Source organism: Cornus florida, unplaced genomic scaffold, assembly GCF_030987335.1.
Source record: "Cornus florida cultivar Cherokee Brave unplaced genomic scaffold, ASM3098733v1 CherokeeBrave_3.0.0_Hap2_Chr04, whole genome shotgun sequence".
Classification (NCBI taxonomy): Eukaryota; Viridiplantae; Streptophyta; class Magnoliopsida; order Cornales; family Cornaceae; genus Cornus; species Cornus florida.
The window spans coordinates 22,094,434-22,166,522 of NW_026775574.1; the positions used below are offsets into that span (position 1 = coordinate 22,094,434).

The 72,089-nt window shown below is 36.0% G+C and overlaps 2 protein-coding genes, 1 long non-coding RNA gene and 1 pseudogene across 9 annotated transcripts; 1 reads left to right on the forward strand and 3 right to left on the reverse strand.

Moving 5' to 3' along the window:
* Positions 1–9,381: 9,381 nt before the first annotated feature.
* On the reverse strand, positions 9,382–20,942 carry LOC132302972 (uncharacterized). 5 transcript variants are annotated; one of them, XR_009481019.1, is made up of 5 exons: positions 20,777–20,942; positions 19,836–20,186; positions 12,717–12,774; positions 12,231–12,303; positions 11,857–12,096 (listed from the first exon to the last, which is right to left on the reverse strand). It is a non-coding gene; the product is annotated as an uncharacterized LOC132302972 (long non-coding RNA). The 5 variants fall into 5 exon arrangements; XR_009481021.1 differs by having other exon boundaries at positions 19,836–19,881; positions 20,011–20,942; XR_009481017.1 differs by lacking the exons at positions 11,857–12,096; positions 12,231–12,303 and adding exons at positions 9,382–10,701; positions 10,789–10,940 and having other exon boundaries at positions 19,836–20,942.
* A 2,171-nt stretch (positions 20,943–23,113) lies between these two features.
* Positions 23,114–24,068, reverse strand: LOC132302203 (casparian strip membrane protein 2-like). Its single transcript, XM_059799074.1, has 3 exons — positions 23,772–24,068; positions 23,448–23,571; positions 23,114–23,329 (listed from the first exon to the last, which is right to left on the reverse strand). Exons 1-3 carry the CDS (start codon positions 24,008–24,010, stop codon positions 23,114–23,116), a joined length of 579 nt encoding a protein of 192 aa, XP_059655057.1. The 5' UTR covers positions 24,011–24,068.
* A 5,782-nt stretch (positions 24,069–29,850) lies between these two features.
* LOC132302973 (ABC transporter B family member 15-like) lies at positions 29,851–36,280 on the forward strand (annotated as a pseudogene).
* An 11-nt stretch (positions 36,281–36,291) lies between these two features.
* On the reverse strand, positions 36,292–52,572 carry LOC132302974 (DExH-box ATP-dependent RNA helicase DExH15 chloroplastic). Of its 3 annotated transcripts, XR_009481022.1 has the most exons (19): positions 51,965–52,570; positions 51,665–51,840; positions 51,438–51,551; positions 50,770–50,878; positions 50,583–50,669; positions 49,525–49,643; positions 48,533–48,713; positions 47,713–48,312; positions 47,348–47,626; positions 45,921–46,127; positions 43,274–43,639; positions 42,273–42,509; positions 40,976–41,196; positions 39,792–39,891; positions 39,552–39,698; positions 39,271–39,393; positions 37,935–38,094; positions 37,633–37,844; positions 36,292–36,644 (listed from the first exon to the last, which is right to left on the reverse strand). XR_009481022.1 is itself a non-coding variant. In XM_059799989.1 (17 exons), the coding sequence occupies exons 1-16, from the start codon at positions 52,475–52,477 to the stop codon at positions 39,295–39,297; spliced, it is 3,555 nt and encodes a 1,184-aa protein (XP_059655972.1). In that variant the 5' UTR covers positions 52,478–52,571; the 3' UTR covers positions 36,292–36,644; positions 39,271–39,294. The 3 variants fall into 3 exon arrangements, 1 of the variants encoding a protein (XP_059655972.1); XR_009481023.1 differs by lacking the exon at positions 42,273–42,509 and having other exon boundaries at positions 51,965–52,572; XM_059799989.1 differs by lacking the exons at positions 37,633–37,844; positions 37,935–38,094 and having other exon boundaries at positions 51,965–52,571.
* Positions 52,573–72,089: the final 19,517 nt, after the last annotated feature.

Consider the following 72,089-nt stretch of genomic DNA (forward strand, 5'->3'; position numbering starts at 1 on the left):
GTCAAATCAGATTTTCTGGTGCGCGCACTTTTTTTTTTTTGGGAGAGAGTTACTTCACAACTTTTTTTTTCTAAAAAATGTCGTTTAAGACCTCAAAACTCCATTTGAAATCCAAAAATCTATGCAGGCCTATGGCATGTCAAGGTGCTTGTTAGGATGCTCGTCAAGATGCTCGTTGGGACGCACGTGAGTGCGCGGTGTGCTCATGAGAACGTCCATGGTGCTCTCCTGTGGTAGCCTTGATGCTCCGTTTTCAAATGGCCATATCTCCTTCGTCCGGACTCCGAATCAGGTGATTCTTGAGTCTAATTTTATTTTGTTTTCATTGTATTTCCAATGGTGTGCTCGGTAGTACCCACTTTTGTTTTAAAAAGACCATTTTACCCCTATGGTTCCATTTGTCCGTTTTTAAAACGTCGCTTCTGCACTTTGTCTCTTTGAGTCCCGTGACTTCATCGGAAGTCACGCTTGTGTCTTAAGGATGACATACATCTCTAGAGACTTTTTTTCTATGTGAAAAGAACATTTTGCCCTTGGGGACATACTTGGTCTATTTTCATTCTTTGCTTCCGTTTTCGTTGAGTTTCGTGGCTTCATGAAAGGTCGTTTAGGTGTCTTAGGAACGATGTACATCCCTAGAGACCTTGCTTATGTTTTTACTTCCGCATTTCAGATCCGTTTCGGGTCATCACAGGACGCACCGGGTTGTAAAACCAGGGTCGTCACATTTTTTAAATCTTACAACCGCAACAGCTATCAATCGGCTCAAGCTTTTAGGAGGATAATTGTTTTCTGATGATCATATCTTTCTTTCATATTTTTTCACAAATTCAGTAGATCTCTTTCAGTGAGGTATTTAGTTTTTAGCTCTTCACTAATAGGGCGACGAAGTAAAATCATGGCTTTTGCCTTATCTTGTGACGATGCATTATTTTTTTTCTTGAATTGTGATTTCAAGACCCATGGCATCTAAATGGATCTGAGCATCCAAAATCCAAGATAAATAATTTTTGCCGGAAATGTCCAGCGCCACAAATTCTAGCTATATTAAGTTTGACATTTTTAGAATAACTAGATGTAATAATAATATAAGAACATAATTTTAATATAGTATAAAAATAAGTGTATATCTTAATAATAAAATGGCATTAAGTGAAACAACAAGATAATATGAACTATAATAATTTAGGCAATAAAGACGGTAAAACCGACCATTAAATCATTAAATAATAAAGGCGATAAAACTGACCAATAAATAATAAAGGCGGTAAAACCGACCATTAAATCATTAAATAATAAAGGCGGTATAACCGACCATTAAATAATAAATGCAGTAAAACCGATCATATTGTGAGCACATATATCACATAAGTGGACAAATTAATTAATGAATAATAATAAATAAATAAATAATTTTTACCCTTTGGAGTGAGAAATACAGTATTTGTCAACAAAATAAGCAAACCCAACAATTTATCAAAACTAATATCATAAAATAGATATATAGAGTTGAGATAGAAAGAGGGAAAGAAAGCTTTTTGTTCAAGTCTCAGATGGTTAGAGTTCGTGCTGATAACGTGTTGTAAATATAAGATAGAATATGAAAAGAGAGAAGAAAGAGAACTTATTTATTCATAAGTTGAAAGATACAATATACAGGACCCTCAATCACACATATATATAGTCTAGAGTCACCACCTATAAATGCTTAGTTACCAATTTTTGTCTTGAATTTCTTTTGTGCATTTTTATTTTATGTTTTATTTTCTTGTAAGTATGCTAGCTTAAACACCCCTTCTCAAGGGAGTGATGAAGCCACCATGGTTGAAATATAAATAGTTGTATCATTCATGTTATGTAATTTGACAAAAAAAATTAGAAGGATGATTCTTCATGTTTGCCAATTAATGGTAATTCGAAGAATGCCTACTTTTATTTACCAAAATATATCAGATTAAGTAAAATATGTTCTCTCATATGTAAGCAAGTGTTATTTAATACTATAAAATTTTTTCAACTTTCCAAGTTGTAATTGGAATGGTGAAGTGATTTGCTTATAGGAGGAAAATTTACATAAAAAGAAATATACAAATTTATTTATATTAAGTCGTGGTGGTGGATTCTTTCCTTCGAGATTTTTTTTTTTTTTTTCCTATTATTTGATCAGAAATTATTTAGTCTTACTTATTTATTTTATTTTTAGTTCATTATTCAGACATTGTCTTAAAAATTCTTTCTCTATCCCTTTTAATTGATGTTTTGAATCTATATTCGTAATCTAATCTGAGAGTGGTTCGACCCTGCTTATCACTATATCAGTTTTAGTTTAGTCTTTGCAGGTTTTTATTATTTTTGCACGAGGTGTAGAAGAACAACGACAAATATCCCTAAATGTACATTCGTCAATATACAAACTTGTCCATTAATTATACAATTACATTTACACAAAAGAAATGCCACAAAAGATACTCCAAATCTGTCTTAGTCTGTTGAGGGACGTCCTCAACAACCTCCTTTCCATTACCTGAAAAAATATAATACGGATGGAATAAGCACAACAACTCAGTAGGAGTTACCTAAACCGTACTCCTTAATACTTCCATGAATTCACACCAAAAATAGCTATAAATAAAAAGGGTCATGCTTGCCTGGGAAATATAACTAAAATGTAATGAAATGCAATGCAATGAAATGCAATGTCACTCCCCGTTTTACAAAATTTTCATCTGACGTCTCAATCGTCAAACTATTAATGTAATCCGGCCCGAAGTAATTCCCCGGCGCCACGAGAAGATGATTGGCCATTTATCCCTAACCTAGGGTAACTCCCTAGCGTCATTAACGACACGGACACAGGGTAACTCAACCACGCGTAAGGCGACTCATTATGTCCCCTCTAGGTCCCATTAACGACACGGACACAGGGTAACTCCCTGCTGCCTAGTTTTCGCAAACATCGTTCAAAACAAATACCCCAAATCAATTTGTTTCATTTCAAAAACTCCTCCTTTTCAATAATCCATTTTGCCCATCAATGCACAATGCAAATGTGTGATTACACATGATAATCAATGCCAAACCACCATACCAATATAATATCAAATTTTAGTTTTTAAGGTTATGCATGGACAATTCAAGTATGGCAGTTTAATATCTTGCAAAAGAAAATAGCAACATTACAAAAGGAAATGTAAACATATTCATATACTTAACATTTTGAACATATAATTTCTAACTAATCAACTAGCACGTATACCACATAGTGTAAGCTAAAAAATAATTAGTTTTAAAACATATAATGCTTGCATATACAGAGGCATTTAATTTCAGTCTAAAAATTTCAGACTTTGCACAAAAGGCTCAGTTTCAATTTTTTTTTTTTTTTTTTAATAGAACTTTGAAGGTCAAAATGGAAGGAACTGATTCACCAAGAGTAAAAAGGGTTGAGGGTTAGACAATCCTACCTAAAAGATAATAAAATCCTTAATGCAAACACCTAAAAGGATCACCAATTGATAGATCAAACTCACCAAATAATGAGGAAGAGACGAAGAACAAGGTTTTTTCTTGCAACCCAACCAAAACACCACTTCTAAGGGAATTTTTGAAACCAGCCTTGAAGAGAAGTGTCCAAGACCTACGTCTATGGAAAGCTCACTCTCTTGGGAACATTTTTCATTTTGATGGCAGTCTCAATAGCTCACTAAAATTCCCTCAAAATGAGGCTCAAAGAGGATGACTATGGAGGCGATAATGGGAGGAGGAAGAAGAAGAAAAGAACAACTACCCAAAATGAAAATCTGAAATTCTTTGTGAATGAGTCATACAAGTGCATGCCATAGTGCTGCCAAGTGGGAGTATAGGTGTCAAGCAACGGCTTGGTTAAAGGTTTGACCTTGTAGAAAGACCAGAATGCCCTCCCCTTATTACTAAATTCCCAATATGCCAATTCCACAAAAAGACTATATCACCCCTTATGAAAATGACAAATGACCTACAACACAATTAATTATAAAACAAAATAATAACGTGAAACCCAACAATAAAATAAATAAACGCATGAGTGCGAAAAATATTAGGAAAATCGGGAAAATGAAAGACACCACAAATGCCTTATTTATATATGAAATGATTCCCGATTATGTTTAGCTTTTCTATTTTCACCTAGTATAGACCACTCCATAGGAGAGCTAACACTATTGATTTTAGACTAAGTGTATAACGTTATTAATGCTCCAACGAAAAATAAAATATTAAATATATTGCCATTATAAGCTTAGACTTTTTAAATTATGAGTGGAGCCTTATTTTTAAAGATGTAACTACAATGAACATTTCATAATTTTATTTTCGTGAGACGACCATTCTTGTAATTTCAGACTCTTTAAACATAGAGCCTTATTTTTAAAGATCTAATTATAATGGTTATAATAACAAAGGCCATGAGGTAATGAATAAAAATCTCCTCTCTCACTCAATTTTCAATCATTTATAATTAGGGTTTTCCATTCATTTACTTACATGATATAATGAATGTAAAACGCCTTGATTTTAATCCAATTAATTTTAAAAAATATTTGGACTTTTAAATGATTTACTAATATTTAATTTGAGGCACACTTTTAAAAATAATTTTCCATTTTCCATTAATTGCCCTCTCATTAATTAGTAATTAAATCCACTTAATTTTCATAATTTAATTAATCAAGTCATTTAAATAAATATCATAGATCCAATGCATGAATAATAATAATTAGCAATTATATATTTCATGCATTTCAAACATCACATAAATAAATAAATGACAGACTAAAACAAATAAATAAAATGGCCAATGGATTTAACTTTTAACATTTAAAAACTAAATAATTACTAAGTGCTATAATTATTGCACCACATATACTCCCACTATCTTTAAGTAGCGAAGAATTACTTTAAAATCTACTTTGGGGTAATAATTCACTCTTTAAGAGAATTACTTTAAAATCTATTTTGGAGCAATAATTCACTCTTTAATGAGTGAAAACAGTACAAAATAATCATAAAAGCAAGCCTAGAAGTCCACCAAAAGAATTTGTGCGCATGCAAGAGAACAATACTGGACCCACGCGCCCTCACGCGCTCACCACGTGAGTGCACACGCCTGTGCAAGGTGGCAGCGCGCGCCTGTGCAAGGTGGCAGCGCGCGCCTGATAGTGCTAGTCCTTGCTGGCACGTGGTCCTCACGCGCTAAATGATTGGGTGTGCTCTAGGCGTGCCCACATTAGATAACTTCCTTCGCTGATCAAGATCCAGTGGCCTTGGATTCGGGTGCATGGTAAATTGGTGTACCTTGCCGCACCAAATCCCTCTTCTTCCCTCCAGCTGCCGAAAAATGGCCAAAATTGCAGAAAAATAAAAAATAATAAATAAATAAAAAAAAAAAAAACCAAAAAAGTTCTGGAAAAATTCCAGGAACCTTATTGAATTTTCTTGGACCTTTTTGAAGTTTCATACTACTCAGTGATGAAGATTACATGGCTTTAAAAAATAATTATACATATGAAATACAATGAAAAATAAATAAATTACATCATTGAACTTTCAAATGGCTAAATAAAATCCTTAATTAGATTCATCCAAAGATAAAATTACATTTACCTATAAGCTTCATCCATGGCCCAAAAATACATCATCATCATCTATTCACAAATATACATACATCATTATGTATCAATATATATCAACATAGTATACCATATAGCAACATACATTAATATCTACATATGTATATATAAATTAGATCCATGAATGATAATTTTCATAAATTACATGATCTCTAGTCATGAATCAAACCAAGCTCTCATACCACTATTGGGAAAATTGAAGTTTGAAAACTTTTTAAGGAATTTTCATACATGGATCTTGATTCATCACATAGAAACAAGTTTTATGCAAAAAAATAAGATGATGAAGTATTCATTATTAGATTGAAAGCTTACATCAAAGGTTTTACTAAACCTTAAATCTTTCCTCTAAAGTGAATGTTCTCACTTATTGTAGATCCCTTTGCAAGATCATTTCTTTTATGATCTCCTTCTTTTTGGTAGTAATCTTCCTTTTAGGAATCACCAATAAACCTTGATGAATGACCTTGGAGTTAAGGCTTGTGATAGCCTTCTTTAGATGAGAAAGCTAACCTTAAAAATCTAGAAAGAGGCAGAATCTTGCAAAGGCGTAACCTAAAATATACATGGACCCATGTATATATAGGCAAAATAAAAATAAATATTAAAGACAATTTTTTTTTTTTTTTTTTTTTTTTTTAATCTCTAAAATTCACGTGATATCTCAAATCTAATAAGCTTCCAATATCAAGTTGGGCTATAGGTGAGAATCCCCTGGGCTTACTTTTTTCTTGGCTACTATAAAGTAATAATTGGCTTGGTCCATTAAACCATGGACCTAATTCAATTAATTCATAAATTAATTTCTACTCCACTAAAAAAAATTAATTTAACTCCAATTAAATAATATATAACCTCTAAGTCAATGTTGCATTTTTACCCCCTCTATACATAATTATTTATCTGATTATTAAGCTATCAATCCGACTACGTAATTAATATATTTGTTTTGGTACTTTTAATTATTTTCAGCTTGATCACAATAAAAATTTGTTTGACAAAAATAATAATTTAGTAAATTAATACATAGAAAACATTTTGTCTAAAATATACGAAGGCCTTCAAATTTAATTTGTAGTCAACCATAATCAATACAAAATAAATACAAGTAGCACTGATGCAAATATTGAGAATATAACCTTCTAACTATTAATTACATAACTACCTAAAGTGCTGGTCTTTGGATCCCGAAGTATCCGCCGAACAAATCAAAGTAATTATTAATTAATAAAAGAGTCTATATTTCTCTCATACTTGAGGGTCAAATGCCATGATAGTGACAGAGAGTAATTGCATACAACAGCTCTCGCAATATATCTCCACCTATCGTGAATTCGGTTCAAGTTTAGTTAATTAAATGTCCATCCATAATTACCGACTTTGAACCATTTATGATTACTATTTATAACATTGTATTAATTTTCATCACATACATATATAAATATATCTTGTATTCAAGTGGACACAATCAATTCCATAATGAATCAAAAAAATAATACATTACATTCACTAATTGTATAATGCATTAATAATAATATTTAGATAAGGAACAATGACTTTACAGTCCAAGCAAGAATTTGCTATGCTGGGCACACAAATCCCAACAATATCAATCTCTCTGTATAAATTAGAGTGTAAACGGAGCTTGTGAACATAGGACAACTCGTGATTAAGAAATACTGTCAACAAAGTTCATGAAATTGGAAGAACAAAGCTTGTATTTAGTGTATATCCTCACCTTTCCGGGGTTGTAAGGTGTAAGGAGTGGGGGTGTGCAAAAAAACTGTCAACCCATAAAACAAAATCGGACCAAACTGAATCAGGTGGTCTAAGCCGGTTCCATAGCGATTTGGTCCGATTACGGTTTCAAAATAATGGAACCGTGAATTTTTGGTTCAGTCACCGAACCGACCCAGACCAAACCATTATAATATGTATATAAAAATATGTTATATTATATTATATTATATATATATATATATATATATATATATATATATAGCTATACCTATACACTACTCTTAACTTTGTAAAGGATTTCGGCACAACGTTCAAACGGGAGCCAACATTCATCATTATCTGATATTTTTTTATTTACTTTTGCTTCTCCTAATGTTTTGATTTTTGGGTACATGACAACATTCCTCCACTATCTCATTTTTTTCCTTTGCTCACGCCGCCTCATTCTTCTTAGTTCTCATCATCGTAGGATCCAGTTGTTAATCAATCTCTCTTAAGCAACCAGAAGTTCGGTCATCGTCGGCGATCTTTTATCGCTAACGTCGGTGACATCTTTCTCACACTCTCTATTCCTCTCTCTCACTTTCAGTTCACATATCTCTGAGTCTCATGGCGTGTTTGCGCCTCAAGCACAACCAACAACGACAACGAATCAAGTTTCTTAATTTTCAACCACAGATTTGTCATCTTTTTCAGTTTCATCAAGATTCAATCTTATTTTAATTTATAGGGTTTTGCTTTTGGGTCTATTTCACCCACTTTCTCCTCTCTTTTTCTCTCTTTATTTTAGTCTTCGATTCGGAAATGTGAATACTTTCATTGATTTTTTGTTGTATATACAATTTAAGAGAAAAAACAGGGAACTAAAATTCAACTAGAACAGTGGAACCGAACCGAATTAAACCGTTTTTTCACGGTTTTGGCTGGTTTGGTTCCATGGCTCAAATGGTCTAGTTCGGTTTCAGATTTTCTAAAACCGTAGGGAGCGATTTGGTTCCAAAAATTTTCAAAACCAGACCAAACCGGACCGTGTGTACCCCTAGTAAGAAGAGTGTTCAAGGTCACCGATACAAAATGCTATAAAAAAATAAAAATAAAAAAATGAAAATTTAACAAGAATACGAGATTATTGAGAATTTTATAAATTTAAAATTTACAGTACAAATAGATTCTGTGGCTCTGGGAACTTTGATTGGAAGTAAAACACAAGCAGAAAAGGAGCTCAAAGAAGAAAAAGTTTACACTAATATTATATAATGCAAATGACAAAATATATTGGAAATCAGCCAATTCTTTCTTACCATCAATTAAATCCTCTCCCTCAATCTATCGAAGTGTGTTGAAGAGATGACTAAAACCCTAATTTATATTGAAATATTCAAATTTTAATTGCTCGGCATTCCTTTGGAATATTAAGAAATTATTACATGGACCGTTAGACCCCATTACTAACTTACATATAAGTAAATTTGTCAATTTTTTTCAATTTTTTTTCCTTACGTGTCAATTACTAATTCATCCTGGTTCGGAAGTTCTTAAAAAAATGTCCTGTTTTGAGAACTTTGAGAAGTGTGACTCACAATAATGTAAGTCACAATTCTCAAAGCAAGACACTTTATTTGAGAGCATAGGTATTAATAATTTATGCAGAATATTAGACCAACTCTAATGGTCCGTTTTTTGGCGAGCCCAGCCCAATTTGGTAACCCAATCCACTCCATTGCGGGTCACCAAAATTGGGATGCCAATTTAGAATCGCCTATATGGGTTGCCTTTTTTTAAAAAATTAATAAAAAAAATAAAAAAAACCAATCCGGATAAATTTTTAAGGCACTGTTTGGGTAAAAAAAAATACCAAAAATCAGTTTTTTTGGTTTTATTTTGGAGTGAAATTTTTTTTTTCCTTGAAGTAAAATGCCGGTATTCGGTCCAAATATCACTCAAATATAGATTGTGTCTTTTTTTTTTTTTTTTTTTTTTTTTCACTTTAACATGACTTTTTGTGTGGAATTAAGGATCAGAGCCCGTTTAGGATTGCTTCTTTACTATTTAAAAGCATTTTTATTTTGAAAATGAGACTCAAAATTTGAAAATAATACTGTACCACAGGAAACTATAGCAGCTTCTTGAGAAACTCTCTCTTGTGCTTTTCTTTTGAATTAAAAAATTAATTGCCAACAAATGCAATATTGTGCCATTTCTCAAAACATACTCTTATCAGCTTCAGCTCATCACTTAGCCCCCGAAATCCAAAAAATTCAATAAGGCACCACTTGCTTGTTCAACAAAATTGAAATCCTCATGATCAATTATTCTCACAGTTCTAGAGACAGAAAGCAGGAGCTTAGAAACTGAAATGGTGAATCAAAAACTACAAACATGCTTCAAAGTCTCCAAAACTGCAATCTTGACAAAGCCTCCACCACACTCCGTTGAAGGAGCATTATACGCGGCTCGCCGCATCAAACTTGAGCTTTGGCATCCCTTGTGAAGATCTGAACCAATGATTAGGATACTCTTTGTTTCTCATACCTGAAACAATCAAATCTAACTACTAGCTTCAGAACATTCTTGTAGCAGAGATTCACAACCATATTAACCACAACCTGAGGGCCCCATTTTCTTTTCTTCAAAATAGACCAACACAGCGAACCACAAATCCATCAACTCGATGCACTGCTGCTTCCATTTTGTTGACTGAAATCGAGCTAATACCATAATCTGCTGCTGTTTCCACAGAGAAAGAGAAAAGGGAAAGCGCAAAGGTTACAAGAAACTTCAATCTTCACCGGGAATTAGATTCTAAAGTCATTATAAGCAAAACCTTGCAAGTGAAAACATTGACTCTCTACCTGATGTACAAACACAGTATAAAAGGAGTATTCCAAACAAAAATCAAACAACTGTCTCATCAGGAATAAATGTAACAAACACAATTTCATAGTCTTTCAATACAAAGAGAACAGATGCAAAATAAGATGGGAGCCCACTTGATTCCATGTCAGGAAACTTCTTGTTCTTTCTCAAGAATAATTTGACAGTTTCTTGAACTTCTAGGAAACATTTCCACTTTCTTGAGAAATTCTCTCTCTTGATTTTCATCTAAATAAAAATTTACAATTGCCATCTTATGCAATACATTGCAATTTCTTAGAAAATACTCTGTCAGCTTCAGCTCATCACTCAGCCCCCGAAATCCACGAATTCCAATTTTTTGAAGATGCATTGACAGACAACAAGGCACCACTTCTTGTTCAATAAAATTGAAATCCTCAAAAGCATTATCTTCACAATTCTAGACACAGAAATCAAAAGTTTAGAAACTGTGAATAAAAAACAAAAAAAAATACTTCAAAATTTTCTTACGTGTTAATTTATTCACCTTCAATCTAGTCAAATCAAGATATGCCAGGTTTGGCATGCTATTGAACAAAACCAGTAGACGTTTCCAACCATAGCAATTGGAACATGCGGCCCCAACCAAGTCAAATTAGCGAATAAAGGCAGTTTATTGTCATCAGCATAGTCGAGAGCCTTAATAAGACATGAACATAAGTCATGGAAGTGCTATACATATATATAGATCAAATTTCAAAAATAACAGCAATAACAAAATTAAAAGGAAAAAGAAAATCAACACTCAATATTATCAAGAAAAAAAATGCAAGCTTACTCCCATGGTACGAGCGCCTAGAGATAGATATTTGACACTACAAAACTTCCTGAGTAGCACAAGTACACGATGAGCATGTTGTTTGGTTGACTTGGTTTTTATGCAGCAGTGTCCAACATCAACATCCACTTCAACCAATGAGATTAGGTTCTCAAGCACATACCAAGGCAAGTAATCTTCCCAGAGAGTAAGAAACTGAAGACTCGGTGAATTGATCACAATTTTGTTCTCTTTATATTTAGAAGTCTCTTCTACTTGATAACCTCCCAAATCTAACTTACAACGCTTCAGAGGCGCCCGCGTTGAGAGATCGAAACTTAGTTCATGATAACTGTGAACAAGTCCTTCAATTAACAGATTATCAAGAACAGGGCAATTCCAGAAAAGATTTTGCGTCAATCCATTGTCCGGAAACTTAAATGAGACATGGAGGACCTTGAGACTTTTAAAATGGACCGAGTGAGGAACAGTACTTAAACTTACAAGAAATCCCAGTTTTAAGACTACAGTGTTGGGCAAGTGAAGAGGCTTAAAGGGCACCTAAAATCCCATTCGCCTTGCTTAATAAAGATTTCAAGTTCTTGAACCCCACGTTTTATGGCTACACTTATCCATGTATATACTCTTGATAAATCATTTTCTTCTATACAGTTCAACAGGAATTTCTGAATGCGAGAGAATTCATGATTGAAAAGTACTCGATCAACAAAGTTCATATCTGAATAAGGTTCTCCATACGGCAAGTTGACATCAAAATCTAGAATGGGAACAAAAGCCCAAAGATGCTTCCATCTTGATGACAGTATGCTGGTTCCGACCGCATCTATTGTTGGTAGGAAAGACAGAATGTGAACAATAAGTGAATCTGGCAAGCTACTGAGCCTATCTACCTTCTTCAGAATTTTTTGCACTTCCTTTGAAGAATCCTCATGGTTTGAGATTGAAGCCACGGTTTTGTAATGCAAAAATAGATAACTGAGAACCACCAAAGGTTCTAGTCAATGTATCTCATCAACTCTTCAGGGTTGTAAGGTCGAGCATTCAAGGTCACAAACAAAATGAGTGTGTTATAGGTGAACACAAAAAAATAAAAATAAAATAAAAATAAAAATAATAATAATAAGTACATGAGATTATTGAGAATGTTGTACCAAGAAATTAGTTTATAGTACACTTGGGCTTCTTCCTTCAATCACCTGGGCTCTTTCTTCTCCACTAATTCATCTGAAGATAGAAGATACATGTGACTGATCTTTCAATGAAAGTAGGCCCGTGATACTTTTGACAAACACTAGGAGTACATGAATTTTGTATGTGGAACCACTTTGGCAAATTATAAAATTGATACAATCGAAAATATATATAATGCAAATAATAAAAAAGATTTGAAATTTATAGAAAAATTAGAAGCAGAATTACTTTACACAAACTTGAAAGCACAATAAATACACTGAAGTTGTGAATACGTATAAATATTTTTGGTAGATAAATTCAATATTGATTAAATAGAGAAATTAGGATACACAATAACATTAATTTCTAACAAAGCAAGCTCATAGGCACTTTCCAAGTAAAAAAAAAAAAAAGCTCATAGGCACTGAAGAACGTAACAAAGAAGGTGTTTTAGTATTTCTTACCATCAATTAATTTCAATTTCACGGCATAAATCGGATCTTTCTTTCTCTCTCTATCTCCCTGCAACAGTGTTGAAGAACAATGAAAATGGAGAACTGAACCCCCCCCTCTCCAAAAAAAAAAAGATGCGTCCAAGATGGAGAAATTATTACATGCTCCGGGATTGGTCCTACCCAATCACAAATTGGCACACAAACAAAAAAATTAAATAAAGCTGACACACTAGCTTGAATGGCAGATTCTAATTGGTTGGACCACATCGATCATGTAATAATTTCTCTACCAGGGATGCCCATCAATTGCAATTGATGCAAGTTTTTTTTTTCTTCTTCCATAATTTCAGTTTTGATATAAATTTATATTAAAATATTAACGTGTACAAATTAGAAATTTCATATATTTTTTTTATTAACTGTGTTAATGGTCAACATTTGACAGGAGAGGTTAGAATAATTTCTAAAACAGGATTTACCATGTGTAAATTTGGCAATCTAAAGAAAAGGTAGAAGGGAGTTGCTTTATATTTTTTCCCGAAAATCTAAGCAAAGGTGTATAATTTGCATAATATTTACATAGTTCGGCTTCTAAAAATTGCAGTCATTAAAAAGTATCTTAGGTGCTTGGTAACACATTATATAAAACACTTCTAACAAAAGTAATTTTTTATTAGTTTGGTAATAATATTTTACAAAACAATTCTAGTGCTAATTTTACAATAATATACTTTAGTAGAATGTTACAATATTTGATAATAGTAACTTCATAAAAGAATTGGTGAAATTGTCTTAAAAAAATAAAAAGGGAAAATTTATCTAAGGAAAAATAATTACCTAAAATATACAACCTCTACTCAGAACACGTAACTATTAAAAGCGCTTTTATGATTACCAAACACATCTAAATGCAATTTTTAAAATAAAACGTTTTTATGTTGTTGAAAAGCACTCCAAACGGGCTCTAAGATGAGTCAATGACCTCAACAAAGTTGGTTTTTTTATTATTTATTTGTTCTTTTAATATTTTTATGCTCTTCACATATATAAGAGAAAATCAAAATGTTGTACAAAGTTGACATACACGTTTTGAGAAGACAAAACAACTTTGAAAGGTTGCCCGATGGAATTTGTATATTGACACGACTATCCTATGTAGCTTCTTTGCTATGAAGTACAGATACGGACACTAAATATGGGTATGACAGGAAACGAACATGACAAATCTAAAAAAAAAAAAACGTCATTAATACATAAAAAATAAAGGAATTAACACTTACCGGCCATGTAAATTGTCTAAATAACATGAAACTCCCATCTAGTTTCAAATATATACTAACCTCCCCTCAAATATATACTAACCTCCCTTATCTGACACTCTTATCTGGTGATGTCATGTTCAAAATTTACTTAAAACTCAAGAATACCCTTAAAAAGCTTGAAAATGCTATTTTGTTCATGTATTGAACTAACGAAAGTGCAATGGGTATGATAGACATTTAATATACTTAGGTCAAAGGCAACACTAATAGGGGTGGTCAGTGTTATTTTAAAAACCACAGGGAAGGTCCATATTATTTAGGCAATCTGCACGGGAAGTGATTGTAATTATCCCCAAAAAAAAGAGAATATAATATAATATAATATAATAGATATAAATAATAATTCCAACTCATTGATTCGATATAATTATGTATGAAATCACCACTTTGGAGCTAAGAGTTAGAGAGATTTATTAATTTTGTTTTCTATAATCTTATGTTATTTTTCTAATCAACCCAAGTCATATTTTTAACTGCATTGAATTACAGTCTTCTAAGAAAAATAATTACAAGTGGGACCACAACAATATCCTAAAAGTGTTCCAAATGCGTCCTTGTGTCCATGTTATGTCTCAATCATGTCCCATTCATTCACAACCATAAAATAAAGGGCAAATTACACAAAGGACCCCTCAAATTTTCATCTTGTACATATAGATAGAAGATGTCACAATATAACAAAAAGGCCCCCAAATTAACTGTTTGTGGTTAGTGAATTGATATGAATTTACATTTTTGTCCATAGAGTTAAACTATTTGCTTAATGAAAAAATCTAAATTTTTTTTATGTATTGTTAAAGTTACGGTTTTGCCCCTTGGAGAGAAGGGGATCAGGGGAGAAAGAGGGTTTTGACGGTGGTGGTGGTGGTCGCGATGCCTCCATTTTCTCTCTCCATCGATTTCTACTGTCGATTGTAGGTTTGGGGATAGTGGGAGTGGTGGCACTGCGGTGGTTGTAAGGTAGGAATGGTGGTGGCAGTTACAACGATGGGATGGTGGCGCGGTGGAGGCCCAGTGGTTATCTCTTCCGTTGATTTCTGCTGTTGATTGTGGGTTTGGGGTTAGTGGTGGTGGCAACGTCGGTGTGGTACTGTGGTGTGGTGTGGTGGTGCCGCAACCCCCACATACACCTTTCCCTTCTTCTTCCTCCTCCTCCTCCGACGACCATCAACCAATTTACCCTTCAACTCCACCCATCAATCTCATCCACATATAATTACACACAGATATATATATCTATCTATATATATATACACACACATCAATCTCATCCATATATGTATCTATATATATCTATCTATATACATATACACATATATATCTATCTATATATATATACACACAGCGGCTGCGAAGGGCGAATCAGGGTACGTCGGCCGGATCGTTTTGGGTTGTGGATTGGAGTTGGAAGTGGAGGTGGCTGTGGCCGGGCGAGCTTAGAACGGTGGCTACGAATCACAGGCGACGATCGCCTCGGAGAACCTAGATGCTCAATCTCGAAGAACCCAGTTCGGGCACCACCGGCGGTATCACAAGGGTCGGCCGGATCGACTTTTGATGAAGCACCAGTGATGGACATATGAATATAGGAGGCAGTGGCCGGAGGGATACATGAGAACGAGTTTGGGCTTGGTGCCGTGCGAGTCGACTCAGAAGATGAGGTCACCTTTCAGGTTGTAAACAGTGAAGCCATCGCCGGGGAATAAGTGAAAGGTCTTATGAACAGTAAGGTGGGTCTCTTCTTCGTATGCGAACTCATCATCAACAACTACAACGCAACTTTTCATTTTTTCTTAATTTCTGAAATTAATAGCTTTCAATTGCCTATAATATACAATATGTTTGTGTGTGGGGGGCGGTGAAATCTAGTATGAATCTTAAAGAGTGAAAATGCGATGAAAACGTTGAAGCTAAGGCAGTGTTTTAGAGAAGAAATACAGAGAGATGAGAGAGAGAAACATGGTTTTGTAAAAGGAAAGAAAGTGAAGGAGTCTTAGGGCAAAACCTTAACTTTAACAATACAAAAATTTTTTTAGATTTTTTCATTAAACAAATAGAAAGTGAAGGAAAAAAATGTAAATTCATATCAATCCACTAACCACAAACAGTTAATTTGTGGCCTTTCTATTATATTGTGGCATCTTCTATCTACATGTACAAGATGAAAACTTGAAGGGTCCTTTGTGTAATTTGCCCTAAAATAAAATATTTAACTAGTAAGACATCTCTAATAGTGTCTGTGTCATGTGTTTCAGTGTCCAAGTGTCTGATACCATCTATGTTACCATGGCTCAGGTACGTGTGTCGGACATGGGTATGTATCCATGCGTTGGACGTGTTAGATCTCTAAATAGAAGGAGACATGGACACTGCTAGATATTCATTTTATTTAATTATTTTATTTTATTTTCTAGAGTAAAGTAATATTTGTATCTAATATAGTGTTCAATATAGGTAATTAAATCATTTTAAATTAATAATTTAATATAATTGAATGATTTGATTTGTTTTTTTTTTAACTACTTGTCCACTCAAAAGTGTCGGACACATATCTCATACCCATGTCCGAGTAATATGTACCCAAATACGGGTACTTCAATACTTTTAAAGAGTCCATGTAACATAGGACACCATCACAACAACCTCTAAAAAAAGTGTTTGTGCTTTCTAACTCTTTTAATTTCTTGTCAAATCACAATCCTATAGTCCAAGGCGCACAACATATTGTGAAAAAACTCACTACCCATACCAATTATGTAATGTATAATCTATCGTTTGCACCGCTAGCCATCCAAATTAGTAGTTAAAAAAAAAAAACACACACACACACATCTACAATTAATGACCTTATTTGTCCAGTATCACTTAATGCATCTCCACCTACAGAAATGAGGGCCAATTTGGAATCAAAATGAGTGCAAAGACTTGCAATCATACTTTTTTGTGATTAATTAGGCTTTTCTCAATTGGTTATCTATTTTATAAGTAAAAGAATTAACTAAAGAGAAGCAATAAAAAATTATAGGAGCAAAGGGCCATTCCCTAAGACAAAGAAAACAAAATCCAAGTCCTAACCTATATCAAAAGGGAAAAACCCAAAACAACAACATTCCAAAAATTAGATGCAGGTAAAACACCCACTATTAGAAAAATAAAATATGTTAGACCCGGTTCGTAACTAGTGGGCAAAAAGAGCTTCATCAAAGCTAAGAAAAAAGAGACCATTACGATGAAGCCTATACTTTCACCTAATCAAAGGAGCAGCTCGTCAGATGAAGCCCAACTAAGCATTTGAAAGTTTGGTTGTTGAGTAATTGTCAAATCCCAAGAGAGCCGTTAGGTTAAACCATCTGGGGATAGAAGGTGTTAGAGGTGTCTAACATCGGATCTGGATGAGAAGTGAAATTGGTATGTAAGGGTGAGTATGCCGCACTACCCAATACCTTAAGCTTTTTGGTTAGATGGTAAGTGCCCGACCAATTACAGAGGGGTGCTAGAAAAGGTGAAAAAATGAAAGGAAAATGATAGGAAGGTGATTCCAAATCAATAAAGTATTTGGAGTTCTTACCTTAATGATATAGGATTTGGATCATCTCCAATAATTTTTCCCTCAAAGCATCTCCAAGCTTCATTCAATGATAAAAACTGCCATGTCATCATTTACCTAACTACCAACCATGTTATAGTTTCATTGTGATGACCCTGTGGGCGGGTGTGCCGTAAGCGGGTGCGAGAGACACTATCAGGTTACCATACTGGCGAGCACGGGTACACAGTCCCACATCGCCTGGGTAGAGGAAAGGTGAAGTGCTTATATGTAAGTGTGTCATCTCCAATTGGTATAAGGCCTTTTAGGGTGAAGCTCAAAAGCAAAACCGTGCGGGCTCAGCCCCAAAGCGGACAATATCATACCATGTGGTGAAGTGGGTCGTTATAAATGGTATCAGAGCCTGACCCAGCCGGAAGTGTGCTGACGGGAACGTCGGGCCTCCAAGGGGGGTGGATTGTGATGACCCTGTGGGCGGGTGTGCCGTGGGCGGGTGCGAGAGACACTGACAGGCTACCACATTGGCGAGTTACGGGTGCACAGTCCCACATCACCTGGGTAGAAGGAAGGTGAAGTGCTTATATGTAAGTGTGTCATCTCCAATTGGTATGAGGCCTTTTAGGGTGAAGCTCAAGAGCAAAATCATGCGGGCTTAGGCCCAAAGCGGACAATATCATACCATGTGGTGGAGTAGGTCGTTACATTCATAAACAAAGAACCAAATTAATCCAAACAAGACAGTCATGTGGTATTTTCGTACCTGTTGGATGGATTTATGAACCAAATTAATCCAAACAAGACAGTCATGTGGTATTTTCGTACCTGTTGGATGGAACCTAAGAAATACATGGAAAGGAAAACAATTGTTGAGGATCCATTCCAAATGATATATACTTGAAATTCGCCAATCTATGGATTTGCAAGAGAAGAAGTTCTTCATTTTGACTGATTATGTCGAAGATGAACTTCAATGAATAAGATAATGTATCCATTCATTTTTTATTGGGTAAATTGTATTGAACTCCCTTCCCCTTGACACACAGACCCCAAAAAAAAAAACACTAGTCAGTGGGGTTACTTTTTGATTTTTTTTTTCCAAAAACACCTCCACCAACTGAAGGTTTTTTTTATTTATTATTTATATTTTCTTATGCAATTCGTTAAATTGTGTAAATTTAACTAAAATATTTTCTTTCTTTCTTGAACAATAATATTTGAACTTATATTTTCTGTTACAGGCATAATGATGCTTTTATTAAAGAAAAACACAAAAGTACTCCCTCTATCTCACAAAAGATGTCCCTTTTTAGGAATCTAACTTTTGAAGAGTGTAGTCTTTAATATCTTTTAATTATAGTGGTAGGACATGAATTTTCGAATATACCCTTCTATGGTTGGTCAAAATGTTTTATAACTTCAAGGTAAGAAGGGTAAATTAGGAATATTAAAAAATTAATATATTGGAATTTGAATTGGGACAATTATTTTGGGACAATCAAAATAGAAAGGTCGACATGTTTTGTGGGATGGAGGGAGCAAAATTCATAATTATGAGTGAAACCAATGATCATTGGATTCAACTAATTCCAATAGTTACCGTCCATGTTAAAACAAAATTATTTCTAATAACATTTAATCAAATGTAGTTAGAAGTCAACCAGGTTGACATTAAAGTATTAGCTAATTAGTATCTCACCTAAAAATGTTCATTTTTTAGTTAAAGTATACCCTTGAACGTAAAACTCCAACAACTAGTGACTATATATTTTAATGTGTAAAATGATAGAATGTTATAGATTGTAAATTATCTTTCGATTTTACTAAAATAATCTAAAATCTATTATTATGAAAATTAATACGTATTAACTAATAACATAACAAGTACGAATTATTTAGCTTCTATAGCATTACTACTATAAAGATTCATTTCATTAATTTAATTATTTCGTTTCATCCAAGAATCAAGTACGATAATGAAGGCTACGAGTTGTAGAATAGAAATCAAGGAAAACGGTTCTTCATTAGATACAACACTCAACACATTGGAAGTGACATTTTCTGTAGTTTGTAATCATGAAATTGGAACCCACAAGAGATCTAAAATACGAAACAACATAATCCATGCATATTGTATTTCTCAAGTGACTTACACAGTCCAATACTCTCCGGATATCAAATGTAACTAATACAGCAAATACAATCTGGGTTTTCAAGACATATGGAAGCTTCAATATACGAGTAATAAATAAAGACACATACCAAATGTTGATGAATGAATTCGCAGCGATCTGGAACAGTGTCATATCTGAAAAAGAAGAGAGAAAGTAATCGGAGGGGCACTAGTGTGGTACCGGCCTAAGAATCTCCGACGGTCAAGTTAGTTCTTGACAATAAATAAGAAAAAAAAACAATTGAGTAGGGAATTGTTTTGTACCTTCGTAGGTCGACGTACCGGCCCCTTATTTATAGATGTTACATCGGTGGTAGCATCCACCTCGCAATTGACTCCCTTTTCTTTTCCAACACGGAAAGGAAAGCCTTCATTTATCCTTCAATTATTGTGGTTTATCCTACCTCTTAGCTTCCGTGACAGTCAGACTTCCTCTTGAACTGAAGATTACGTATTACCAAATATTCTTGGTTTATGATATTGGATTATTCTTTATGATTGAATATGGATTTCATTGTATATAATTTTTTAAGAAACTTTTTGTAAGTACTTATTCTCTAAATCAAATGTCAAAGCTTTTGGAAGCCATGGAAGGCTAGACATGCACTTGCATGTATCTACTACATATTGAACGGATCATAGAAGTCATGAGCACACCATCATCATCAATTAAAAAAGTTACACATAACTAAAATCGACCTAATATGTTAAATTGGAAACAATAAAACCAGATGGATCTCGTCAGGCTCATGAATTTACAATACAATATGCTTTTGTTGACCATGTTCACTAATTAAAGGGTTTGTATTCAGTAACACATAAAGTACCTGCAATATTCCAGTCACTACCTATGGCATGCATATCCACAAACCACAATCAAAGTTTCTTCAATAAAATAAATAATTAAACGGATCAAAGCGAACATAAAGAGTGGAATGACGAAATCCCTAACCCTAACCTGACTAGGGAGAAGGATTGAGAAAAAGGTGAAACAAAACCATAACCCTAGAAGTTTAGATATGAAAAATACCTTGTAGATGGTTCATGGGTGTTGTCTCCTCCGCTTCACTTGTTTTTCGTAAAGTCACTGCTCTGACAATGAAAAATAAATAAAAAAAAATAAAGCAACAAGGTGGGTTTAAGTTGAAAATGCGAGGGCAAAGAAAAAGTTGTGGAAAATGTTGCTAGCGTTTCAGAATTTTATATCGAAGTTAAATCCCATAATTATAAAAAGAGTAGTAATATATCTTCCAATTCCGATGATACGTAAAAATTAGTGGAATGCGGCCCACTTACCATGTGATGAGAGCTCACATCTTTGTAAAAAAATGTGCGTGTGTGTGTTGGTTGAGAGCAGTTTTGATGAATATGTGAAAGCAACCAATTTGAATGCATGTGAATTGGCTAGATATACCAATGACAAGGTATATCTAGCACATCCAATATCCACTTAATATTGAGTAAGATAAATGAAATATTTTGATTTTAGCCTGGATTTGGCATGCCACGTCATAAGTGTATTTAATTAATCAAATATAGTGGAACAACTTTTTTTTGAAATGATTCATTATCATTGGTAGGATATACACAATATCTAGTTATCTACTCCTATGGCAGAGGCTTGGAGACCACAGAGAAGAGAAGGTGAGAGGGCAAAGGTTACAAGAAAATTGAATCAGGGTGTGAATATATTTGTTTTCCTTAATCTATAGTTTTTAACCAAAATATAGTAGATTTATGAGTGAAAACGTTGACATTAAAGTAGGGTTCTAAACGTTGACATTAAAGTAGGGTTCTATATGTATATACATTATACTAACCAAACCTGATGTAGCATTACTGAACCAGAAAACCTGTTGGCTTCTTCAATTTTAACATAAATTGCATTAATAAGCAGTAAACCAAGATAATAGAATTTTTTTGCCAAAGTTTTCCAAATTTGACATTCCATTGTGCAGTATAATAACTATCCCATCCGAAATAAATGCAACAAAAACTATTTTATTGTCTTTCAATACAAAGAGAATGGATGCAAAATCAACTGCGAACCCACTTGACGGGAAAGAGTTCTCAAGAGAGTATAATTTGCCAGTTTTTGGAACTTCTAGGAAACAGTAGCAGTTTCTTGAGAAACTCCTCTCTCTCTCTCTCTCTCTCTCTCTCTCTCTCTCTCGCCATTCCTCTGAATTATAAGAATTAATTGTCATCTTATTGGCACCCATTTTGACAAATTACTTGGCAAGCCAATTTGGTGATGATCAGGATAAGGAATGATTTAATTAAAATGTGGAGTTTAAGTTTTAAATTTTCTAATTCTTAGAGTATTTCTCAAGTTCATCATAATACTTTATTTGAGGTGGAGAAATCTTTAATTGGGGTGGAGTTGTGAAGAGATTCTTATTCGAGGTGGACCTATAGAGAAGCACGTGAAGATTGAATTTTGAGCCAAGATAGAGATTGTTGGGTTTGTGGTTCAAAATTTGTGTGCAGAAAATTAGTTTCCTTTTTCGTTTTGGAAGGCTAAATTTTGTGAAGGAAATTGTATCCCATTATGTTTATATTTTAGAGTTGTGATCATTATGATAACTCCTTATAAGTAAGTTGGGAAATTCTTGTTCAACAAGAAATTGGATTTGAAGACTCTATAAATAGAGATAGATGTAAGGGGTTTAGAGAGAGAGAGAGAGAGAGAGAGAGAAGAGAGAATAGATGTAAAGGGAGTTTAAGGATGAGTGTTGTGAGGAGCGGGGAGAAAATATGTAATTCCCGACTGTATACATGTAGCCTCATAAGTGATGATGAGTGAGTGAGTGGGGTTTTGACATGTGATTGTATATTATCTTCCTTGATTCATAATAGTGAAATCTCTCTCCCATAGACGTAGCCCTAGAGTTAGGTGAATCATGTAAAATATTGTGTTGTGTATGGATGTGTATGATTGTAATATTTATATATGCTTATATTGATGTAATGTGATGTGATGATATTTTAGCTATATGTGATGAAGGTGAGATTTAACTCTCAACAACAGTCAATCGTTGTGTGGGTTGGAGGGAGTTATTTATCTATACATCTAACTGAAAGGACTAGCTCATTGAGTTCTTGCTAGAGTTTGGAAGTACGCAGTCTTACTTACGCATATAGATTACAGATAGACTGTTTCTTGTTTAGTTGTTTTGAGCTCGTGATCTTGAGATTACAATGGAGCAATTTTACTGATGACACACCATATTTAACCTAATCCATCATGGTCGATCATCACACTCTTTTTTCCATACATCATACAATAAAGAAAATTACACCCAAATCGGAAAAACATGAACAATGTAAAATCAACTCAAACAGAACAGTACTTCAATCTTCTTAATTAATGCTTTCGAAGAGCCAAGGCAGAGAAGAAAAGCAGAAACATAAACGCCACCACTGCCATGAACGATCCAACCACCGCTCCACTAACGCTCTGGCAGAAATCAGTGAACTGCTGGCAGATTGGATTCCAATTTGCGCTTGGACTTCCAGTGTGAGCCAAGTACACTATGGCTGTAGCTGAAGAAGCTGCGGCTGTGATCAGACCAGTAATCACCTGCAATATATATATATATATATATATTTATAAGCTAGCTAAGATGTACCATATATATATATATATATATATAAGATCAAATTATTGCAATTACGCTAGTGGTGATTAGGGAGCTTACGATGTCACATATGATTAGGAGGAGCCTTGGTCCTACTGCATGTGGGCGAACTATGCACAGTATAGAGAATGGTAGGGAGAGTACAAGGTAGCTGCAAACTATTGCATTTGCGATTACAAAGAACCTGCATGCATGCATATATGCACATCAAGTATATGTATATATATAGTTACTTAAACAATATCGATTGAGTTCATGCATGCCTTTGACTTGACATGCATTCATCAGTCGTTTCTGTGCACAACTCAGGAGCCAAGTAGATGAGTGATGGAGTTTCTTCAAAAGCTGAAAAAAATAAATAAAAATTAAATTAAATGTACTTACTGAAAAGTGGGTAGATCGTCATAACCGGCTGAGAACTGAAAGAACTGGGTGAAAAAAGGTAAAGTCTGATCACTAGTTCCCATGGTGACACTTGCAGCTAGAGTGGCTGCTATGGCACCCAGCCGCAGAACGAAGTCGAATATTGCAAGGCCTTTCTTATTTCTTCCTCCTTTTGGAGCCGCTGGGCCTTTTCTGCTTGTCTCTGCAATGTCAATGGTGGTTGACTCGCCGGTCTTCATTTTGACTTGAGTTGCGAGATATATAACTTTGTGTGTGTATGTGTGTGAGAGAGAGATGTAGAGGAAGACTCGAAGGCTGTGATTAAAATGGATAGATGGGAAGACTTTATATAGAGGACCACGGAAGAGTTAATTAGTCAATGAACTTTGCAATTAATTATGAGTAATTAAATTAAGTGGGTAGATATATTACTATATTATTATTCAACACATGGAGGAATTGGTAGATCAAGTTGTTGAGAACTTTCCACTACATTGAAATTGATTATTTCATCACCTTTCAACCACATGGTAGTGAATATGGTAGGATTGTCTATATCATATTCATGGTTAGTTATTGCATAATATATATATATATATATATACCTTTGAAAACCACTTTAATGGGGAATTGAGGGAGTAGGAACTAGGGCTTTACAATAAAATTAAAATACTCTTTTTTTTTTATATAATAAAAAAAAGTATCAATTAATTAGATAAGGAACATGAACCAGTTTCCTATATTAACTTTAACTACTAGAAGAACTCGAATTGGAATTTAATAGGTGAAAAGTACCCATTTTTGTAGAGCAAATCTTGCCAAAATTGTGTAATACAGTTCACCTTTTGTAATGAATCTATTATAATGAAACAGAGATGTTTCAAAATATTGTTCGAATAAGGAGCCACCACTAAGCCCAAGCCTCAAATAAAAAGATGAAATAAAATAGTTGGAATATATATATATATATATAGCATATATGTCTTTTATTCATTTATAGCCATCTAAGTTGCTTAAAACAATTGCTTAAATCCATTGAAACATGGATATTTATGACTGCGATATTACAGCATCTCTCATCAAACAGTAGAGCAGCAATATCTCAGTGATGTAACTTGGAGAACTTCACTTTTCTCATACAAATGACAATTTAGAGAGGTCAAAAGAAAAGACTAAGGCTCCATTTGTTTGCTTCCATGTAAAAAAAATTTAATGACGTTTTCATCTAAAATTTAAATTAATTTTGTTATATTTTTAATAAGTTTAAAACTAAGTCATATAAAGCGGGAGCGAAAAAAACGTCAAAGTCTAAAAATTTTGAGAGGGGGAGCATCATGGGAGTGTCCCTATATTAACTTATATGTATTTATTCCACTTGCAAAAATATCATTTTAATTTATTAAATTTTTTAAAATAATAATATTACAAATTAATAAATATTTATTTATAATTGTCTTTGCTAATTAATTGTATGGAGTAGTTATATAATTTTAACTCTGTCAATTATATCACAATTAAAAGTTAGCTTAACTCTTATTGTGCTGGGCTTACTTTCCTACTTATTTTTATTACTAAATAATAAATTATGCAATCCATGTACTGATAATTAACATGTACGCTTGCATGTTGAGATCTGATTATGCATTCAGTGTACAAATATGCTTGCGTGTTTAGAATTCGCGAATTCAAAATTTTGAAATCTTGAATTTAGGGTGAATTCACTCCCAACTTGCCATTTCGCAAATTCAAAATTTTGAAATAGTGAATTTAAGACGAATTCGGGTGCAATACGTGACTACTCCTTCAATAAATTATGTGACTTAGTTAGATTAATAATGATTTAGTCAGAATTCTTTACATACCACAACACCATTCAAAAAGAAGAGACGAACCAAAGATGGTGAGAATGAAACTTAGAGATTATGTAATTAATTCAACTAGATCAGCTCATAAATTAGGACCCATTCACACCTTAATATAAAATAAGGACTTTGATATAACAATGTTATAGAAATGAAAAAGAACCATACGCGAAAATTAAATTCAGCCTTCCGTTGAAGTAAATACATATATAGCAAACAAAATTATATATCATGCATGCATCGTAATACTTAATGATCATTGCTAGATTTAGATTTCTTCCTTCTTAATCTTTTTAGGGTTGTTGAGGTTGCTAAGACTTGAAATCGGCTTAACATAAAAGATTTGGATGCTTTTGTTAGTCAAATTACACATTAATTAATTAACACATTTTAATTATGAATAGTTACCATCCATTCCTAAAATCTTTTTATTTTACACTAGACCACAAACCTGTTGATTACACATTTATCTTATGAAAAAATATATATACCTATATTTTTCTAATCTCATTGAAGTTAATATTTTTATCTAAATCTAAACACTCCATACAACAATAATATTTTTTTATTATTTTAATTTTCTGATTTCTGAAGCAACTCTAGCTTCAAATGAATATATTTCATCAAAGTCAGCCCACCAAGGATGCTAAAGGACTTGGACGTTGTGCTGCGCGCGCTGGGGTAGGCGTTGGGGTGTGAGCGAGGAGTCATAACGGACGCTGGGGTGCTGGGCAGTGCACACACGTTGGGGTGCACGCTGGGTTGGTTGCTGTGCAAGCGAGGAGTCATAATGGGAGCTGGGGTGCACGCTATGTTTCGCACTCGCTAGGTTGGTCATTGTGCGAGCGAGGAGTCATAATGGGCACTGGGGTGCGCACTGTGCTGTGCCGGCTGGGTTGGTCGCTGTGCGAACTAGGAGTCATAATGGGCGCTGCGGTGCGCACTGGGGTGGATCAGCGTCAAATCAAATATATATATATACACACATATATATAATTGGACTACTAACTTGTCACACATAATTTATATAACCTTTGCTATTATTATTTTGCTGAAAGTGATTACAGAAAAAAGTTCAAATTTTGTATTTATACACGTTTTGATTTTTGGGTTGATCAACTAAAGTGATTTGTTTGATGGACAAGTTTTGATTAATCATGCATGCAAAATGCTCGATTAAAGCGTTATACCAAGCAATAGTTTGGCAATTAAAGCATTTAATATCCTTTGAAGCTTTTGAAACTCCCACTTCCCAATAGTGTTTGGGTTTACACATAGAGTCCTGGGCTTTTAAGTAGCATGTATGGCCTTTTGGGTCAAATCTATATTCAGCCCAAAACTCCTTAACATTGCATCAAGCCCAGAACTCACTGATTTGATGATGTTGAACATTAATGAATAAGAGAGCATGTCTGACCAAATGTTTGGATTGGAGAGGAGGACCTAAGCAGCAAATGATAACACTTTCGCCTTCCACCATATGAGATGGTTTTGTTTGCAACTTCCTCAACATTTAAATTAAAGTCCATTTTTCTAGTTCTAGATCTCCCACAATCATAACTGAATGCTCCCATCCAATAAAGTGGGACCCAAACAGTTCCACATTCACGAGATACACGAAGTGGGAGTCTAAATTGATCCCACCCTCCCAATTTATGGCTCTAGTGGATGCACTCTCTATTTCGGATGTTAAGTTGATTAGTACATCAAAATAAAATAGAAAGAACACAAGTATTATCTCACTCACAAATATGAATGTATATCAAAAGATGCAGTTGTAGTGACGCATAAGAACAACTTATTATATTAGATCTCATGTCGAAGTTATTGGAGAAAGCCCACCAAAATAAAACTATTTAAAGATATTTAAAGAATTGGAGAGATGATGAAGAAGAATGGATACACGGTAACTATGAAGTACATTTATAACTAAATTTAATTGGAAATGAAAGTCATATTTAGTCACAAATTTTTAGCGTACTAACCACAAGATAGTACGCTGTGTGGTTTAATCATGTAGATATAAAGTTTAATTATCTTGTTATCTACTAATTTAATATAATCTCATATCAAACATTACATATATCACTAGTTAGTCTAAAGTCTGTATTTTGTCTCACCCTTGCAACATTTGGTTGGTTGTTCAGTGAGCATAATACGGTTAAGAATGGCTAATATATATACCAATATCAACCATCTAATAGAATTTTAGAATGGGGTTCTACAACACTCCCAAAATAACATATATACAATATTAAATTACTTCATAGAGTTCTACTTTTGACGTCTCTACGCAACTCTACAGAATTCCAGATAAGCTCACGCTTGTACAAATAAATCTAAAATTCCAAATTTTCAATTGTATAGACAAGCTCAATTGTGTAAAATACAAGCTCAATTGTGTAAAGAAGTCCAGAGTGTTCACACTTGTGTAGGCAAATTCTAATTACTCATGTACCTATCTTGACTTAGCAAAGAGTGCAAAGAGTTCGTGATTGAGAGGGTTCCACATTATCAAAACAAAAAACAGACCAATCATCTAAAATCACAGTGAATCATCACCAATTTCGTGTGTATCTCTCTCCTCAAATTGGGTTTTTTTTTTGGCGGAAGACGTATAACATTTACAAAGATGACGTGTCAAATATTGCCATTCAGAAAATAACAAAAAATCAGTAAGTGCCCAAGCCCACGTCCCGTTTTATTTCACATACCAAAACACACACAAAGGCACTATTCTTTGTCTTTGGTAGAAAAAGGTAGCATGGGTGATGGGTCCAATCTTTGTGTCAGACATCACCTAACAACCGTCTTAATGGGAACGGATGGGTTTATGCTGTCCAAATCACACCATTACCTAAAAAAAAACCTCCCTTGTGAGAATCACACAATCAATTGTATCATGTGCTACTGGCTTGGCAACAAGAACACCACAACATTATAATTATTGATCGGAATGAATTTTCAACCGAAGATCTTCAATTATTAGTTTGTCTAATTATATATATATATATATATATATATATATATATATATATATATTGAATCTAGTGAAGCTAGATCTTGGTTTCAATTTTCAACAGATTCTTCATATGGTTCCATTTGCTCCATCAATGCGTTAGCTTTTGAATGGTGACGAAAGTTATAAAGACCATGTAGCTCAGTATTAGTATATATTTATTTATTCCAAAATAAAAAGTGGAATATCAATTATCCACAAGCGCCTATGTAAGTGTAAGAATTCCTGGTCAGAATTATATATATAAATAATTATATTATTAAATTTTTTTTTAAAACAATAAAAACAAAAAAAGAATTTTCTAGAGAACAGAAGTTCTCATATTGCTTAATCTATTTTTATGTTTTCATGTGGTGTTCATTCTGTTTTTCTTTTCTCGAATCACTTCTCTAATCTAAAAATATAAATAAAAAACACAAAAAGATTTACTTGTTTATGCCGATAAAGAGGGAGCTATTTCTTCTTATTCATTCCGTTTAAACTTTAAATGGAGATCACAACACCACAATATAATATAAATAGTTACCAATTAAAAAGAATCAGTAACACCAATTATGAAACACAATTTTAAAAAATTATCATCATTCACTATATCAACCCACAAATAAAAACAAATCCCACAAATCTCCCTTTTCCTAACAATATATATATTGTTGATAGGAAAACCAACAACTTCTCCCACTTAGGCACAAAATCCATGTTTTTTTTAGATAAATACTTTTTGCTTAGTGGTGTGATATCTTTATGTATTTATATTCTATGTCATTAGTCCGATTTATAATGATGTAAATAATATCAGCTCAACTTACCCGAGCTTTAATTTTCAATTAATGGTTTTCATGTAAACCATACATACATGGATTACAAGTTAGAATTTTTTCCGCTACAATAGAGGATCCAAACACCTCCGGATAAATGTTATTTATTTCATGGTATTTCTCACGGTCCTATTAATTCTATATGGCATATATATCTAAATGCAACCATATATTGTTAACAGTCACGGTCCTATCAATCAATTTTATATAGCATATATATCTAAATGCAACCATATATTATTAACAGTCACAATCTCTCCCTAGGATCGGAACCACTCAATATCAACAAACTTAATTACGAAAATGCCCCCTAATGAACATCATCACATCACCATTTAACAAGGTAGGAGAAGATATTCAATGTGTCCGGTGCATGGATGTTCATGGGCGCAATAATAAACGATTGCAATAGCCCAGTACACCGGACGCATTGAATATCTTCTCACAAAGTAGGTGTGGTGTGCATGCCCAGAAGTGGATGGCTAATTATAAGCTCATCCTACATAAATAGATATATATATATATATATATATATTATATGGATGCCTTTGTTTTTGGACAGTTCTTGCTTTAACTCGTGTACTGTTCATAATCTGAAGTGCTAAGCTTTGATGAAGAAGGCAAAGAGTTTCATACTATCTGTCTTCACCCATGCTGACACTATAGATATACTTCTGATGACTCTAGGCTTCATTGGAGCAGTGGGCGATGGTCTCTCAACACCGGTGCTGTTGTTCGTCACCAGCATGTTAATGAACAATCTTGCCGGCACACCAACCTCCAATCCCGTCATTTTCCGGCAGAACATTCAAAGGGTCCTCTCTCTCTCCCTCTCTCTCTCTCTCTCTCTCCATCCATATATATGCATATATTTTGTGAATTTGTGGATTGCTTACTATCTATATATCTATCTATACATATAACTGAAAGGACTAGCACATTCCATCAGGTTCTTCCCAGGTGTAGAAGTTGAACTCGGTTCTCGAGATCACAATAGAATAACTTTACTCTTGTACCAAATATGTTATTATATATCTTGTATATTTGTCAAGAGTATATGATTTCCTCTTAATTTCCACAATGATTGAACTGAATCAGGATGCAGTGATATTGCTTTATGCCTCATGCGGATTTTGGGTTGCTTGTTTCTTTGGTAAGCAAGCTTTTGATTTTCACTGGGTTTTTCAATTTTTTTTTGAATGCTGATATATATATATATATTGGGATTGTTAGAGAAGGATATTGCTGGGCTAGAACAGGGGAGAGACAAGCAAGGAGATTGAGATTCAAGTATCTGAAAGCAATGCTTAGACGAGACGTGGGTTACTTTGATCTTCAACAAACAACCACATCTGAGGTTATCACTAGCGTTTGAAATGACACCATTGTCATTCAAGACGCCCTCAGCGAAAAGGTCAATACAATAACAATCACATACATACTTACTTGCATATATAATTCTTCATATCACATATTTATATACATATATACACACTTGTGTTTGTGATGTAAAATAGGTTGTCGATGATTATGGAGACCGTTTGAACTGTCAGAACTTCAGAAGGCAAACGGGCAGCTCACATTTTTGAAACAGTTTCGACAAGCTCATTTTGACAACCAAAAAAAACAAAAAAAAAAAAAAAAAAAAACCACTCCCGATTAAAAAACGGACCAACAATTGATACTCACTAGCTTGGCTTGTGACACGCTATTTTTCGACCAAATTCCCCTCTTTTAGATCCTGAACCCCGAAATCGCTTTTTTCTATCTTAAGAAAGCCCAAGGATTTTTGTAAATGGTCTAAACAGACTCAGATTATTTTGATTTTTAGTATTTAATAGTTTTTAGTGATTAGATTTCTTATTCTACTGTTTTCATAACTTCTAGAATTAATTGAATTTTGGACTTGAGGATGTGGTGCGATAGCCCAGTGGTAGGGCATGTGATGCTTGTGACCAAAAGTCCAGGTTCGAATCCCATTCCATCAATTATAAGTTGCTTTAACTTCCAAATAAATAATTGAACTTGTTTTTAGCTTTTCTTGGACTTTCTTATGCTGTTGGGAATTTTTTTTATTATTATAATATATATACACAATGGTAGGGAGGATAATATTAAATTTTCACAATTTTCTTGACTTATATTTCTTTACTTAAATTTCGTGGATTCAAAGTTGTTTATTGCTCATTCGTGAACGTTCATAACTTCCCCTGCATCAGTTTGACTTGTAAGTTTCACTAACATAACAGGTGCCCAACTTCTTGATGAACGTGGGACAGTTCGTCGGAGGCAACATATTGGCGTTCGCAATGATGTGGAGGATGGCTCTGGTTGCATTTCCATTTGTGATACTTTTGGTCATTTCAGGTTTTATGTACGGAAAAGTTTTGATGAGCTTAACAAGGAAGAACATGGAGGAATATAACAAGGCTGGTAATATAGCAGAGCAGGCGATTTCGTCGATAAGGACAGTGTATTCTTTCGTGGGCGAAAGAAAGACCATGAAAGAGTTCTCTAAAGCTCTCGAGGGGACTGTGAAGCTGGGATTGAAACAGGGTTTGGCCAAGGGATTGGCCATCGGAAGCAAAGGCCTTGTTTTCGCTATATGGTCCTTCATGTTTTGGTTTGGTAGCAGAATGGTGATTTATCATGGAGCTCGAGGAGGAACTGTTTTTGCCGTCGGTAGCCTCATTGCCCTTGCCGGCCAGTAATTCTCCATTCCTGTGCCTTGTTTTTTATTTATTGGCATTTTATTGAAATCCATGCTCGACTAGGTGATCTTGAACAAAATTTATGAACACGTTAAGTAAACGAATCAATCTCGAGCAACTCATGACCCGGTTTTCTTGGAAAAACACTTCTAAGATTTGTGAACATAAATACTAAAACTAGTTCGGATAACAACCTTGATATCGAACTTAAGAGTATGAGTTCGAGATTGGCTAAATGAGCTGAATATATATACATATATACGTTTAGAGTATGAGTTCGAGATTGAGTATAGTATAAAGAAGTTTATAGATACTATAAAAGTTTATATATATATATATATATGAGTAATAACCCACTAACCAATACCATGATGGTTTAGGGTATTGATAACTGCTCAACAATTTTTCTTTTCCTTTCTTGATCACTTATTTTCCTCTCTTTCCCCCTTTTTTTTTTCCGCCTTTAACTTTTCACCATGCATGTTGTTCAGGGCACTAGGCTCAGGGTTATCAAACATGAAGACCTTCTCCGAGGCATGTTCAGCAGGAGAGCGAATCATGCTGGTAATCAAAAGGGTCCCAAAAATAGACTCCAACGACACAAAAGGTACGATTCTACCACATGTTACAGGTACGGTTGAATTCAAGGGTGTCGAATTCGCATACCCATCAAGGCCAAGCAACATAGTCTTCAGAAACCTTTGCTTAGAAGTAGAAGCCGGAAAGACTCTAGCATTAGTTGGTGCTAGTGGTTCAGGAAAGTCTACCATAATTTCTCTGTTGCAAAGATTTTATGATCCAACCGGAGGAGAAATTCTCCTAGATGGGGTTGATATTAACAAGCTTCAGCTCAAATGGCTGCGTCTACAGATGGGTTTAGTGAGCCAAGAACCATCTCTTTTCGCGACTTCCATTAAAGAAAACATACTTTATGGCAAAGAAGACGTGACAATGGAAGAGATTATCGAGGCAGCTGTAGTAGCAAATGCCCATAACTTCATCTCCCAGTTGCCACAAGGATACAATACTCAGGTCTATATCATACATAATACATTTCAAGCTAATTTCAAGAAGGTACTTCTAATACCATACTATTTCACATGTACACAGGTGGGTGAGAGAGGCATTCAGATGTCTGGGGGACAGAAACAGAGAATTGCAATTGCTCGTGCAGTGATTAGGGCTCCACGGATTCTGCTCTTAGACGAAGCAACAATTGCATTGGACTCGGAATCAGAGAGAACTGTTCAAAAGGCTCTTGACAAGGCTGCCATTGGAAGGACAACAATAGTGGTTGCTCATCGGCTCTCAACAATTCGCAATGCTGACAAAATTGCTGTGACCCAAAATGGAGAAATTATGGAGACCGGATCACACGATGAGTTGAGCCAAAAAATAAATGGGATATATAATTCACTTCTTAGACTGCAACAAATTCAGACCACTACAATTGGAAAAAAACCTTCATTGCCAAATATGGAGTACACAAGTAATAGTACTCATGATTCAAGCTTGAAAAACACCACGTCCTCAAACACAGCTGCAGAACCAATCACTGAGCCATCACAAGATTGTAAGAGCAGTATTACACAACAAAGCCGCCTCCCAAATCCTTCATTTTGGAGACTGCTACTTCTAAATCTCCCGGAATGGAAACAAGCAAGTTTGGGTTATTTGAGTGCAATTCTAGATGGGGCAGTGCAACCTTTGTTTGGGTATTCTATGGGCAGCATGGTGTTTGTATATTTTTTGCCTAATCACAGTGAGATCAAGTCACAGACAAAGATGTATGCATTGTTCTTTCTTGGCTTAGCTGTGTTCTCTTTGCTCATTAACATTACACAGCACTACAACTTTGCTGCCATGGGAGAGTACTTAACTAAGAGAATTAGAGAGAGCATGTTGTCCAAGATCCTTACATTCGAAGTAGAGTGGTTTGATCAAGACGAAAATTCTACTGGACCTATCTGTTCTAAGCTTGCCAAGGATGCCAATTTGGTAATCTCTTCCATCTTAACGCTCTAGGCTTTTGTTTAAGAAGTTATTTGGTTCTTAATGCCCAGTTTCATTGACAAATTTGAGATTCTAAACAGGCATTTTGGGAAACATCATATGTTACTTCTGTCTCGAGTTGTCTCTCCTCAAAATCCTGTTATAGCGGGAGTAAATTTGGGTAAAGCCCCTTTCACTTATGTGTTGCAATTTTCAGGTGAGGTCGTTGGTTGGGGATAGGATGTGTCTTCTTGTGCAGACAGTCTCTGGTGTGACCATATCTTGTACAATGGGCCTGGTGATAGCATGGAGGCTCGCTGTGGTCATGATAGCGGCCCAGCCCATAATTGTGGCCAGCTTATATGCCCGGAGGGTGCTACTCAAGAGTATGTCCAAAAAAGCTATCAAAGCCCAAAATGAAAGCAGCAAGCTCGCAGCAGAAGCTGTGTCCAACATCCGAACACTGACAGCATAATGTCGAATTCTTAAGATATTCAATCAGGCACAAGAAGGCCCGAGAAAGGAGAGCAATCGACAATCATGGTTTGCTGGCATTGGACTTGTCGGATTGTCTTATCTTGTAGTTGGGCCTTAAGCTTTTGGTATGGTGGTAAACTTGTCTCAGATGGATCAATTTCTGTCAAAGCTTTATTTGAGACGTTCTTAATTTTAGTGAGCACAGGTCGAGTTATAGCCGATGCAGGAACCATGACTAGTGACCTGGCCAAAAGTGCAGACGCAGTGAGCTCCGTTTTTGCAGTATTGGATCGATCCACTCAAATTGAACCCGAAGACACAATGGGCTTGAAACCACACAAACTAATGGGACATGTGGAGTTTGGTAACGTGCACTTCGTGTATCCCACTAGACCTGATGTGATCATCTTTGAAAATTGGACCCTCAGCATTGATGCAGGGAAATCAACGGCTTTGGTGGGCCCAAGTGGGTCTGGAAAATCTACCATCGTCGCATTGATAGAGAGATTCTACGATCCATCAAGCGGTTCAGTGATGATTGATGGTAGAGATTTGAAGTCATATCATCTTAGGTGCTTAAGGAAACACATTGCATTAGTAAGCCAAGAACCAACCTTGTTTGCGGGTACAATCAGGGAAAACATAGCCTACGGTGGGCCCGAAAAAGTAAATGAATCAGAAATCAATGAAGCAGCAAGGGCAGCCAATGCTCATGATTTTATCACCCAGCTTAAAGATGGATATGACACATGGTGTGGGGACAGGGGATTGCAGCTATCAGGAGGACAGAAGCAACGTATTGCTATAGCTCGAGCAATACTGAAGAATCCTTCGTTGTTGTTACTTGATGAGGCGACCAGTGCGCTTGATGGACAGGCAGAGAGAGTGGTGCAAGATGCATTGAACCGCTTGATGATCAGACGGACGTGTGTGGTGGTGGCCCACAGACTGAGTACCATACAGAACTGTGATCAGATTGTAGTGATGGATAAAGGGAAGGTTGTGGAAAAGGGGACCCACTTTTCTCTACTACAGAAAGGAAGCTCGGGTACTTACTATTCTTTGGTCAGTCTACAACAGAGGTCCAGCATGCACCCTTCAAGGTGTTGACTAGCTAGCTCATATGAATACTACAACATATAAATAATGCAATTTCTCTATCTACTTAATAATTTAAAGTAAGCTAAACCTAAATGATGCAATTTCTCTATCCACTTAATAATTTGAAGTATGTTAAACCTCTAATCTATGATGACATTTGACACTTAAAACAACCCATGAAGGTGGCCTATGTGGTTTAATTTGACGAAAAAGCAAATTTTCTCCGATCCTTACAAGTAGTACTTCGGGGAGAAAAATATTTGGTTTATGCCTATTTCTCAAGAAGACCATGCTACTTAAAAAATTGAGTGTCCTAATTAATATTTACACATCTGATCCTATTTTAAATGTTATATCATAATTTCACAAAGCATTGCACAATTAACACATCTTATAAAATTTGTTTTATTTTATAATTGCATGTTAGTGGAGAAATTGAAAGATGTGGTAATATTTAGTGCATTTCAGCAGTCACGAACATTGTATCTCTACTAAACTCAAGCAAATATTTATTTTTATTTCTTCTTGATGACATGAATATTCAGCAATAAACGATCTGTAATAAATCAGACTTGTAAACTCCCTCACTTGTCAACAGTTTTACCAATTGAGCCAGGGAGCAAAAATTTCCAATCATGACAACCAGAAAGGTAATGATCTATATTAGCCTTGCCTATACAGACGACCAGAATTTGAGAACAGAAAGAAAGAAAAAAAATGGTTGAACATCCCAGGTAGAAGCCCATACCTGAGAGTCATTCTTCCTCAAGACCACATAAAGAATTATCTCCAAATGCTGATTCACTTGGATGCACTTGATACCTTCCCTCAATGCCATAAATAACCGAATGCGCTGCCACAACTATGGCAATACCATGAAGCTGGTTGCAACACTATTCAGACAAAGAATAAACACATAATCAGCCTAGAAGTAGTGAAAATGATAATAGCTACCACAAAAAGTGAACTTTTCCCATCATAACCATAATAATAAGTTGTGCAACTGATGACTTGGCCATGTTCCTTTTAACAATAATAAGAAAATATTGAACATTTGGTGATCGCCAGCCATTCCCCATATTTTCGAATTGTACTTACATTATGGTTGTAATATTAATTTAATTGGGCTTTTGTTATCTTAACAGTTACCATGGATCTGTTACAGGTCAATGTAATATAAAATAGGTCCACCTTTACCAATCTACCTCTCATAGCCCTCTCATAGTATTTAAGCATTGAACGTGTTGTGTCTAATTGGTAGGGGTAAAGCATGCTGGTGCACTAAAACTATTAATAATAAAGTTTCTACCATAAAAGTTCTTAGAGAGACATATTCTGATCGAGCATTTGCAGATAAATTTTCACTTCTCAAATTGGGGGTGGGGTGTATGTTATTTTGATGTGTATAGAAGTATGTTGGTCAATGTAGAGAGAGAGAGAGAGAAATGGAAAAGAATGCTATATAAGAGAGTTTCTCCAAAATTTCATGTTAAACTCCATTGTCATTTGAAAGTTTTACTACAATGTATTTTCTTTGAAAAAGGTTCAAAAACATTATTATAATCACATTGTAGTGACACCTAGGGGTGCAACTTGAAGCTAACAGCAAACCAATTCGAACCCAGCATAAATTTTCACAGCAACATAGTTTTAAAGCTCAGCCAAGGCTTAGAATGAGGTATCTGGCAGCCGATCCAACCAAAATTGCAACACAAGCCTAACTGATCCTAACTTGAAATCGCAACAATAGGTTATGCAATTCCATTATTTAAATTAGAAGTAGAATTCTTATTTTGAAAAGAATATGCAAAAGATGATAGTTCATTAGAATTGCTTTTATATATTACTGGTAGAATTCTACTTTGGAAGAAATATCAGTACTTTGTAATTTCAGGAAGAATCCTCCTTGTGTTTCTACCACTCGAACTCGATCCAATTTGCAATTTCCTTATCCAAGTTCAACGAGTTCATAGACTTGAACGTTGACCGCACGTTAAGCTGGTGGAGGAATTTGGGTTGAAGATCAAGTTGGATTAGACTTGGGTTGAAGGTACCATACTTTGGGTGACACCCCTCAACCTGCCAAGTTTCCTCTATAACAATTAAGATAAATCTCTGGTAGGACAACTACTAGGTCATGATATACAATTCTCTTAGTCACTTAACTACAAAAAAAAGGATACTTCCATGAGTTAAAGGAATCAAAAGATTGCCTGTCAGGAATTTAGCAGCAGCAGCAGTACATGCCAAGAGTCCTTTAGTGATTAGGCAGCGATCACTCGTCGCAGCATGTTTACCATAACATATTCATCGATAGGGCACAACATATGAAGTGTAACATATCTGATGAGACAAGAGTCAAGTTAGCAAACTCCTAAACATGAAAATAAACGGCACTAGAGCATATTCAAAAGTATGATCATCACAGCACTTTTTTTTTTTTTTTTTTTGAAAGTAAGATTTTATTGAAAACGCTCAAAAGGGGAGCGAAACCCAAAGAAAACAAGGGTCAAAAGGCGCCTCAAACCTTCGAAGAGGCTAAAAAAACAACAATCTCCTCAATAGATCTATAATCTCTCCCCGGGGAGCCAACAAAAAAGAGTGGAGATAATAGAGAACTTAAGCATAGAAATAGGCTTCTCCTTTCCATCGAAATATCTCCGATTTCTCTCGAGCTAAATGCACCACCAAATACAAAGAGGCGTAGCCCTCCAAGCATCCTGAATGAGACCCCAATAGAGAAACCTCTCCAAGCCTCAATCAAGTAAAGTTGGGCTTTCTGAATGTTTCCTAAACAATAGTTAGTTAATCATTTTCCTCATCATTTACATTTTTCCTCTCTTTTTTGAGTAATCTTGTCATACATTCACTTATACTATTTTGTAGAGGTAGCTATTGTTAACCCTACTACCCAACCTCTGTATATTTATGAATTTGCAAGGGCGGAACCAACATGGGCCCCGCAGGGGGGGGGGGGGGGCGGCGCACAAGGTATGTCCTTTGTCAGAGCCTTTAGATGTTTTATCTTTTTATCTTTCCTTCAGACAAACCTTCATCACTTTAGATGCTTCAACTTTAACAAATCACTCTCTGGTGCAGCATTTGATTTTGTTGCACAAGTACAAAGCATTTTCAATTGCTTCTCTCTCATCATGTCCTCCATTGATGCTACCTATATCCACTAACGAATTGACAATGGGAGTTCTCTCTTATTACTTTGTATCTCAACATTGTCACTTTCAAATACTCTCAATTTCTCAGTTTACAAACATTTTAATTTAAGCAAGATTACTTTTTAATTGCCTTTTGTAAAAAAAATTATTTTAATGTGTACCAGTAGATCATACACTACCATAAAGGCACTTCTCCATTCGAACCATCTCACATAAAACCTAGAAAAAATGTCACACGATGTGGCTTCGTAGATTTGATTCATTTTGATAAAAGAAAGTAAACCGACATATATTGGCCCCAAAAAACAATCAGCTTGTGAGATTTAACCACATAATTTAGAAATACCTTTTGACGGCTCTTTTATTTATTTCATCCAGCCAGTTCACTAATCGGTGGACGGTCCATGATGTTGAGTGCGGTCATTGCGTTGCTTTGCAGCAATGAGTCAATATCAGGCAATTTGGGAACCTAAAATCAAGGGGGGGAAAAGATGTCTTCACCATAAACTCGATCAGGAGAATAAGAGAAAGATATCAATTGTCTCACATATCTTAGTCTTGAGAACCCAAACTGGTGGTGGATGTGATAATATGAATATGCATGTGAAAACTCTATACATGTCAAACCTGAGCCAACAGATCAATTGTTCGTCGAAAGAGTCGAGCTAGATCACCTTCATCCATAGCACAATCCATCATAAGTTCCCTCCACGTTAAACCAGAAGCCCACGCTTCAACCATACCAGAAAATTGGCGATCCAAACAGCAAGGTATCTGTATGCCACAAACATGCTCCCAACTGCATTGACTACAAAGCAAAACAATATGTAGGAGGGGGGAAGGCTCTACTAACCCCATTGGACTCACCTTTACATCATGCTTTTCTTGAAGTTGTAGAAGGAAGTTTCTTTGCTCATCCAAAAAGTTGATGACGTCTACTACAGTGGTGGAAGGTTCATATATGTAGCTGAAGACAATATATTAGTCACAGGATCTCAAATTAGTTCCAATTTTGGTAGTAAAGATTCCATAAAGTTGATAAAGTCCAAGCATTTTTTTATGATGCTCTTCTGTCATTTCCATGCAGTATGCAGCTTAAAGACTAGCAGTAAATATCAGAAAAATAAAACTGTATATAATAAGCAAACAACATACTTAGAATATTGTAAGAGGGACTAGGATAAAGGGCAAGGGCAAACCCAGTGCACGAGCCTCCCACTGTTGCGGGGTCTGGTTAGTGTCAAATGTACACAGCCTTACCTCCGCATGCCGAGAGGCCGTTTCCTTGTTTCAAACCCATGACCTCCAAGTCGCGATGGAGCAACCTTACCGTTGCGCTAAGGCTGTTTCATTGTAAGAGGGGCTAGGATGTTCCACAAAAAAAGTAACCGAAACACAATTTTCAACATGACATTTGAAGACAAAACTTAAAACTTCACTACACTGACTTGTTATGAAAAAGAAGTTAACTAACGCATTAACTAAAGTGCGCTCACTTCTAATAAATATTAAAATACAAACAGATTGAGGATTTGAAACCAATAACAAAAAACACTAGGATATGTCATAGTTGATCTAACCATGGGAGAGAGATTTCCGCCCAAAAATACATGTGCTACACCCAGGCTGGTAACCAAATGTTGCTGGAGAGCTTCTCTTGGTTTCAGAATTAATGTCTAATGCTTATAGGAGTATCCCTATTTATAATTCTAAGGTACCTGGCCCCTAGTCAGAAAATTCGGTCAAAACATAGAATAGGTTAAGCTCAATCCCATGTACATCTCAATGGACTTTTTCAATTTCCATGGCACGTCTAGATACAACACAATCCCAAACTTGAATATTGCCCACTGGAGATTCTGTATTTTTTTAATGTCCAACTAAGACATATTAGTATTAAATAAGTAAAAATTAGAACCAAAATGAGCGGAACAGACATACTTTGTAGTCGACCAAAGTTTATTTTGTGGACCCACATAGCAGCCATGAAGATGTTATCGCAGCCTACCCACCAAAAAAAAAAAGGATCACAACTAAAATAAAGATTATACCTGTTATTTTTCCAGGGACGAACTTTAATCCCTTCAGAAACTAAACTTCCAAAGACGGCTGCAAGCTGTGCAGGTTTTAGATCTAACAAAATTTTATTTCGAAGAACCATTGCAAGCCAAAGTTCATTTTCTCCTCGAATTGCAGCTGCAGTTTCTCCAAGAGGAAATATCATTTGCGTATTGATATCCAATGCCCTGGTTTCATGTATGACATTGCTGATCTGGCAGATATAATGAAAATATTAAAGTAAAAGGTGTATCACTTCAGTCCCAAGAAAAATTTGCTTATTAACACAACTTTTTATAAAGTAACCTAAAAAAACTCACTCAATTAAGTTAATATTATTAGGCTTACTTTTTGAATTACTAGTCCTCTCCCCTTCGATGTTTTTCAAAACAAATAAATCAACATAAAAATAAATTTAGGGAGATGATATTCACAATCCATTTTTCTCCACTTGCACTCCACTTGCTTTGTTGAAAAGAATGAAACAATTGCCCTTTGAAAAGACACCCACGCTGCATAATTATTACAAAGAGTACTCTTGCACTCTACTTTTGATGGATAATGCAATTTAAAAGAGGCAGACCAACGCTTACGTGGGATGAAGTAACTAAAAACAACTAAAGAAACCTAAATTTAAGAGAAGATAGGGTGAATAATAGAAAAGAATGGGAAAAGAGAATTCATGTGGCAGACTCCATCCATATGGGAAAAAGGCAAGGATGGTGATGATGAACTAAGAAGAATAAAGTTTTTTTGAAAAAAACAATATCTTCTCAGAGATGATTAAAAAGCAATAAACTAAATATACTACTATTCACTGTATGTCAATATGATAGTAATACAACCAAAAGGCCCAAAATTATTTAAGGATATGTACTCCCTCCGTCCCAAAATTATTGGCCTTCTTTCCTCATTGGGATGTCCCAAAATACATGTCCCATTCCAAAAATGGATGATTAGCCAAAATACTGTCTTTTATAACATTCCCAAGCTACCCTTTTGACATTAACTTGATTAAACAAGTGCACTAATTTCGGAGTACTGTTTTGTTTTTTAACAAGGATAAATTTGGTAATTCACTATTATCAATACAATAAAATAATAATAAAAACCCACTAACATAAAAAGTTAGATTCCCCAAAAGACCCAAGAATTTTGGGACAGAGGGAGTAATACAGAAAATGTTACAGAAAAGAGTGAAATACTGCGTCTGTCCATGATTAGAAAAGTTGCCACCAATGGCTAAAGTTAAATGTTAACAGATGATAAAATTTATTCTGCTCATATTACCTGCAGAAACTCTTTCCAACCGGATGGTTCAATCTGCTCTATTCGGCTAATCAAACGATTTGATCTAGCCTTCAAACGTCGAATTTTGTCCTCACTAAACTTAGCCATATCTATGATCTTCTTATATTCCCTAAAGCCTTCTGTACGGGCTATCTTTTTCTTCAGACGCGAAACTTTATTCCGTTGGTCCTTATAACATTCTACTGCTTCATGGTATTCTCGTGAGAATTGCAAAACCTAACAACAAAAGGGGTCAGCCAATCATCAGTTTTGTTTTGCTAAAAATCATCAGTATAGTAATAACTCAAAGATCTCCCAGCTATTAACGTTCAGAATCACTCTCTGCTCAGCACTTCTAGTTAAGGAAAAAAAGGGCTATTATTGGATTGAACTGCCCAATTGAAGATTGGAAGCTCACTACAGTTCTTCAATTACAAGTACAATATGTAGCAATATTGATAAGTAGAAAATCAGGCTCCTATATGTGGGGGGGTGAGGGAAATAAAAAATAAAATAAAAAAATTGTGTCAAGGACAGTAACTTCACTGAATTTTAAACATGGGAATCAACTATACATGTATGTTTGTGAATTTACTGCATGAAATAAGAAAACATCAATGTCTTAATTTTTTATTCTCTCTTATATTCAGTGGATCACAAAGAATCCTTCAATGGTCTAGTCAAAATAATACTTACCCATATTATAAACTACATAATATGTTTTTCTGACACAAGTCATAAAATAACTAGCTTACTGCATATTGGAGTTCCATCCTCCCATGGCAAGAATGCATACTACATAAATTATGCACATTTTAAAGATAAATATAGGTGTTCCCAATTGTGTGGGGTCCAGATGAAATTCCAGACACGTGGATATAAGAGTGATTCTAACATGCGATCAAAGCACCAATATTGGCAGATAAGTATCATAAGCATCATAAACTTTTCTACATAGAAGGTAATAGTAATGCAATTAAACCGTTCCAGCATATAGTTACCTCGTCATCTTCCGAAAGACTACTCAAAACAGGCACATTTAAACTCCAAGACCATGTCTCTAGAGATCCTTCCATACACCATAAACCCCCAAGTCCGGAATCTGCGAGCCTTTGCCACTGCATTTCCTCCTTATCAAGTAGCGCACTCATGATTTCTCTGGGCAAAGCATCACCATGAGCCAAGGCAACATTTGGGAAGCCTGTTCTGTAAACTGTTTTAATCCACTTCTCTGTGAAAAGATACCAAGAGTTATCTGAACCGAGAGCCACATGATAAGATGGCTTCACGTCAAGTTTCATTCCAGGATTATCAACATATAATTCTGGTCCTACTATATCTAGTGCAAAAGAATCATTGGCATCAACCTGTAAGTAAGAGAATGACGAAACACATTTAAATTGTGTACTTCCATCAAGCCTAATAAAATATTTAGACCAATGGCTCAATATAAAAGCCTAATAACATAACCTAATCTAAAACAAGAGCCATGGACCACTAGGACACCCCAAGTCCAGAAAAACTGTCAAATCTAAAAATTATCAAAAATCTTAAAATCTTGAAAAAATAAATCCGACCAGTAGCAAAAGAACGTAAATAATTATAAATAGGCATATTCAACCCAAAGCTTGACTACACTAGGTTCAAGTTATGCTCAAAGTGGAAATTCATGTTTAACTTTTCTTGTTAGCATACTACGCCAACAACTTAATTTTATGTCCCATCTCGAAGCCCAACAATAGATGGCTCTTTGAGAATGGGAGTTTTTCAGCCCAACTTTCTGAGGTGGTGTAAAAGATTCATTGTTATTTTACCGAAACATAAATAGATTTGAGAAATTCTTGACAAGTGAGCGTGCCTTTCTCTGAAACTGGCACAAAGAATGAACAACACCATACTGAAAACCAGTACATGATGACAAGAATTCATGTTTTTGCTTGGCAGGTGCCCCAAGATTTGGAAACATCTAACTATTCTAAAAGAAAACAACACCAAAGTTTTTCCTCTTACCACTCACCAAGCCATTATAATTGCACAAAAAATTGCCACAGATGCATCAGAAAATTGATGCAGAGCTGGATTTTCAACACTTTATTTATAAGTAATGTCAGTGCATTAGCTAAAACAAAGTACGGGGTATTATAGATACAGAAACAAGCAGAATAATTACAGTTATAGAGTAATCCCCTTCTTATGATCTAACAAGGAGCCACAACAATTTTATTGCAGAACACCAATGAGTAAATGTATCAAAGCATTTAGATCATGCCCATAACGTTCAGTGTAGTTTTCATATCCACAAATTTATGGTCCATCTTTCCTTGCACTTCAAAGATTACAATAAAGGTTATTCACAATTTTTTGGCGCCACGCCTCCATTCTTTAGTAGGTCAGGCCAACAACATAGATGATCAAAAATGCGGAAGGCATCACAAATTACTAACATACTAGAATACAGCATCCAAAAGAATTAGACAAATAGGAAATCAAATAAACATACCCCAACGCACCCATACACAACAAACAACCATAAGATATCATTTACTTTCAAGAGATATGGAGAGTTGCTATTTTGACTGAATCAACCAAAGGGGCTTGTAGTGAACCATGATCAGATTAAAATCATATTAACTCTCTATCTATTAATTTATGACCAACAAATTTCATGCTGAATAAAACAGGAAGAAGCAAAGTCCTTCCACCCACCCACCCCCATCCCTCTCCCAATGCGCGCGCGTGAGAGAGAGAGAGAGAGAGAGTTATATTCTGAATTCTGAAAATAAACCCTAAAACAATTAATTAAAAAGTAATGCTAAAGAAAAAAGAAATTAAAAAAAAAAAAAGTGCTAAAGTACATTCCTTGAATCAAATCTCAAATTTAAAGATTCTCTGGACATGAAAAGCACCATGATCCCTTACCACAACCTTGTGCAAAACTCATGACAGCTTCTTCACTTATAAATCATTCTAAAAAAAAGCCCAATTTACGCACATAAGAATATCACCATACCAAACATCTTCCACGAATCTCCCCGATATTCTCATGGGTCAACCATTCCATGCACAATAATAAGACTAGCCGTCAAAATCTGCATCCACAATGTATCTTAACCTTACCCAAAAATCAGACTGACTTAATAAGGTGTACCTTCTTCATCAATACTGAAACCCCTCATTCTCTGTGTTTTACATGTCTTCTTCCATGCCTTAATATAATATTCAACTTCCTCTCACAATCCACAAGAAATTCTATTTCAACTTCTCCATTCTTGTGAGTATGAATGATGGGAAAAATAAGTGAGGGAAACAAGTGGAAAGGCTAGCTAAGAAACTCCAGTTATCTGACCCCTTAGACATGTATGTCGTCTAAGTTATCAAGCTTTGTTTACATCTTTTGAGTATTGTTCAACACAAAAGGAGCATTGTAAATCATTCTGAAGTTTGTACTTAGAAGATTATGAAATGCATAACAATTTACCTACCCTCTTCAACTTATTATCTAGCAACAACTTCTAATGAATTTTTCATGAATATGAATCAATAGAGCACCTTTTAGCGGTCAACAAAAAGTTTAAGTATTCAAAAATAATTCAAACCACAATAAACTCAAAGCTGGTATAACAAAGTGCACAAACATTGAACACTCACCACATTTCCAAGTTTAGAACCATTCATGGAATCGACCTTCCCCAAATAAACAGCAGGAACTAAATTTTGAACTTCTTCGGTATTCTTATACTGCAGACAAATAAATGGTAAATGCCCATCTCCCAACACTTTGAGTAGAGGTTTCAAAGCATATACCCTCTCCAATTCCATCCTTCTTCGCAACTCAGTCCGCAGACGTTTTTCTGTCTGCAAAAAACAAAAAACAAAAAGAGAGAGAGAGAGAGAGGTGACCAACCATAATAGAATGGATCATTGATATATACATACCCAAATACAGGATAAATTATTAGAAGGTCCTGGACCATTAACACTTGGTGGACCAATTAAATACAAACTCTCGGATTGAGAAAATGGCCCCACAAGAGTGTATTAATAAATTACAAAGTTTCATGATCGGAGGGTTTTCATTGAATTAGTCCACCAAGTGTCAAATAGATCAGGACCATCTAATAATTTCTCCAAATACAGACAATGACGTAACAGGAGTTGTACTTAGTTGAAAACTAAATACAATGCAAAAGTAAAAAAGCAGAATGATAAAGCATAAACATAGAGAAGAAGATAAATAATCTGATGTATTGATACACCATGAGAAGGATAGCCTTTTGCCATGCATCTAACTTATTGAAACAGAATTAATGAAACCAAATAAATAGAGGGATAGGCATCTCAGGCGGAATGAAGTTCAAATGGTTTAAGTTTTTTATTCCATGCAACACTTAATCAAGTAAACCAACTTTCAATCAGGTATGCAGATTACATTGATGCTGAACAACCGATACAATATAACTTTACCAAATAAATAATAGTGCAAGTCTTATTGAGACTTCCATAATTTTTTTTTTATTTTTTTATAAGTTGAGACCCATAATTAGAATACAACTATGTTACATGGATTTGGGTACATTTATCGGGTATAGGTATCTGCCTATGCGCCGAACCTACTTGAATTTCAAATCTTAAGATGCAGGGACTCAGCTTGAAAGTGTTTCCAAAACTTGGATACGGTATGTGGACACATTTTCCATACTTAAAAACATGCTACATAACAGTCTAATATATTATGTTATTATAATTTAAAAATATATACAATAATAATATTAATTAAATAGAATATGGTGAAAAAAGGTTTCATCAACCTTAAAAGTAGGAAATTCTTCTTTGCTGTCAATTTAAGCTTTTCTTCTGCTGTTGTAACACTTAGAGGTGTCCGATTTGGGTATGTGTGTTGGAAACATATCCCATGCCCATACTATGTAGACATGAGTACGCTAAGGGGAATAGGACAATATGAGAGTCCATGTAACACGTATATAAAAACATATAAGCAACTAACTATCCTAATATATAAAAACATATATATATAAGAAAAGACCAGCAAAAATGGAAGCGGGTATTGGAGGTACCCTTAGTTCTTCCTGCAGATCAGCAATCTCCCTATACGCCATATCTGTTAACAGTTTCCGGCTCTTTTTATCAATAGCTTCATCACTAGCTTCTGAAGTCAGCATCTCAATCTCCTTTTGTATTTTTGCGAGTTCCTCTTTTGCAGCGATCATAACATTGCTCCCCACATAATTTCCAAAACTTTGCTCAACTAACTTCCTCGCTTCTTCCAAAGTTTGCCCTGCTTGGGAAACTTTCATTTCATCTGATTCATTCAATCTACGAGTAACTTTTGCACCCTGCACAGCTCTAACACTTCAAGTTTAGTGAATCTCATCAGCATCAACGTATTTAGACAAAATAGGCGCCAGGTAAAAGTACAAACCGCAAGAAGATTTAACACCATTCCATATGAAGCAGAAAACTGTGATACAAGAGGCTCAAGACCAGCAAAGAGAAGCTTGGAGCACTCTTCAGCCCCTTCGTAGGATGTCTGAACAAGAACTGCATGACCCCTTTCATCAATGCCTCTACGCCCAGCACGCCCAGCCATTTGAAGCAAGTCATTTGGGCTTAGCTGGATACGGCCACTTTCACTCCTTTTGCTGAGAGATGAAATAACAGCTGTCCTAGCAGGCATGTTTATCCCAGCAGCAAGCGTCTCTGTAGCAAAAACAACCTTAACAAGTCCTCTCTGAAATAACTCTTCTACAAAGGATTTCCAGAGTGGTAAACAGCCAGCATGATGAGCAGCAACCCCTCGTAGAATACCTTTTACAGATAAGTCTCTGACAGCATCAGGATACTGAACACGGAATCTCTTCAAGGCCAGTTGAACCTCACTCATTTCACACTCATCTAGAAGCTTGCAATCTTCAAGATACTGAACAGCTGCATCACATCCCCTCCTGTTGAAGATAAACCAAATTGCTGGCAGCATATCCCTTGCCTTAAGGTGCTGCAATGTATCTCTAACTTGAGGAACCTGAAAATCCAAATCTCATTCCAGGTAATCAAATTAATTAGTCATTCCTCGAGGATGTGACAAGTCAGAAGTAGAGGACAACCACAAGTAATTATTCTTGTTCAAAATTTTAAAAATATAAATATATAAAAAATTTTAAAAATAATGAAGGAAAAAGAAAATGAAAATGAAAAGAAAGAAATGGCCAAAAAAGAGCGATACAGTAAGCTTCAGTCCATACCTGTGAACGGCGAATGTTGCTTATGTCATTCTTTGATAGATAAGATTGTCCAGCTATATTAGCAATATTGTTGTTGATCATGTCACTTTCACGTTTTCTAGAGTTCCTTCTTCTGGATCCCTCGTCCTTGTATGATTTAACTCCTGATGAATGAAGTTGTAAATAGTTGAGCGACAGCTTCCTGTTCCAAATAGAAACCAAAACTGGAAGTTTTAAATACCAAATGCCCACCCATGTGTTCTAGATGAAAAGGAAGGAGGAACCATTGAAAACTTATGGTTAAAAAAAGTGGTGAAGCCTTCTGTGGGTACTACCAAATTTAATGATTTTCAGAGGCTTCTTAGTGATCCTCAGTGCAAAAACCTGTCTTTATATATCAGTAATTGTGAACTAAATGCTCCCATTCTCATCAAGAATGTCAACCACAGTAAACTTTGATGAGATGTAGCTATAGAAGACAGATGAATTTATTGCTTTTGACCATGAACTCCTCAAAGTATCTAAAAAAGCGTACATGGTTTTTGTTATGACAAATGCAGCGAACCAAGCAACAATTACGATAACACGACAGAAAAATAAACACACCACACACGACCCATGAGCAAAAACAGGTCAAAATTTTTACTGTCATCGAGTCGAAAGTGGGTCGCAACACGACCCGGCACCAAATTCGAGCCACAACATCACAGTTTTCATACATTAAGGTCTTGCTTTGTAAAGCCTCTTCATCTAGAGAAAAGTTTCTAAACAGGGACTTTTTAAACTACTGATGTCCAGACATACTTTAATTCATTATTAGTGCAACACATGCATCTTTGTTACAATGAAAGAGTCATATTTAATTAACAAATAAAATGAAGTATTAGTGAAGCAGAGTTCACTTTTGCCGATGCCAGGCATATAGAAAATATCAAATCATTAAATACTTCGCATTTGTTATTAGATGAACTATAAACAACTCTTAAAGTACACTTCTGGATGAATGAGGTTACCTATTCATGCCTGTTCCTTTCTCATTAAGAAGAGGCAACAAAGATGTCTTTGTAGAGAAGTGCCAAGTCAACGGAACTGGACGCTTGGATGCAGTGACCAGCTCAGTTTTACCATGAATCTAGAAACACCACAAAGTGAAAAAAAATAAAAAAGAAAGCGCTTAAGTCTACTATTAATCCTCTAATAGGTTCTTAGCTAAAGCATGATGAGATTATGAGCACAACGTAGAAATAAATCATTGACATGCAGAATAAAATAACAGAAAATCGTGAATACTGTGCACAATTTTTTTTTTTTGATAAGTCGTGAATACTGTGCACAATTAAGAGAGTCAAAACCTTTTATTTCCTTCTAAGAAATAATTTCTAAATTATTTATCCAAATTAACCTCACATAAAACAGCTCGAAATAACCTAGAATTTAAAAAAACAGGTCCCCAAACAACTGTATTAAGATGCATTTGATTATATATAAAACATGATCTCAATAATGAAGTCAATGGCATAATGATGATAAATCATATGTGAGAATTGCATGAATATAACGAACAACGAAAAAACTGCAGGATGCCAAGGCAGATGCTACATTGAGCAAAAAAGAGAAACGGTTGAAAAGCTACCACCATCACCATGCAAGAAGAAATGTAGAAGACAAATAGACGTTTTGTGATAAGTACAAGAATAGCAGTTAACTAGTTCATTAAGTCGAAACATGATAGTGCTGGCCATACTAAATTTTGGGATTTCACTACTGCTCAAATTGTTCTTCAAAGAGGAAGAAGAAAATCCAGTTGGAAAATGAAACTCCCGGCAGAAATAAAGGTGAAAAAAGGTTGAAACTACATTACATAGGCAAAATACCTTCAGTATGCACATATCTCATTTTCAGAATCATTATCAATCAAACTGTCATTATGCATTTCTTGTCTTTAAGCACTCGTGTTAGGGAATGAAATCTAGCTAAAGCTCTTTTCACCCCAACAAAAAAAATGTGATATTCTCAAGTTGGCCTCTCAATGGATACGGTTTGGAAAGATCAAACTAGACAACCAAAGTACCTGACCAATCCAACCAGCCAACTCATCTGGATTTGCAACTGTTGCCGACAGACATATAAGCTGAACATCTTTTGGGCAATAAATAACCTGAAGAAATTTGGACTGCATGTTACACTACATTATGTGAATAAATAGGTGAATTAACTTCTGATAAATAAGAGAACTAGGGTAATAGAAAAGTACGCACAATCTCTTCCCAGACTGTACCCCGAGATATATCACTTAGGTAATGTACTTCATCCAAAACAACAGCATCGACGTGGAAAAGTCCACTTTCAGAAGAAACTATTCCAACACTGCAACCAGTGAAAAAACGTGATCCTGGAGTAAGATGTAGAAATTGCATTAAGGAAAAGAAACAATATTAACCCCAAGAGGTTGGCTCAAGTGGATAAGAACTTGGCCCTAGTGCCTCATGAAGCATCAGGTCTAAGGCTCGAATCCTCTAGAAAGGAGAGAGAGGAGGGGGGGTGGAGTACCAACTAGGAAAAATTAAATAAATAAACAAAATTGAAATAAAAAAGATAATTCCAAATATATGAAAAATGAATATATACATTTATATTGATAAATAACCAAATAAAAACATTTACTGGCAAAAAATTCATAGACCAACATTACTATCACCATAACAGCATATTTATACTCAAAGTATGACCACATAACAGCATATCTACTAATTCATGCGGTCAGTCACAGACCAATTCATGGTATTTCTGAAATTATGACTACATGACAGCATATTTATACTCAAATATTTCATCTAGTTTCCTAAATGGGTTTCTTTGCATAAAATATGCCATCTGACGAATGGCATGTGATGTGTAACCAGTAATCAAATATGAACTGACTTGCCTCCGGTATAACATGTTGCGTAGAATCTCTGTGGTCATGACTAGAACCTGAGCATCTTTGTTTATTACAGAATCTCCAGTGAGAAGACCAACATTGCTATCACCAAATGTCTCTCTAAAAAAGACAAACACCAAAATGACATCTTCAATATGTTATCAATATATTTTCATGACCACCTGCAGATTAAAAAATTAATTTTCTTAAATGATAAAACAATAATTGCATACCGGAACTCACGAAATTTCTGATTTGATAATGCCTTAAGAGGAGTCGTGTAAAATATTCTCCTTCCTCTGGCTACTGTTGCAACAGCTGCAGCTTCTGCAACCAAAGTTTTTCCACTGCTTGTAGGCGCAGAAACCACAACCGATGAACCTCTCAAGAATGCTTGAATTGCCAATCGCTACACACAGTAATTATACCAATAAGTTATAAAATGAATATTTATACAGGTCCATATATTTTTTAATATATATGTATATATGCGTATGTGTGTGTGAATTTGAAAAGTGTATGAAATGGAAAACCTGAAATTTATCAATGCGGAAATCATAAATGGAGGCGAGTTCATCGGCATCGATGATTTCATCGCCGAACTCTCTGACTTCGTTGCAAAGCTTCTCGACTCTCTGCCACTTGGATTCCACAAACCGCGGCCTCACCTCTGCTTCATCATCCACTGAACTACCAATTTCATCTTCACTTTTTTCTGCTCCGTCCTCTGAAACTTCGCCGGAGATTTCTTCGTACTCTTCTGCTGCTTCGTCGTCGTCGTCGTCATCGTCATCTTCATCTTCGTCGGCATCAGACAGCTGAGACTCTGCGGGGAAAATTGAGCCTGGAAAATTGTAGGAGGGTTGAGATTTTGGTGAGTGCTTCGAAGAAGAAGGCAAATTAGGGAGTGATTTGGGGCAACAAAACCCTAGGGATTGAAGAGGTGATCGGAGTTGGAGAAATGGAGAGGTTTTGGATGTGGAGATTATGGCATAGAAGGGAGCGACGATTTGTGAAGGTGTTGTGAGGGAACACAGTGGTTTCATGGCGGGAGAGAGATTTTTTTGACGATGAGGTGTTGAAGATAATTTTAGGTGTAGTTTATACTAGTAATTACTAGTAGTTTCCTTTTTTCTTTTAATTTTGATTTCTGGTTTGGACATAAAATGGGGTTGTTATTTGTGACAAAGGAGCTAATATCCAAACCGTGTCGTTTTTGCTGCAGGTACCATAAAATTTAGAAGTGGACGTTCATGTTCATAAGTCATAATAGTGTCGTGTTCATGTTCATAAGTTATAATCGTGTCATGTTTGACTTAATAATAATTGTCAAAAATTTTCAACCATAACCTGAAAGTTAAACGTGTTAATATGTATAATAATTTATTTATCAAAATTATATATTATATTATTTAAGTTATTTATAATACTCAATAAAATAATGAATCCTAGAAATATATATATATATAAATCTCAATCGAACCAAATTATTAAATAATTTCTAATCTATAAGACAATACATTAGCTAATGAGCTAATTTATACTTTTGTTAAAGTCTAAATAAAATAACTTAATTGTCTATAGTTAGATGTGATACACAAATTATACGGATTGAATTCCTTAAAGTAATACAATGGTTAAGCATATCATTGACGTGCTGTCAAATTTTGTCACATAGCATCAATGATGGAATATTATTCGAATATGTCAAGGAGAAGTAAATAAATGCTTTTAAAAAAGCGAATATTAGTTTTATTGATATATAAAGTCACTCTCTTTAAATTATATCACTCTTTGAATTTGGTGGGTACCGAATTTTGTTGCAAATAAACATTTTAATGGTCTCCCGTCTCCTATATTGAAATTTGACCAGTAATGTTGAAAGGTTGTCTACTATCATACTCTTGTGCTTTGAATAATCTCATATCGAAACAAAAATTAATTTTGAATTCTCTTGAAAAATATCCTGATTCTTTTTCTCCCTATGGTTAGAAAACATTTACATTCATATATGGATCATATAGGAGACCATTAAAAAGAAAAAGGTGTCTTTTATGTGGTAAATAATTAAAATGTAAATCTAAATATATAAGATAATAAATAAATCGAGTTAACTCATTGATCTTGAATATTATCAGTCACACTGAATTCATCTAATATTCAATTAAAAATCATGAAGATGAAGAGTTCCAAAAAGCTATGCATTAGTACAACTCATCATCGATATCAAAAACTTGAGTTCAAGTTGAATCGTTTAAACTTTAATCATAATAATAATAACAAAATTAAAAAAACAAAACAAAACAAAACACGCAACCTCAATAAATTCATATTTTTTGGTTTAGTTTGTGCTCATGTTCTACATCATTTTAAGTATTTATTAACTTGTAGAAACCTATATTAAACTATATAAACAGTGTGTTTGTGATTTATTTATGAACGCATACAAAGCTTACACGAGTTAAGTGTTCAAAAAAACATACTAACAATTTTAGATATTAATTTAGGGTAAAGTGCATTAAACCCCCTTGAACTATTGGTCATTTGCAAGAAATCCTCCTGAATTATAAAAAACTCCCTTGAACTATGATTTTGTTACAATTTACCCCCTTGCACTATTGGTCATTTGCAAGAAACCCACCTAAATTACAAAAAAACCCTCCTGAACAATGATTTTGTTGTAATTTACCCCCTGAGCTATGATTTTGTTGCAATTTACCCCCATGACATCAGCTTCCGGCACCAAAAATTTTGAAAAACCAGTTTACCCTTATAACACACTACGTCGTTTTAACTTATACACTTCTTACATTTTTTTTTTCCTACCAAAAGATATTTTTCACCCAACACAACCCAAAACAGAGAGCTAGAGAAAGAAAAAAAAAAAAGAGACCAAAGAAATCCGAGGTCGGCGGGATGGCTCGATCTCGGATGATGGCGGCTTGTGAGCGAAGGACTCGGCTGTGATGAGAGCTCGGTTGACTTGGCCATGAACTGTGGAGGCGGCGGCAAGCTCAAGGGGGCTCGGCGGTAAACTGTGGACGACTGTGTGCTCGAAACACGGACGACGGTGTGCTCGGCTATGGAGATGGCGGAATGGGGCGGTGAGCTTGGAATGGATGGTGGAATAGACCGGCGAGCAAGGTGAGCTGAACGGCAGGCAAGGCGGTGACGGTGATGGACTGACGCAATGGTGCAAAGAAGTGCGATATGTATGACCGACGGATCTGGCTGGTGGTGCAACGGCTATGATGGAGCTATGACAGGAGACCCACCAATCCCAACAATAGATTCCTTGGCTTATCCAAACACTCCTCAGACGACATCTACCACTCGGATCCCAACCACAAATTCCTTGGCTTCATCGTCCTTTTCAGTCAATTAATTCGTGCGGATGGGGTAAACTGTAAAAAAATATATAGTTCAGGGGGGTTTCTTACACATACTCCAATAGTTCAGGGGGGTTTCTTGCACATACCCTAATAGTTAAGAAGGGTTTCTTGCAACTTTTATAGTTCAGGGGGGTTTCTTGCACATACCTCAATAGTTCAGGAGGGTTTAATGCACTTTACCCATTAATTTATTTGCCGAATGAATTTAAATTTTGAACTTTAACTCAACTCATTTATGCAAACTTCAAACAGATAAGTCATTTGAAACATTATAAAACACTCTTATTACATAGCACACGCTATGACATGGGCTACAAAATATGCTAAAATATTATAGAAAAAATATAATCCATCACATTATGATAAGGAGTGACCACATATCGGATTTTATCTAATTAGGCATTAAATTTAATCCAATCGGATTTTCACGGATTGGCGCAATTAAATTCAATCATATCTACTACTTTATGATCTGTTCGTCGAAACATAAAATAAAATAAAATAATTGAATGGAAGGAAAGAATAAGGGATGAATCCATAAGAAATAAAGTATATGTTTATTTTTTTTTTATTTTTCGGTTGGATAGAAAAAAATAATAATAATAAACTCATAATTTACTATGTTAGTTACGAGTGAAAAAGGAAAGAGAAAGTTACCAACATCAGTGGCCTAACAGTATCAATCCCTTACCTCCCAAAGGGAGGTCAGGGGTTCAAGTCTCGGTAGAGACATGTGTGTGAGTGCCACCAACTATGAAAAAAAAAAATAATAATTGTTTTTACCATTATATATAATAATATTTATAATATTGTAATTTAGAGAGATGGTACTATGATTTAAAACTTGTATAATTTAGGATAATATTTAATTTAGAACTTATATAATAGTCCACTTGTCTTGTCTCATTTCTTCAGCCCATTTTTTTATAGATGAAAATTTATAAAAAAAAAAGGTAAGGATGATACATCCCTTTTATTATCCTTTATTTCCTTGTATCATGTAATGACCCGGTCATTTTCCTTCCTTTCTTTTTTTTCGGTAATTTCTTTTTTCGTCTTTTTCTCGTTTATCATTTTCCTTGCATAACCTCACTTTTTATAATCGGATTTGATTCCGGCCTTGCATACATCCATGATATTTAAATTCCATGATATCTACATTTTTACTTTTGTAGAAAAACATGTTAAATGTTTACTTTTCTTGTAAAGGGCATGGATGCATAACTTTTGATAGTTTTCTTAAACTTTTGGAGTTTTAGTGTAATTATGCAAAGTAATTATTTTTCGTCTTAGGGACCATTTTGTAATTTAATTTGGAAGGTATTTTCAAAAAGGATCTTTTTGCAATTTTCAGAAAATATGACAAGTGTCACATTCTCATGGTGCCACTTGTTGGCATTGGGGTGAGGAGACTTGGATGCATAATCTCTTGACACATAGAGGGTGAAGATTCACCCATTTGTTGGCCTAGGATAGGAGCACTTGTTGACATGGATGGTTGACAAGTGTAGGCTTGATTTAAAATCTTGGAAGTTTGCTTAAATTCATGATAAATGTAGGACTCACCTTTAGTCTTGCAAGTGTGTGTGTGAAAGGTAGTGCAAGAGTACCTAGTGAGTGGAGAATCCCACTACATTTAACTTAGGGTTTGCACATTTATTTCATTCATCTCTTTCCTCTCAAGAACCCTAACCTAGCCACCATTGAAGACTAAGCTTGGTTTAAAGCTTTAGGCTTCATTTTAGTGCCCTTCCACTCACCTAAGACCTTTGAGCTTGGAATACAAAAACCTTACCTCATCTTCCTCTTCATAACCCTAGAAGGAAAACTTGAAATTCCTTTACTTTCCTTGGATTCAAGAGGAACAATCCTCTTGTGATGTAGGGGGTGTTCTAAACTATGTTTTTAATGTTTTATATGTTTTATAACTTGGTACAAATGAACTACATGTCTTTAATCTAAATTTAAATTGATAGTCAATGATACATTGGATGAAATTAAGTTAAGACATGATTTTTTGAAAGGTCATGACTTGATTCATAACATATATTAACTTGAAGTCATTTATGGTTGTTTTGAAATCTAGATAAATTAGTTAATTAATTTCATTATTATGTTCTTATGATTTAAATCAAGTATTGAAATGATTTATGTAATGACCATGATGGGTACTACAACATATATTAAATTGAGCATGTTTGGATAAGAAATGAAATATAGAGAAACTAGTTATTTTATTAAATTAACTTCTATCCTTGTTGTGTTAGTGAATGAGTATGTATCCTATGTTGATTGCATGTTTAAATTATGATTTTTAAACTTATATCATACTTGTGAGACTATGTTCTTGTTGTTGAATGATATTGTTATAAAGAGTAACAAAATGTATAATGATTGTTCAACATTCTTCATGCCATTGTAGTTGAGAACTTAGGACATGTATTGTGTTTCCAAAATTGGTTGTGCATGGTAGATGGCTTTACATCACATATATATATATATATATATATATATATATATATATATATGTTATGTTAATACATATATGTTGTTGCACAAATTGTTGATTTTGGAAACTTGGGATGTCGTTGTTATGGTTAAGGCTAGGGCATGATTCTAGTATGGGGGATTGTCCCTCTACAAGTCTAGTGCGCACATAGGGAGGTTACCCATAGACTAGTAACCCTAAAGTAATAATGGTGTCGGTTTGATCCGACGTGATATCCAAGTATCCACTTTGGTTTGATTTCGTATTTAAATTCCAAACTTGATAACCTTGTGATATTGCATCTCATTGTGCTTTGTTAAAAGTTTCAATGTCATTATGATAGCATGGACTAAATTCTATTGAATTGCAAACTTTGTAATAAGTTAAACTTATGCATGCTCATTCCCTACGAGTAAACTTGTTTACTCACCCCGAAGTTACTGGGTGTTTTTTAGGTAAAGAATCATTATTATGGGATGCACAACACTCTTTGACTTGTTAGAATTCTTTGTGACATTGAATATGCACTTGTTAGCATATCATGATCTCTTTTTTGGTGTATTGTATAAAAACTTGTATTTATTGTCTAAGCTATGTAATGTGCACTTAAGTGCACCCTTTTGCCACTCTTTGGATGTATATGTAATGAGGCCAAGGGCCAAAGACACTTATATGACAAGTATGTTAGTTTAACTTCATAGCTTGTTTAGGGACTATAAGGGATTTCATGCATTGAAGGGTCATATTTTGCATATGACATGCCATAACGCCGTAGGCCATTCTAACACGTCTAATTCATCTTTTTACACATGCGAGCATGATCATATCTCAAAGAATACATGGATTTCAACTTTGTGAATTATTTTTGGATGATTTATGAAAATTTAGGCAAAATTCATGCATTGGAGTATCATTTAAAGCATCATTTCGATTTAGCATGTAATGGTTGTTCATTTAAGGTTTAAAGATGTTTTGAATCTTATCCAGATCAAATGGGAAGCATGCATAGCCTTAGAATTGAGCCAAACACCTTCCCCATGGATTACAACAGCTTTTTCTGCTGCTGTTAGGTCCATCTGTCGGCTGATAGCAATCATCAGCCAACTGATAACTGTTCGAAACCAATTCTAGTAGCCTTTTTAGGATTTTTGGAGTTTCAACCGGCTGATGATAGGGGTTCAGTCGGCTGATGATGAGGGTTCAGCCGGCTGATCCTCCCTGGAACCTTCCTCTTTTGATTTTTCTTGGACAGCATTGTTGCAACAACTTCAGAGAGCCATAACTTCTTCATTTATAATCCAAATCAGGTCGTTCTTGAGTCTAAACTCAAGAGCTTGAAGTTAGATTTCCAATGGTACCAACCATGCATTAGAAATCCAACCGTAGTGAGAGTTATTGCAGTTTTAGTGAGATAGGGCCGTAGTAACTCCAAAACGAAGAAGGCCATTTGGTTCTAAATTCATATCTTTTCCGTCCGGACTCCGAATCAGGTAATTCTTGAGTCTAAATTCATTAATTTTTTGTTGTATTTCCAATGGTGTGCTTGGAAGCACCCACTTCCATTTTAGAAAAGACCATTTTGCCCCTAGGCTCATTCTTGTCCATTTTGAAACGTCGCTTCCGCAATTGTTTTCTTTGGATTCCATAACCTCGTTGAGGGTCACATTGGTGTCTTATAGACATGTAGTATCTCTAGAGATAACTGTTTTACCTTTTGCATCCACATTCTGATTCGTTGTTGGATTATGTTCGGGTCATTGTTGACGCACCGGGTTGAATAAAAACTCAGGTCATTACATATAATCTCTACCGAATAAAGGAAGTTTGTGAAAATTTTCTTTCCACGACTCTTTCTTCCTCCTTACCGAGGACAACATACAATTTGGATTGGATTGGATTAGATAGGTTTTACGGATTGAACTTTTTCAAAACAACCTAATATTATTTTTTTAAACCATGCTCAATAGATGAATTTTCAATGGTTGATAAAAACTTTGTAGGGGATCTAACCCATCAAGCCACGTGGCAGGTCCCTCTCCACTCAATTTAGGCTCAAGTCTGGCATCTCTAACAACGCTACGTGCCTCGACTACAACACCGACCATCACACTGATGAATACCGCCGTTTTTCGAAAAGATGTGCATTTAATGTAATGGTACTTATCTTCGAAGCAAAATAACCAAGTCACCCCTATTGAGACCTATAGGATCATAATGACTGTCCTAGGTAAAATCTCGAAAGGCTAAAGGATTTAGGTAATGGCTGGAGACTATAAATTAGGACAAAAAAAACATGAAGAATAAGACTTTTTGGTTGATGCTCCATTGTATCTTGTATTTAGATATCACCCCTTTTATTTATAATATTGACTTACAGTAAAGAACCCCCACAATTTGGCTATTCCGTTGGGGATATCAGTACAGAGCCAATGGATTTAAACAACCATCCAGTAGAATCTCAGCATTCGGAACAGGATGAAGCTGCTGGCCATAGGGATGTTGAAACAGTGACTAGCAGATACCAACCAACGTACTCAGGACCACATATGTCCGCCTCGCAATCCCTGCAACAAACATGACGGGAGTTAGGAGAACGTCTGGCCAACATAAAAACTATGTTACTTCAAAACCTCCAGGCAAAGGCTGCTAAAAGAGCCAAATCTCAATCTAGTTAGTCTCTTCTGACTCCACCTATACAACCAGCTCTCTCAGCACTCTCGAACATCACCGATTTGTTGTCACCGCCGACTTGCGCACAGGCTAAAGCTCATAACAGAGCACGACCACCTAACCGACCGGACAAAGAAGATGGACTGGTCACCGAGTCTCATCTTCAAGATTTCTTCCTAAAGAACTCACCAGGTACGGCCCGGTCGTTGGAGTTTCGAAATGAACCACCTTACCCACGTAGCGTTGCCCTAACACCATTTCCAATGGGGTACCTCGTCCCTAAATTTCCCAAGTATGATGGTGTATCTGGCGACCTGGAAGAGCATGTCATGCGTTTCGTCGAGGCACTTGGTGGACAAAGCCATGATGCCTTACTACGATTACGAGAATTTTCCAAGTCGCTCATTGAATTGGCATACCGGTGGTATAAAAGTCTTGAGAAAGATTCCATAACCACCTAGGAACAGCTAATTGATAAGTTCCTCACAAAATTCCGGGAGGCTAAATAGTGCATAACTACACTCTCCCTGATGAAAGAAACCTAACTATCTAATGAGACACCTTTCAAGTTTGTCTCGCGTTTTTTAACCCGAGCCAAAGGCTGTTTCAAAAATAGCAGCGAAAAAGATCGAGTAGACATTTGCATTCAAGGCTTAGACAGGGACTACCGGATTAACCTGTGTAATCTGAGGCTTGATAACTTCACTGACCTGATTCTTGCTGTCAGAAATCTTGTTCGTGACCTTCCAGAGATTTCCAAATAGAATATTGCACAGGCACCTATTTGTAGGGCAGACCTGCAACCACCAAGAGAGGACCGCTCTCTCTCGAGAGTACACAACGGCGAGAAAACCCACCACTGTTTCCAGTTCGAATGAATGAGGTGGCCGACATGTTGAAAAGATGGATACAGCATGGCGAAGTGGTCCTTCCGGTACCACGTCAGCCGCTTATAGTTCATGATCGTACAAACCCAAATTTCTGCATATATCACCAAACAACGTTACATCCAATAACTAATTGCAGGACTTTAGACGAAGATAGCCAGTGGTGAACTCGAAGTCACCAACCCAGCCGACGTCCGCCAGGTTCCATTCCCTCTCCATCCAGGAGTCGTAGCGGGTATTGCCTATTACAATGAATTTGATGAATACTCTCGCTCTCTATCGGATAATGAGGCTAATCTCCCCACTGTCGAGCAATGTGCAGCCACAACCTCCTCTCAGCTCCGTCTTGCACAATCCAAACCACAAGGGATTGTCATATCCTTTAGAGAAACAAACCGCAAAGTCTCATCCAATCAGAATTGCACCTTGTATGTCACCAGTCTCCTCAATGGTGTTGAGTTCAAGCGCATTTTTCTCGACAATGGCTCCTCCATCAATGTTATTTCCCTGGCTGTGTTTCAGAAGGCCAACAACCCTGCTGCTCACTGATTAAGGAGCCCATTGAGATAGAAGGTTTCGGTAATAACCTTCGACACACTCTGGGCTACGTCACCACAGACCTCGCAGTTAACAAGTTTCGAGCACACGCTCGATTCCACGTTATCAAGGCTGAGACTTCTTACCACATCCTACTTGGCCGATCTTGGATGCATCGTTTTGGGATAATGTCGTCCACGTATCATCAATGCTTCAAAGGTATCCTCGGAAACCATGTTATCACAATCCCCTGCTCAGAAAGACCTTTTGCCAGAACTGAGGCTCACTTCATCAAATCCCTGTTCTTCGATAAGCTTGACAAAGATGCGCAAGAAGAGTCCCACATCATTTCTACACCGATACCCAATTGGGACCAATCCCGGCCGGACGTCTTTCCTTCACCAAGACCATTCAAGGCATGCCCTCGTCATAATCGTACCCGATCTAGGAAGTGCAAACGCTTTCAACTCGAGGAGGGACACATGTCTACCGTTTGTGACGGTGTCTGGACTCTGCGTGCCAAACTGAGCTGGTCGAGTCCCAAATCTCCGAGCCCAAACGATCAACTTTCGACGGTCTTGAAGAAACTAACCTCGTCGCAAAAGAAGACCAACCCCGTATCACTTTCATTGCAGCAAACCCCAAAGCCTTTATCCGAGAACAGCTGATCTCACTCCTAAAAGAGTTTTTCAATATCTTCGCTTGGACTTACCAGTAAACGCTAGGTCTCAGCCCTGCCCTAGTCGAGCACCACCTCAGTATCCTGCCAAATCATCCCCCAGTCAAGCAAGCACCTCGAACCTTTCACCCTGAGCTGGAACTCCAAATTAAAGAGGAAGTCTAGAAGCTACTTCAGGCCAGTTTCAATCGACCCATCCTTCATCCAACCTGGCTGGCCAATGTTGTCCCGGTAAAAAAGAAAAATGGTCAAATCTGTATCTGTGTTGACTTTCGAGACCTGAACAAGGCATGTCCAAAAGATGACTTTGGTGGTTGAAATATGTTTACCAATAATAATCAACACTTGCAATAGCACAAATCAGTGTAAAATAGGGCTATCGTAAGGGTAAATCGAACCACAAGGATTGCTAGTTTTTGGCTACCAAGGTTGTAAAATCACTTTTAGTTTGATGAAAGGTATAAAATGGTTTGTTTTGTTTGTCACTTAGAACTAGGAAATGAAATTTGCATAAAACAGTAAATGGAATGAATTTAAACTGAATTAAACTTATGTAGAGAGAGCTAGGGAATTGAATCCACCACACACCTCACAAATATGCTAGCTTGTAATTAACTTGGGGAACTACTTATGTGTATAACCATGATATGTAAAAATGCATGATAACTATACTATCTTCAAGAAGTTCATACAATCAAGAGCTAAGTATAAACCATCTATGTTTAGTAAGGTTCATCTACCTAAACTAGGTTGTAACATGAGCCTTCTTCCCTAGGAATGGCCTATCAAATCTCTTACGTTGTATGGTAAATGCACATGTAGTCAATGACTAAGCATAATCAATCTACGGTTGGTATGAACCATCTACCTAACTACATTACACTAGGGATGTAGTATGGTTCATCTTTCCTAGGAATGGACTATCAAAACTGTCATAAAACATGCCAAGAAAACCGTTGCATAATCTCATCTTCATTCTCACTATAAAGATATAAGAAGAATAACCATGAAGAAATGAATTCTAAAACAAGATAGACATCTCAACACAATCATATATTGGAATGAATTCAATTACAAAACATGTAAATCTCTAGAATATGCAACTTGCTATATACATGTTAAATCCCCAAATTAAAATACAACTAGAGCATATTTACTTGGAATGGCTTCATCAACTCCCTAGGAAGAGAATTAGTTACCCATAGCAGCAAGGGAGGAAGAGGTCGAAGAACTCAGCCCCTCCATTTTCGCCACTTTCAGAAAATACAATAAAAGCTCTTAAAAACTCAATATTTCTCTCAGTAGAATTCTTCCCTTGAATATTCAATAATGTTTTACAATGATCACCTTTTATTAAAATAGACAAAATGTCTACCAAACCTCCTCAACTTCGAGGTCAATGTCCCCTAAAAACAATTGACCAACAACCTCAATTAAGGAGGGAATTAAATTGAAAGGTTCAAAATGCCATATGGGTCTGCATTGTCTGGACGAGCACTCATCCAGTGAAGAGACGAGCGCTCGTAATTAGCCTTCTACTCACTGGCCTGGATTGGATTTGTGCTGCACAGACGAACACTCGGTGCTAATGATTGTCGGACGAGTGTTCGGTGCTGATGATTGCCGGACGAGCGTTCGGTGCTGATGATTGCCGGACGAGCGTTTGGTGTTATCTTAACCTTTAATTTCAGGCAAGACTTCCCGGTGGCTTCTCGCACTCTCCAAATCTGACATTTCCTATTGCACCCCTCAAGTAATAAAGAGCCAAACATTAACTTATCTTCTCACCCAATTTCCCCAAGGGACACACGAGCCGCCTCACAATAAGCTCCCTTTTGATGATTTCCAGGTGGCTTCCGCGGAACTATTTTCTGGCGAATGACATCTCGCCTTTGATGGTTCCTCGACCTCTACAGGGGGAGGGGCAAATATCATCCTTATAGCCTCAGGTCACGGACAAACGGCTGCATTCAAGCTAGACTTTCACTGCTCGAACAACGAGGCCTACTACGAAGCCCTCATCCTTGACCTCATGTTGGCTCTAACCAAAGGCATTTCTAAACTATGCATCAGGGACAACTCTAATATTGTTATCCAATATGCTACAAGAACATTCTTGCTTAAAGAGCCCTTTCTGGCCTCCTACCGCACCATCCTCCATAGGTTGCTCACCAGATTTGATACCTTCAGAATCGCACATGTTCCTCGAACATCTAATCGTTACCCTTACAACTTTAGCCGCCAAGATTCAAACAGACAGCCCTACCACACCCATTCTAGTCACCAAAAGAGAGCAGCCCCTCCAGGTATCTAACTTTGTCGATTTCAATGAAACCAAAGTTGATTGGCGTCAGCCAATCAAGAATCAGTTGAGAACTCTAGAAGGCCCCCTTCCCCTCAAAGAACTTAAACAGTTTCAAATATTGCATGGCCTCCTCTACTTCTGCCTCCCATGTGGCGCGTTATCTCGCGCCTTAGGCCCCACTGATGCTTCTCAAGTACTCATCCATGTATACCACGACAATTGTTCTACACCTATCGCCCTCTATCGTCGCCTCCAGCGACAAGGATACTGTTAGCTAACCATGGCCATCGAGGCTAGCCGCTTCCAATAAGACTGCATTAACTGCCAGGGTGTTCCAGACCCATATAAAGCCTACCTTCTCGAAGACGGGGACTGGCAGATCCTGTTTACCAATTTCCTCCGTGACGTCTCCTTCCCTTACGAACACTCCAAAGTTGTTCTCATTATATATATAAAAAAAAGGCTCAACGTTTCCTCCTCATCAATGACAGTCTTTTTCGACACACCCTAGATGGGTCTCAGCAGCGATGCATAGCAGGACAAGAGGCTCAGGAGGCCCTCATTGAGGCCCATAAGTTCGAGCACCAGGGAGGCCGTAAGCTTTTCGCACATCTTCTTCACCACAGCTATTACTGGCCAACAATGGAAGTTGATGCCAAGCGCTTGTCCAGTCCTGCCAGCCTTATTAGTACCACGAACATCTCCTCTATGTAGGGCTGCAACTTGGGCGGGTTGGGCGAGCTAGAGACTTAATTCGGGCTCAGCCCATGTACAAAATTTTTTGCCCAAGCCCAGCCCATAATTAACTTCTCCTACCCAAGCCCGCTATGAGCCCACGCCTCTGTATTCAGAATGTAAAAAATAAGAAATTTGTGCAGCTACAAGGACTCGAACAACATTCCTCCCAAAAAAATCTCAAACACACTACCAACTAAGCTATTATACACTTGTGAAATGACATAGTTTTAAAATAAATATACCCTTTTCGGGCTCAGGCTCGGGCTCTGGCTGGGTTTCGGGCTTTATATAATATCAACCCAAGCCCAGCCCGAATTTAATTCGGACTCAGAATATCTAGTCCAAGCCCAGACCTAGAACAAAAAAATACTGCCCAAGCCCTGAAAATTTCGGGCTGGGCTTGGGTAAATTCGGGCTGGCCCAGCCCGAGTTGCAGCCCTACCTCCATGCCCCGGCCATACCGCTACATCCTATTAGTGCCCCATCGCCCTTCCACACATGGGGCCTTAATCTCATTGGTCTCATCCGACCAACATCCAACGACTATAAATGGATTTTGGTCGCCACTGAATTTTTTACTAAGTGGGTTGAGGCCATCCCCCTCAAGCGGGCTACTGGCCTCGCGGTTGCGCACTTTATGTGTGAGCATCGTATCTGCTATTTTGGTATTCCATCGCTGTGATACCCCAGGATTCCCGGATGCGGGTTGGCCAGGCCCACGCCCGAATACCTGAGGATATAAAAAACAAATCGGTAATAATCAAACACAGAATACAAATATAATAAAAAATAAGAATAACTAAAATGCTGATAAGAAACTAGAATGATAAATAAATCCTCAGAATAAATTTCCATTAACAAATTCTTTTGATACAAATAATCCTCCAATTTATACAACTCGGGAATCCATACTATGTAGACCCCTGGAAAAACCAAAACCAAATAATCAACGGTCTACAACTAGATACTGAATCATAAAGGAAACTCCTATGTAGACAATCTGGAAGAATGAAATAGACTGATCCCTGCTCATCACGAACAATCTCTACTCTTGACGAACACCTGAAAAATAATGGTGGGTTAGGCCCACAAGCAAGTTCTACTCTACTACAGTCCAAGCAGAGATCCGATACATGTATACATCCTAATTAACTCAACAATAACTAATAGTCCGTAAATATATGTATATAGGTACACACTAAAGGGTTACCATTGGACTATAGGACAGACTCAACCTAAATAGAAGGCAACATGCAAAACTCACATGTAGTGGGCATGAGTACCTCAACCTACCGGGGTTCTCAACATTCCTATAACCAACGAGACTTCCAAGGCAGTTTACGTTCCCTAACCATAGATCATGAGATTCAAGCTCATATCATGGCTCATATCCATATGCATATAAATACAGTAACCATCCTATCCAGTATAAAGTAAACCTCTAAGTAATCCTCTATAAGTCATTCAACTTGTTTAGTTGACCTGACTCGGATATAAGGAGGACTTAACATTTTAGTTAATCCATTCCCTTATACAAAATAGGTAGGACTTAACTTCTTTGGTTAATCCGTCCCTAGAATGTTACCGTCCCATACCGGTACATTAAGCCACACAATCCACAATTGATGAAAATAAATATAATATTACACCAATGTAAATCCAGAAATGAGCATAGCATAATATAAATCAGACCAAATACATGACCATATTATTCTGCCAATTAATTAAAATCATATAACATCCATATTAATTGCTAAGTTATTTTTAAGCAATTAATTCCTTCATTCCATCCAATAATTGATGAAGAAATAAAATAATATATCAATTAATCTAAAGATAAGTATAATCAAAATCAGATAATTAACTGAGCACATTATACTGCTAATACATGATTAAAATCATACAACATCCATTTAAATTGCTAGAACAAAAGTAAGCAATTTAAAACACCCATATTCAATAACAGTATGCAAATTTATTTTAAAATTTCATATTGTTTAAGTCCATAGCATATTAAGGTAGATTATGCATTCTGGGATTTTTTTATATCCATTTAAATCATTGAAAGCAATTAAAATGGAATAATAGACATTATGGGCAAAATAACTAAGAAACCCAAATCACAGCTAAAATCACCCTCAACATAGTCGATTATACATAGTCTTCTGTGCCTTCAAGATAGTCTACTATACATAGTCGACTACTACTTCAATGTGCCCTTCAATATAGTCGACTATGCATAGTCTACTGTGCCCTTCAATATAGTCGACTATGCGTAGTCTACTATGCCCTTCCATATAATCGATTACTTCTTCCTGTAACTCCTCTGTTTTTCCGTCCAACCTCCATTGATAGAATTCTAACCTTCGATCTAAATCCCATACTCTCATACTAATTTATTTTAGATGTCCTAACATGTAAAGATCAAACTTAAACCACAAATCATGCAACATAAAAATAAATAAATAAATAAATAAAAACAAGAACAGGTGAATAAAACTATGAAATCCTCTGTTCTAATCCGATTCAAACATGCATAATTGTTTAATTATATTATTTAAGTATCCTGGAATCCCCAGGCATGTATAGAAACACAAATCAAAGGGAGAGAGTAGGAGAATAACTTGCCTCTTAAGGTTTTGATTTAAAACCTTTAACCGTCTTTTTCCTAGGTTTTCCAGTGACCTTAGTTGCCGTTGAACCTCCTCCGCCACTCTTGGTTTAACCCACGAGCCAGCCCCTCTTCCTCCTCTTCATTGGTTCAGCACTTTTGGTCGAACCCTAGCTTTCTTCCTCTCAGTTTCTCCTCTAAAACTCTCTAATAATATATACGTAATATCTCAGCCCCTCTACAGACATGTAATAGTATATATATAGGATACACAAAACCCTAATCCTAGTCATACCCTAAGTCTGCATATAATGAAAATAAATAACAAAAATAAAATAAAATAAATAATACATATATATATAAGCTACAGAACCAACGTGATTTATACATATGTGTATAATTAAAGCTATATATATGTATTTAATGACTATTCAAATATTATCATTAATATTAATTATTTAACAATAATGATAATACTAATAAATTATCCTTCTATATATACATACCCATATATATATGTACAACCATCCATGAGTAATATCCGTACCCATTACACCTCCTATCCAAGTAGTCCATGCGATCCAGTTATTTAGTCCATTACTACTATCCATCTCCATCTTTTTAGAATATAAAATAAAATAAGACAATTAAAATCATTCAATCCTAACACAAAATTACAATTAAGCAATACATCATCTAAGCAAGTAAAATCATATAAACAAATTATATCAAAGCAAGCAAATTAATTACTAAATTAATTAAGACAAATCATTTAAGCACATAATTAATTTAAACAATTAAGCAATTAGCCATGTAATCAAGTAATTAATTAAAAATGCAATTAAAACAAACAAATTAATACTGAGACTATTCTTTTAAAATTAGGGGTATTACAATCGCACATCCTCACGGACAATGGCATTCCTTTTGTTAACCGCCACGTCACTCACTTACTCGAGGAATACCACATTCGACACCATCGTTCCACAGCTTACTATACCCAAGAAAATGGCCAAGCGGAGGCTTCCAACAAAGGCCTCCTTATGATACTTAGCCGCACCTTGCATGAAGTTTCTAAAGGTTAGTCCAAACAGTTGCCACTCACTCTTTAGGCTTACCGAACTTCTAAGGAAAAAGCGATTGGACAAACTCCATTTCTCTGTTTTACAGAACCGAATCGCTGTGCCATCCGCAAATCTCATCACTCGTTGCTTCTCTCAGCACAACCGCCCTGCTACTCTCGAGGCTCTTGATGAACATCGGGACACTTCCCATGAGCATCTCCAACATTATCACATTCTGCTCTCTCACGCTTACAATAAGACGGTATAAGCGCGACATTCCAACGTCAGTGACCTAGTCCTCAAAACAGCCATCCATATCATACGAGGCCTACCAGCACCAAAATTCACACCCAAGTGGGAATGACCATTTACTATAAAGACTGTTAGCCCCAGCGGCTATTACACTCTCGATAACACTCTCGGGGGCCCGATCAACTGTAAATGGCTCAAGCCCTACTTTTGCAAAAAAGTTTGGCAATTTCAAGCATTCACATTTCTCAAGTTCCTGCACTTAGAAAGCGTAAAGGGCCACTAGGCCAGCCCCAAACCTTTCTCGAGTTCCTACGCTTAGAAAGTTTAGAGGTACAAACATTGTTCATACCACCTTTTTCGAGTTCCTACACTTAGAAAGCGTGATGGGCCTCCAGGCCAACCCCAAACCTTTCTCAAATTCCTACATTTAGAAAGTTTAGAGGTTCAAGCATCGCTTATAATGCCTTTCTCGAGTTCCTACACTTAGAAAGCGTGAAGGGCCTCCAAGCCAACCCCAAACCTTTCTCGAGTTCCAACACTCAAAAAGTTTAACAATTCAATCATTGCTCATATCACCTTTCTCGAGTTCCTACCCCCTAGAAAGCGTGACGAGCCACCAGTCCACCCCAAACTTTTCTCGAGTTCCTACACTTAGAAAATTTGGCGGTTTAAGCATTGCTCATACAAATTTCCTCAACTTCTCTACACTTACAAAAGTTTGTGTTTCAAACATCTGTTCACCCCCAAACTTTTCGAGACCATACACTCGACACTTTATGAAATTTCTGCATACACAATATCAACGCAAAGTCTACAATTACAAGTCTCATCTTTTTGAGCTTTCACTAACAATTGACAATGTTTTAACCAGTTAATACACCATTCAAGCTTACGAAATACTGCCTACTTGGGGATTTTACAAAAAAAAAGAGGTTTGCCCACTCAGGGACTTAGCTTACAAAAAGTTTTTCCCACACGGGGACTTAGCTTACAAAATTTTTCCCACATAGGGACTTTATATATCAAAAAATCCTCCGTGCCACAAGAAAAATTGCCATATAACAACATCCATATCTACCAACTGGTGAGGAGGCTCACATCATCAGCCGTCTCATCAAGCACAATCTGCAACACGACTTGATCCTCCTCGAGCTCCTTTAGCTTCGTTCTTGCCTCATTAATCTACGCATCCAACTGGATTAATCGGGGCATCGCCTGTAACCTCCTCACATACTTCTCAGCAATGTTCACCCTCCTCATAAGCGAACCCACATCAACCTGGAAACACTTCAAGTCTTCTATGATAACATGAGTTTCCTGCAATAATAACTTAAGGCTTTCTCCCCCAGCTATCTCTGTAAATATCTGCAAAATATGTATACGCACCGCGCCAGCTGGCTATATGACGCGTAAATAACGCTACTACAATATCTCGATGACGGTGTAGTGCCTCTTCTAACAAGGGAATAAAACATTGTGGAATCATCACCCCCATGACTTCGCCATTCACTGGCGCGTGCTCTACCTCGGCTACAACTCCATCCCTCGCCGTCAATGTCAAGGATAAAGCTTCGACTGCCCCAGGGCGTACACCCAAAGTAAATGTATCACTTCAATTTCCCTTAACTACTTTCTCTTGCACACTAGTCTTTTCGGCATCGGTTCTTTCGATCACTGCTCTATCGAGATTGAGTGGTTCTAATGACTCTGCTACAACCCTCTCCAACTCTCTGCTCATTCCCCCGAGGCCCTTTGGTTCTAAGGGTAGATTCTAGGGACAACAGTCTTGGAAGAAGCACAAGGGTGGTTCAGATGTTCATAGAAATGGGGCACCTGTGATACCCCCAAATTTCGAAACACAAATCGATCAGGTCTGCGCACAAAATCAAGGGATATCAACCAATCAATAATAAGCAAGCACAGAATACAAGAGGAAAATAAATAAATATCGCTGAAAGAGAAATCTAAAATAATAATTACATAATAAATCCTCTGATAACGTAATCTCCAATTAATTCTCCTTATAAGAATAAACCTCTAGAGTACAACTTGGGAATCCATACAATGTGGACCTCTAATTAAAAAATCTCAAACTAATAAATGAAATAAATAAATGTCTAATTCAAAAGTAATAAACAATAATGAAAAACATAGTGGAGGTCTTACATTGACGACACTGGGAGAGATGAAGATTGGCCTCTGTTCTGCATGAACTGACTCTACGTCTGGAACTGTCGAGGACTTGAAAAGATAACAACAAAGGTGGGTCAAAACCCATGAATAAACCCTTTCTACTACATCCCAAACATAGACCTGATAAACGATACATCATAGTCCGACTCATGCAATAACTACGTAGGTCCATATACATAAGTATACACACTATAGATTTTCATTGGATTATAAGACAGCCTCAACTGGATAATAGGTCTCATGCAAGCGCACACAAGGTGGTCACGAGTACCTCTTCTACTAGGGCACACACATCCCTATAACCAGTTACTCATCTCATTTGGCAATATACGCCAACCCTAACCATCGATCCCAAGATCTCAAGCTCGTATCATGGTATACTCTCAAAATATACATATATAAGTAATTATAGTCATATCCTGACAATGGCACAATCTAAAGTCATAACTATATCCTGACAATAGTATGACAAAACGTATGAGTATAGGCTTATTTGCCAGCTTACATAGGTTTCAGCAAACCATATCCTAACTATGGTGCTTCTAAAACCATATCCTAACAAATGGTCCTCCTATCATACGCATATATACAAATATGTATAAGTCTATAAGCTAGTATAAATATTTTTGGAATGACTTGCAACAAAAGTAAAGCTATTTACTGCTACATAAACAATTTACAAAATAACATCCTCTAAGATAATTGCTATGACAATGTAACTATTAATAGATATTAAATTAATACCAAATAAGTTTCATTATATTCACTTATAATGATTACTAGTTACTATACAACTAAACTATAACATTCAACATATGAATGAACCCAAGGTCTAAGCTAGG

Coding starts and splice junctions, on each gene's coding strand:
- LOC132302974 (XM_059799989.1), bottom strand. CDS start 52,477: ATGAAACCACTGTGTTCCCTCACAACACCTTCACAAATCGTCGCTCCC. Junction 50,670..50,769: donor GTACAGTCTGGGAAGAGATT/GTGCGTACTTTT, acceptor AAATTTCTTCAG/GTTATTTATTGCCCAAAAGA. Junction 49,644..50,582: donor TGGCTGGTTGGATTGGTCAG/GTACTTTGGTTG, acceptor TGGTGTTTCTAG/ATTCATGGTAAAACTGAGCT.
- LOC132302203 (XM_059799074.1), bottom strand. CDS start 24,010: ATGAAGACCGGCGAGTCAACCACCATTGACATTGCAGAGACAAGCAGA. Junction 23,572..23,771: donor GACGATCTACCCACTTTTCA/GTAAGTACATTT, acceptor GCATGCATGCAG/GTTCTTTGTAATCGCAAATG. Junction 23,330..23,447: donor TCCTAATCATATGTGACATC/GTAAGCTCCCTA, acceptor TATATATTGCAG/GTGATTACTGGTCTGATCAC.